The 72,089-nt window shown below is 40.7% G+C and overlaps 2 protein-coding genes across 2 annotated transcripts; both read right to left on the bottom strand.

Annotated features, from left to right (window-relative positions):
- Positions 1–16,106: 16,106 nt before the first annotated feature.
- Positions 16,107–24,519, bottom strand: LOC136158007 (olfactory receptor 2Z1-like). The gene is made up of 3 exons (XM_065919795.1): positions 24,491–24,519; positions 18,541–19,493; positions 16,107–16,288 (listed from the first exon to the last, which is right to left on the bottom strand). Exons 1-3 carry the CDS (start codon positions 24,517–24,519, stop codon positions 16,107–16,109), a joined length of 1,164 nt encoding a protein of 387 aa, XP_065775867.1.
- Positions 24,520–43,042: 18,523 nt separating this feature from the next.
- Positions 43,043–43,978, bottom strand: LOC136157999 (olfactory receptor 2M2-like). The gene has a single exon (XM_065919784.1). It carries the CDS (start codon positions 43,976–43,978, stop codon positions 43,043–43,045), a length of 936 nt encoding a protein of 311 aa, XP_065775856.1.
- Positions 43,979–72,089: the final 28,111 nt, after the last annotated feature.

Raw genomic sequence — 72,089 nt, 5'->3', positions numbered from 1 at the left:
GCAAAGAATCACTGTTATGCAAATTATAGAAAGTAGAAATGTAAGAACCTCAGAGACCAACCAAAATGACTAGCCCCTGTGATTATCTCATTAATGAAGAATTCAAGAAAGCTGAACTCCCCAGAATTAGCAGGAGGAAGAAGAGCTATGAAAACAACCCAATCCTCATGGTACTCTGCCCACTGCTCTTCACACTATACTATATTGTGTGCATGTGTGCTAAGTCGCTTCAGTTGTGTCTGACTCTTTGTGACCCTACGGGCTGTAGCATGCCAGGCTCCTCTGTCCATGGGATTCTCCAGGCAAGAATACTGGAGTGGGTTGTCATGGCCTCCTCCAGGGAATCTTCGTGACCCAGTGATTGAACCCATGCCTCCTGCACCTCTTGCACTGCAGGTGGACTCTTTACCACTGAGCCACTGGGGAAGACCCACACTATGCTACTATTCGTAATGAATTTCTAATTTGTGTCTTCAGTTGATTTAGAATTTTATGTAGGATCGTCTCAAACTAAGCACAGTAAATTATGCTTTATGATATCTTTGAGGAAAGTTTAAGTTTAGTCACTGCCTTTCTCCAAAGCTTTTACTTTCAAAGTTAAAAAAAAAGACCCACAAAAAACAAAAAAAACAGGGTTAGAGGTAACACAAACTACCCCTGTGTTTCAAAAAACTAACCAAAGTTTGCAGAGGTTGAAAGGTCACCCAATATGCTGAAATAACTTCCTCAAAGATATCAGAAAGTCTGTTAATACGAGCATGCAAAAATTCATATATGAACAAATGAATGTGAGAGAACTAATTAGACATATTTTCAGAATCAAGCCACTCTGGGTATCCTTATTTCTAAGAGATTTGAACAAAAGCTTATTTCTCATCAACCCCACCCTTAAGGCCTATGCCCCATAAGCTTGTGAGAGACTGCTACTTTAGGTGCGACCTGTTGGGTCTACATTGCATCCTAGAAAGTGAAAGTGAAGTCAGTTGTGTCCGACTCTTTGCGACCCCATGGACTGCAGCCTACCAGGCTCCTCTGTCCATGGGATTTTCCAGACAAGAGTACTGGAGTGGGGTGCCATTTCCTTCTCCAGAAGGAAAAGTACCTAGAAACGTACCTGTGTTTATGATGCCAGAAAATTCAACACACTGCAGTCTATCTGCTCTGCACCACTTGAGATCGGTGTGACACTTTCTTCCCATCACAGCAAAGCATGTTGGACACTTATAGCCATTGGACTGGAATTTATTAACATCCTTCTCATCGAGGTCATTTATTTTAATCTCCCAGGAGACTGTATACAAAAATAAAAGGGAGAAAACTGGCTGGCTATTTACCACTGGCAGGCAAATGAAGTCATGCTCATGGAGCAGAATTAGAGTTAGATCTGCCCCATTAACCCTCCCCAATACCTTCCCCCAGAATTTTGTGTGTGACATTTAACACTGGAATTACCACAAAAATTCCTACCTTTATGGAGCTTACATTCTGATGGAGAAGGCAGACAGAAATGACACAATATGTCAAGTGATGATAGATACTAGTGAGAAGACAAAACAGGACAGGAAGGGCAGGGTGTGGTTGCAATTTATAGTATAGTTCGGGAAGTTCTCACTGAAAGAGAAACTTTTTTGAATGGAGTCCTAAAAGAGATCTTCTTCCAAATACCTGTACAGAATAACTAAGTCTTACAAATAAAGGGTACGGGATGTTCAAAGAAGGGGCTGACAAGAGGGAGCCTTAAACTCTGCATTCTCTGCCTTTGGGGCTTGATAACATCCTAGTGAACTTAAGTCCACTGACCAGCCCCTGTACCTCTATCCAAGTGTCCCCACTACCAGCTACTGTTAAGAACAAAGACTAGATCTGGCTGCCCCAGTGAAAGATGTGCAGCAGAGCAGGGAATAGAAGAGATGATGGATGAAGAAGTAGAAACCTGTGGAAAGTAAGAGCAAGTTGAAAAAAGGGAGTCAAAGTCAGTATTTATCAGCAAAACTTTTCTCAGACTACTGAAAGGTGATTTCAAATTAGTTAGCTTCCCCCTCCAACAGGACCTCCCCTCTGCTGGCTCTGCCAAGGCCCACAGGGAGAGTACAGTGACACCAGGGGGACATGCCCACTTGGTGTCTGCATACCCTCCCCTCATCCTTCCTGGATATCAACAATCCTGAAATTTCTTGCTCAAGTACCACAAGCAGTTTGCAGAGCAGGTGGAATGGGGGAGCTTGGACTTGAAAACTGGTGTGTCAGTGAAGGGGAAGGTGGGGTGGTGAGAGGAAGTGGGCTGGAGACCAGGGTGAGAATTTCTCAGTGCTGGCATTCCCTGGCATGGGATCCCAAGGAGCAGGAAAATCCCAGGCATTTTAGGTCACTCTGAAGGTACGTTTGTCCAGTAAAACAAAGATTCCATCTACACCTTTTTGTTTTTGGCCTAATGTGTACCTTTTAAATATTTAGCCCTGCTGCCCTGAGTGCTGCAAATGTGACAGCAGCAAGCCTTCCATCCTGGGCAAGAGCAGGGGTTGGGGGGTTGGCTTCTGGGGGCTGAGAGTCACATGCTACCATACGAAGAGGAAGAAGCAGAATCCAGATTAAAACCCTTTGAGATACTAAATAACCTAAAAATTTCACTTCTATTTCCAAAGAAAACAAAAATACTAATATGAAAAGATATCTGCACCCCTGTTATTGCAGCATTACTTACAAAGTCAAGATATGGAAGCAATCTAAATATCAATAGATGAATGGATAAAGATGTGTTATATATATATATATATATATATATATATACAATGGAATATTAGCAGTAGAAAAGAATGCCATTTTCAACAACATAGATGGATTTAGAGTATATTATGCTGCTGCTGCTGCTAAGTCGCGTCAGTTGTGTCCGACTCTGTGCGACCCCAGAGATGGCAGCCCACTAGGCTCCCCCGTCCCTGGGATTCTCCAGGCAGGAACACTGGAGTGGGTTGCCATTTCCTTCTTCAATGCATGAAAGTGAAAAGTGAAAGTGAAGTCACTCAGTCGTGACCGACTCTTCACGACCCCATGGACCGCAGCCTACCAGGATCCTCCGTCCATGGGATTTTCCAGGCAAGAGTACTGGAGTGGGTTGCCATTGCCTTCTCTGATATTATGCTAAGTTAAATAATTCATCAAGGAAAATACAAATAGCATATGATTTAACTCATGCAGAATCTAAAAAACAAATGAACAAATATAACAAAATAGACTTATAAATTCAGAAAACAAACAAGTGGTTGGAGGGGAGGGGTGTAGGAGGATGACTGAAATAGATAAGGGAGATTAAGAAGTACAAACTGTCAGTTACAAAATAAACTGGTCAAACAGATGAAGTGTATAGCATGGGAAATACAGTCAATAAAATTGTAGTAATTTTGCATGGTGACATATGGTAACTAGATGTATCATGGTCATTTTGTAATGTATTAGAAATATCAAATCACTCTGTTGTATACCTGGAACTAACAGTGCTATAAGTCAATTATACTTCAATTAAAAACATGAAAAAACCAACATTGTTACATTACTAGTAACTAAACTCCAAAAAAAAAAAAAAAAAAAAAAAAAAGAAAATACCAAACAAAATAAAACCTTGTGATTTAAAGTTTTTAAGGGTAACCTGGCCTGCCTTCCCTAGAGAGTCTTGTTTGATGGAACACATACAGAAAGACAAAATTAATCTAAAAAATCAAACAAACTATAAAAATTTTAAGTCATTAAAGAGGTTTTCCAATTCATAGTTTCTCACCAATATGTCTCATATGCCCCTTTCTCTCTTTCCAAACTCTTTTACACCCCACTCTGATTGAAGCTACTTTGTCCAAGGTGTCTATTTAAATTGAGTTAAAATTTTAAAAATTAATAGTTTGGCTTCACCTGTTTCATTTCAAATGCTCAATAACCACGTGTGGCTAGTGACCACTGTCCTGAACAGTGTAGACACAGACCTACTGCTGACGCATAAAATACCACTGGACAGCACTGCTCTAGAGCCTTTCATGGTAAGATGAACACAAATTGAAAACTGAAACTAAAGCATGTTGGTGAGAGTTTGAGCAATGGGCATTATCTGTTTCTAATGAGTAAATTAGTATAATTTCTTTAAAGGGCAACTTGATAAATATAGAGTAAAAATTTGGATCCCACAAACTCTTTGATCCAGCAATTCCTAGGTATTTTCCTACATGTGTAATTATACCAAGTCATTTACTGAAGTATTCCCTGTAATAATAAATGATTAAAAGTGACTGAAATGCTCAAGGTTACATGGATTCTGGAATGTCCATGAAATGGATATATACAGAATATGTTGTTCTAACATGCACTGATATGAAAAGCTCTCCAAGGTGTACCTGTAAGGGAAGATGTAGAATGCTAGGTATAAAATGCTGCCATGGGAAGAAAATGGTACATTTGAATATGTTTATAAATACATGAACCATCTTTGGAAAGGTAAACATGAAGGGGATAACTGGTTATGCACAGCTCCAAAGAACTCAATTGGGGGTCTACAGAGGAGAAGATACAGTCTCCATCCTATACCTTTTTCATTTTATACTGTGGGCATATATTATTTATTTCAAAAGTTATCTAATTAAAAATAAATAAATATAAGTAAATAAAAACAATGGGAAGTAATAGAAAAGACGGGTCCTAAAGTTTTTTTTTGTCCCTTAAAAAAAGGCCTGGAAAAACCAAACATTCATAGGCAAAATTCCTGAATAGACATTTTTTCCAAAGAACATATACAAATTGCCAAACAGGACTGAAATGACACACAATATTTAGTCATTAGGGAAATACAAATCACAACCACAATATTTCACCTTACACCTGACAGAATGGTCATCATAAAGAAGACAAAAGATAACAAATACTGGTGAGGATGTGGAGAAAAGAAATTGTAAACTGGCATACCTATTAATGGAAAACAGTATGGAGGATCCTCAAAAAATTAAATACAGTACCTCTGTATTTAGTCCAGCAATTTTACTTCTGGGAATACATTCAAAGGAAATGAAAACACTAAAAAAAAAAAAAAAACAAAAAAAAGATAGTTGCACCCCTATGTTCACAACAACATTATTCCTAACAGCCAAGAATGGAAGCAACCTAAGTTTCCATCAGTAGATGAATGAATAAAGAAATTGTGAGATCTCTCTCTCTCTCTTTATATATATGTGTGTGTGTATATATATAGATATTATCCATAAAAACCAAGGAAATTCTGCCATTTGTGGAAACATAGATGGACCTTGAAAACATTATGCTATGTAAAGTAAGCCAGACAGAGAAAGATATGTATGTATCTCACTTATATGCAGAATCTAAAACAAATTCATAGAGAAAGCAAACAGCTTTGTGGTTACCAGAGGTAATGGAAAGGGGCATTGGGAAAACGTGGTCGAAAGGCACAAACTCTCAGTGATAAGGAAAAAGTACTAGGGACATAATACAACATGATGTCTATAGTTAACACTGAAAGTTAGGAGAGTAAATCCTGAGTTCTCATCACAAGGGAAAAATTGAACGTACTCAGTAATTATTTCACAATAAATGTAAGTCAAACCATTATGCTGCACACCTTAAACTTATACAGTGACGTACAGTGATGTATGTTAATTCTATATTAATAAAACCAGGAAAAAGACTTAAGGTAGAGAACATTCATGCAAACTTCACTATAAATCATAGCCACAAAACAAGCTCTGACCAGCAGAGTAAACGAGGGCAAGTCTGAAGAAAAATGGTCACCAGGTTAAGCAGTATTACTTCCTCCTCTCCCCTTGAAGTTGCCCTCGAGCCTCCCTGTGCCCTCTGGGGCCCAAGGCAATGATACCTGAACTGGAAGAAATACTGGAGTGGGTTGCCATGCCCTCCTCCCACAGGGATCAAATCAGTGCAGGGATGTATCCTGCATTGCTGGCAGATTCTGAGTCACTTAGGAAGCCCATACTAGAGGCATGTGCGTGAGGGCTAAGTCACTTCAGTCGTGTCTGACTCTTTGTGACCCTGTGGCCCGTAGCCCGCCAGGCTCCTCTGTCCATGGGATTCTCCAGGCAAGAACACTGGAGTGTGCTGCCATGCCCTTCTCCAGGGGATCTTCCCGACACAGGGATCAAACCCGTGTATCTCTCATGTCTCCTGCACTGGCATGAGAGTTCTTTACCATTAGCCCCACCTGGGAAGCCCCGTGGATGGGCTCAATTATTTGCCCGAGACCAAGCAGTAAGGAGTTGGAGTTGATTTGAATTGACACTCAGGACTCTGTTCCCAACACTGGTCGGTACATTGTAAGACCTATGAGGGCAGGAATGATGTCTGTATAGTCACTGCAGATGTCCATGCCGAGCATAGCACCCACAAGGAAAGTGTCACTGATGTCTGCAGAATACAGACAAGAATGGAAGAACAAGGGTGGGAATGCAGGAATGAGCGCATTAATGAGAGAATGCAAAGAGGAATACAGAGGATAACTCAGCTGGGGATACAGGAATGTGGGTGGGGAAGCGGTGATGAGAGAATTTGGCTAGGGACACACCCTGTACACGTACCTGCGAGGAAAGGTGCCAAGGCCAGGCTATAGGCCAAGAGAAGGCTGCTGGGAGCTGCTTGTTGCATGGCTGATGCCTTGTCCCTTTCTTTCTGAAAGACAGGAGCTAATCAGCCCAGGTCCACAGGAAGAAACACCCAGTCTGTCCAGGATCGACCTCCCACAGGAATAGGCTTTCTGCCACTTGTGAACCCCTCCGGAGGCCCTACTTGCTGCGTGGGCCACTGTGAGCTTGGCCTTTGGAGGCACCTGGTATTCAGAAGTGGTCTGGGGCTCCTTCCAGCTTGTCTGCTACTTTCTATAGGGTTCCGGGAGCAAGTGGGCTGCGTCTAGCTCCCTGGTGTGTTGTGTGGCCAGGCAAGTGGCCACACGTATTACCTAGCACCTGCCCCCGGGAACACAGCTCTTCCTGGAGCGGGCCAGAGAGTACTGCGCAAGCGCAGGGGCAGGCGTCTCTGCTTCCTTATTGGCCCGTCCCTATTGGTCCCGCCTCTTGCTCTTCCCACACTTCGCGGGAGCTGTGGCCAACAAGATGCTAGAGCCTCAGAGGCTCACGTGACTGGAAAAAGGCTGGTGGGCTGTTTCCGTGGTCCAGAGAATTGAGAGAAATGAGTCAGACTGAGTTACCGCTTTTCCTAGTTGTTTGGTGTTCACTCACATACCCGATTAAAGATATCTTATGGTGGGTGATCCGATTATCTGTCAACTCCAAACATCTCTGCGCCATCTCTTCAAAACAGAAAGCAAAGCAATAGTTACTACGAACTGGGGATGCGGGGCGGGGAGAGGAGGAAAGGAGTAGTTGTTCAATGGGTGTAGAGGTCCAGGTTTGCGATATGAAGAATTTCTAGTGATCTGTTGCACAATAATGTGACTATAGTTAACACTGTTGTATTAGGCACTTAATAATTAAAATGGGAAATTTTATGGCTTTTCAAAACCGCAATTAAAAAAAAAAACAACACTAACTACTCCCTTGACATTTACATTGACTTCATTCTTTGTGATAAGTTCACTAGCTGCTAGGTCAGTTCTGACCACTCTTCAAAATTTTTGGAAATAATTTTATTTAATTATTTGTTTTTGACTGTTCTGGGTCTCTGTTTCTGGGGGCGCTTTTCTCTATTTGTGACGAGCAGGGGACTTCTCTTTTTGCAGAGCGCAGAATCTAGTGCTGACTCAGTAGTTGTGGTTCATGGGCTTAGTTGCTCCATAGCATATGGGATTTTCTTGGATCAGGGATTGAACTTGTGTCTCCTGCATTGGCAGGTGGATTCTTTGCCACCAAGTCACCAGGGAAGCCCTCATCAAATGTTTTGACTCTTGGTTTATAATTTTCCTTACTATAGCCCTGTGCAAAAGAACTTTCGGTCACAACAAAAAATGATCTATATCTGTGTTAGCATAGTACTGTGATGGGTTGGATGGGTCCCTAAAGTTATATCCATATCTTAATCTTTAACCTGTGAATATCGCCTTAGATGGCAAAAGATTTGATTAAGTTGGGGATCTTGAGACCTTTCCCCTAGATTATCTGGGTGGCCCTTAATATGTATTCTTAGAAGAGAGAAGCAGGAGGAGTTCTGAGAGACTCACAGAGGAGAAGACTCAGAGAGGAGAACAGGACTATGAGACTATGGAAGCAGAGGTTGAACTGATATGGCCACAAGGAATTCAGCCACTAGAAGCAGGAAGAGGCAAGGAACAGACACTCTAGCAGGCTTCAGCCACTAGAAGCAGGAAGAGGCAAGGAACAGACACTCCCCACGAGCATTTGGAGAAAGGGTGGCTCTGCCAAAACCTGATTTCAAAACAGTGAGAAAATACATTTCTGTTGTTTTGAGCCATTCATTTTGGTAGTTTGTTACAGCAGCCCAAGGTAACCAGTAGAAGTGGCCCCCCTCTGCTCTGGAGGTGGTTGTACGCTTGGAACGTAGCTAGTTAGGCAGTAAATTGGAATGTTAAAGTACTTTAAACTCAAATAGCCTAAACCCCAGAGCTATCAGATTGCTCTCCTCTGCATTTTGCCTTCCCTGGACTCCCACACAACCACAGAATAGGATTCCTAACTCCCAGACAGATGTCCCTGAATAGAGTCTGCCATTAACTCATGCTCTAACTTCAGTTCCTTCCAACACTCTCACTTCCGCTTCCACTGCAGCTTATCCAGGCCTGTAGTTTCTCAACTTCTTTCCATTATTGCCCTTCTACAAGGGCCTGTTTAGACCCCTTTTCTTCCTATTGGCTCCTCTGTTGTGAAATTTTAATACCACTGTTATATTGTTTATTTGTACGTGTACTATGATCTTTTGGAGGGCCACACACTATTGTGATATATAAGATTTCTTCCCCCTTCCTCAAAAATACTCCAGTTACAAAACTTAAAAATTTGAAGATCTTACTGGTGATATGGCCACAATTGATAATGTATGTCCTAGCCCAGTGAGTCTCAGCGGGTGGTGAATATATTCTCCAGAGATATTTGACAATTTGATATTTGAAATTTGAAATGTCTCCAAGAATTTCTGGCTGTCACAACTGGGGGTGCTACTGGTGTCTAGTGACTAGAGGTCAGAGGTGCTGCTGAGCATGCTGAACAATGCACAGGTTTGTCTCCCTCTCTGTTACAACAAAGAATTATCTGACCTAAAATGTTAACAGTGCTGAGGCTGAGAAACTTTGTTAGACTCAACAACTAGATAACCAAGGATAGCCCTGTAGCCCCACATAGTGAAGTTTCTTGATTTGAGTAGGAACTCTGGGACATGTCACCAAACAAAGAATTATTACAGAATTTGGGAGAAGAGTGACACTTGGGAGAAATTTATATGAAGTTCAAAGTGAAGCACCACTATATGTAGATAGATCCTTGTCAGGTTTGGACTGTGAGGTGGACCGCCGAAACAACAATGTTAAGATACAAGCACTGTTTATAATAGCCAGGACATGGAAGCAACCTAGATGCCCATCAGCAGATGAATGGATAAGAAAGCTTTGGTACATATACACCATGGAATATTACTCAGCCGTTAAAAAGAATTCATTTGAATCAGTTCTAATGAGATGGATGAAACTGGAGCCCATTATACAGAGTAAAGTAAACCAGAAAGATAAAGACCAATACAGTATACTAATGCATATATATGGAACTTAGAGAGATGGTAATGACAACACTATCTGCAAAACAGAAAAAGAGACACATATGTACAGAACAGACTTTTGGACTCTGTGGGAGAAGGCGAGGGTGGGATGTTTTGAAAGAACAGAATCAAAACATGTATATTATCAAGGGTGAAACAGATCACCAGTCCAGGTTGGATGCATGAAACAAGGGCTTGGGGCTGGTGCACTGGGAAGACCCAGAGGGATGGGGTGGGGAGGGAAGTGGCAGGGGGAATCAGGATGGGGAACACATGTAAATCCATGGCTGATTCCTGTCGATGTATGGCAAAAACCACTACAATATTGTAAAGTAATTAGCCTCCAACTAATAAAAATAAATGGGAAAAAAAAAAAAAGAAGTGAATGCCTAAAATCTCATATCTGCACCTTTGCTCCTCGGTTGGAGATTAAGGATATTTGTCTGCAAAGTGACTTAGATTTTTTAAGGCAAGTTTCTCATTAAGAAAGTAATAGTCATTCAACTTTATGACTGAAGAGATAAAAACTTTATTCCTACCCCAGGAGAAATGTTTCCTGTTAACTTTGCACCTGGTATTTATCTATGTCTTCTCTCCCAGCCTGATCAATGGTGGGAAGATTTTGAGCTGATATTTGCTTTTTCAAGCTCCACTAATGCCTCAACTGCTATAAACACACCTCTCTATCACCTTCCACTGCGGAGTTATCTTATCATTGCTGATCAAGTTTAGATTCTAGTTCCTGTCTCTTTAGTGACTCATTCCTTCACTGCTTTAGTGTACTCTTGTCAGGTGACCTGCCAACGCCTGATTCTGGAATCATACAGGCACTAGAACAGGGCTAGCAAAACAAAACAAAACAAAACACTCAAGCAAGCAAACAGAAGAACAAAATGAAAACCAAAAATGAACACTCATATCTGTAGTTATATGCTACAGTAAACTTATGCTTAATATACTTATTTGAGCTCCAGGCTTAATTTGGCAATCTTTTTACACCTTCTATTCTATCTTCCTCTGAGAAATCTCCCTGCCCAAAAGACTTAGCTACCTGTTATGAGACTCATCGATTAATTCATTTGTTCCATTCAGTCTTCAAATATGTGCTAACTTCTAACTATGTGTCAGATCTGATGGTGGTGTGAAGAAATTAAGTGCATACTATTTCTATCCTCAAGGAACTCAGAGTCCAGTAAGAGACTTGAGTTCAACAATTATAAGATACAGCAACACACACTGTGTATATACCTGATCAGGGTGGCTTCCTGTCTAAATTACCAGTGATAGAATATGCATCAGTCAAAATGGGTCAGGTCTTGCTGTAGTAACAAACATCACAATTTTCAGTAACTTAACACCATGAACATATAATTTTATTTCTAAATTATACTCCTTGTTGCCATGGAGTGGCAGGAAGCTCTGTCTCAAATTGAGCTTCCCAGTCACTACAGCAGGGGAAAGACAGTGTGGCAAATCTTATACCACACAAATGCAAAGGATCATTAGAGACTACTACAAGTAACTATATGCCCATAAAATGGACAACCTGGAAGAAGTGAACACATTTTTAGAAAGGTACAATCTCCCAAGACTGAACCAGGAAGAAATAGAATATATGTACAGACCAATCACAAGTACTGAAATTGAAATGTGATTAAAAACACCCAACAAACAAAAGTCCAATACCAGATGGCTCCACAGGAGGGTTATATCAAACATTTAGCTAAGAGTTAATACACATCCTTCTGACACTGTTCCAAAAAATTGCATTGCAGAGGGAAGAACACTCCCAAACTCATTCTTTGAGACCACCATTATCCTCATACCAAGCTCAGACAAAGATACCACGTGAAAGAAAAGTATAAGTCAATATCACTGATGAACATAGATGCAAAAATCCTCAACAAAATAGCAGCAAACAGAATCCAACAACATATTAAAAGGATAATACACCATATTCAAGTGGGATTTATTCAAGGGATGCAAGGATATACACAAATCAATCATTGGATTGATTCTTAAATGTCCCCCCAGGTCACATTCTAATGGGTATGCCTAACTTCAGGGGACTGGGGCAGAGTAATCCTACCATGTGCCTTGAAAGAGAGGAATTTCTGTGAAAAGGTTTAAGGTTTAACACACACCACTATTTAGCAACATCAGTAACTGTCTGGGCACTTGGACACTTTCTTGTTTCTTTTCTCTGGTAATAAAAAAAGCTTTTAACTTTGTTTAAAAATTTTTTTTTTAATAATGAGACTACATAGAGTGATAAGCAAACAGACAGAACAGCACCTTACGAAGGAGACAATACAAAATGTCTAAGATAAATATTTCACTGGACTGTCAATAATCTAGACCAGTGCAGTCCAATAAAAATACAGTGAGCTATAATTGTATTTTTAAATTTACAAAGAAAAGTAAAAATAAATAAGTGAAATTAACATTAGTATCATGTAGGCATACCTTGGAGATAGTGAGGTCTTGTTTCCAGACCAACACAATAAAGCAAGTAGCTCAATAAAAGAAGTCACATAATTTTGGGGGAGTTCTCAGTGGATTTGATAGTTATATTTACACTGTACTTTAAAAAAGTTATTGGAGTGTAGTTGCTTTGCAATGTTGTGTTAGTATGCAGTGTATCAGTTCAGTTCAGTCGCTCAATCGCTCAATCGTGTCTGACTCTTTGAGACCCCATGAACTGCAGCACGCCAGGCCTCCCTGTCCATCACCAATTCCCGGAGTTTACCCAAAGTCATGTCCATTGAGTTGGTGATGCCATCCAACCATCTCATCTTCTGTCATCCCCTTCTTCTCCTGCCCCCAATCTTTCCCAGCATCAGGGTCTTTTCAAATGAGTCAGCTGTTTGCATCAGGTGACCAAAGTGTTGGAGTTTCAGCTTCAGCATCAGTCCTTCCAATGAATATTTAGGACTGATTTCCTTTAGGATGGACTGGTTGGCTCCCCTTGCTGTCTAAGGGACTCTCAAGAGTCTTCTCCAACACCAGAGTTCAAAAGCATCAATTCTTTGGCACTCAGCTTTCTTTATAGTACAACTCCCACATCCTTACATGACTACTGGAAAAACTGTAGTTTTGACTAGATGGACTTTTGTTGGCAAAGTAATGTTTCTGCTTTTTAACATGCTGTCTAGGTTGGTCATAACTTTTCTTCCAAGGAGCAAACACATTTTAATTTCATGGCTGCAGTCACCATCTATGGTGATTTTGGAGCCCCCCAAAATAAAGTCTGCTGCTGTTTCCACTGTTTCCCCATCTATTAGCCATGAAGTGATGGGACCAGGTGCCATGATCTTTTGAATAAATAGTCCAAAATTTAAAAAATAAAATAACTGACAAGGAAGTTGACTTAGAAGTGAAAAGAAGTGGTGAAGGTCACAGATGGAACAGTCAAAGATTTTCTGAGATTGCCTTGTCTATGCCCCAGCTGAGAGCAAGAAAGTGAGAGACACAGCTGGCTACATCGCTCCTTCCCTGTCCCAGGTGTGTGCTTTCCTGCACCCGAGGGCAAGGAGGTAGTCTGTAGGCACACTGCCAAAGTGACCAAGGGAACGAGAGTCTCTGTGAGAGAATAGCTGAAAAAGGCCCTGCGAGGAGGTGTGGGTGATGTCCTAGGCTTGGGTAGATCGGGGTGGAGTGTCTGAAAGTATGTAAATCCTGCCCCTCCATCTGCCTTTTGATTAGAGTTTCCCAGGTTTCTCTCCAGATAAAGAAGGGAGGAAGAAAGGCTGGAAAGGATCCTTGGAGGAAATGCCTCAAGTGGAGTTATCATCAGACCTTTGATGGGATACCAGCTTTCAGCCCAAATCTCAGGGCTGCTACTATTGGGGGGAAAAACCAGTGAGAATTACCAGTTGAGGGCAAGACCTTTACACTGACTGCTAAGGTTGAGAAAATGCCAACTGGTAGGAAACTGGAGAATCTTTATGTCTTTATGCCTTTATGCAGTGAAGTGTGGGGACCTGCTCAGAAACTGAGTTGATATGAAGATTATTTTAAGCTGAAGATATTTGACATTAACAGATTCAAAGAAAGAAGCCTTCTCAGAGCTTCATTTATCTTACTAAAAGCAACAACTTCTGAGGAATGAGGCTGCCATCAATTCTTTCTTTGGGGATGGGACTACTCCCAGGAAGAAGCTGATAATAAAAGTACTATAAATCACCTCTCCAGAGGAATATCAAGGCCATGAAGAAGATGGAAACACTACTTACACTTGCATAAACAAACATTATCCTCAAAAAACTAAAAATAGAACTACTATATGATCCAGCAATCACAATTCTGGATAATCCCAAAGGAAATGAAATTAGTGTATTGAAGAGGTATATGTACTCCCATGTTCACTGATGCATTATTCACTATAGCCAAGATAGGGAAACAATGTAAATGTCCATCTATGGAGGAGTGAATGAAGAAAATGTGATTATCTATCTATGTATCTATCTATCACCTATCTAGTCAGTGATCTATTTATCATCTATCTGTTATCTATCATATGTGTATATAAGTATATGACCTATCATCTATCTGAGATCTATATCTAAAAGCTTTATCTATCTAGACCTCTATCTACAGGCTTCCCAGGTGACTTAGTGGTAACGAATCCGCCTGCCAATGCAAGAGATGCATGAGACACAGGTTTGATCCCTTGGTTGGGAAGATCCCCTGGAGAAGGAAATGGCAACTGACTCCAGTATTCTTGCCTGGGAAATCCCATGGAAAGAGGAGCCTGGTGGGCTACAGTGCATAGGGTTGCCAAGAGTTGGACATGACTGAGCACACATGCACACACATAACAGACATAACAAGATCCCTATCTAGATTATGTTTCTTATTTCTTCTGCTTCCTAAGTATATGACTTATGATGAAGGATGCTTGGCATCTCTCATGTCTAACAGAGTTAGGCTTTCCCATGTCATTTGCCAAATATTTCCTGCTGAGTCAGTTTTAAAATCTTCCCATTTTCATGTTTTCATATTCTATTAAAAGGAAAAAGCTAGTAGCCTACATCATAAATTGGAAATTCTATGATGTGTACTTTCTTAAATGCCAGTTCTAATTGGAGTTTGCCATTTTTTTTCCATGTGGAGATCAAATTCTCAAAGCTACTTACAGTCCTCATGTTGTATTCTGGTGTGTACATTTTGGTGTGTTTACCTAGTTTTCAGAAAGTATTTTTTTTCCCTGGCATTCCGGCAGTATGGGGCTGTACAGCCATTCCTGCCACCCCATGAAAAGGGTCAACTCTTCCTGTCACTTTTGTGGTGTGAAGTGTTGTTAATTAGAATTAGATTCACTGCAAGTGCCAGAAAACACAGTGGTTGATCAACTCCATGATTTCAGAAACTCAATTTCCTTCCTTATTGCTGTTCTGATATTCTCATTTCCTGGTTTCTACCTCATATTCCAAGATGTCCACTGAAGCTCCATTTGTTATGACTACATGTCAGCCAGAAGGAAAGTGTAGTGGAGTGGAGAGGAATGGGACACTGCCCTGACATTTGAGGACCCTGCTGAATGGCTACATTTGTGCTTAGGGGCCACCATTCAGAGCTTAGGTACATAACCATACCTAGCTGCATTGATAACCGGGAAACGTATTCTAGGCAGTGTCTGCTTAGTTGAAATTGGGGTATGTTTGCAAAGAAGAAGGTCAAACTTTATATCTTAATATAGCTTGGTCTCTGTAGCACAGGAAGGCATGAGTAGACAGGTCTATCTTCCACTTGTCAATTTTCAAAACTTGCCTACCTATTTGATGAGTGAGAGGTCAGACATATCAATAGCTGCAAATTATGGCTTTCTCCTTTGCTTGGGCAAGTGCTAAGGAGTTAAAGATCATGCTTATAATGTACAGAGTTGGGAATTGTGGTGAAGAAGTGGATCCTGTTCTGGAATTCTGTGGTGGGATGAGATTATAAAATGTTGGCCTGCACATAATCCTTTGGAATAGAACTCACTCTCCCCTTAGTTAATCTCTTCTTGAGAAGGGAATGTGGTTAAAGTGTTTGGGTGAAAACGTACTTCTCAATGATGTTCTCATCCCCCCCACCCCCACCAACTTTTCTAATGAGTAATTTATCATTAGTTAAGCCATGATTCAGGATCCTAGGGTGGGGGTCACCATGTACTTAGGCTCTCCTTCACCACACTGGGAGAAGGATGGAGGACAGAGGAAGTGGGATGGAGCCAGATCACATCTTCCCAGGAAACATTCTTTCTGTCTGCCAGTCATTGCAGGCTGATACCCAGGATATGGGGTAGAAGGACTTTTACACATGCAGGTACCATTAGCACATGCCACTTCTCTCTCTCGCTTTAGCAGTCATTGCCTTCTCATAGCAGTGGAAGTCAGGTAGTTCTGTCAGTAGTTCCTGGTCTGATCCTGGTGGGGGAAGCAACTGTCAAAAGGGACAGTCTGGTAGTTGATTTTGGTCTTGATGTCTTCTGCTACACTGCTAACTCCTACTGAAGATGCCCCTGAAGCTTCTGGAAGCACAATGTGATCCTCACTATATACGACCAGAAGTGGAAGAAAAGGCTGGCCTGTTCTCAATTTTTATTATCCAGGTTTGGTATAAAGGATGTAGATTGGGCTTTCAGGATGGATTTCTGGCCTCTGAAGACTTTTAGAGACATCTTAAAATACATAGAGTGATTGGTGGCATCTCTTATGGCAGTTGCATTATATAAGCAAAGATTTATGGTGCAAAGTATGGTCTAATTTGGAGGTACAAGACTGCAAATCAGTCTCTATCTCTTCTTCCATCCCTGCTTTCCTGCTGCCTTCTTCTTTCCCTCCTTTCTGCCTCTATTCTCCCTTTCTTTCTTTTTGATACTTATTGAGGCATTATAATGTGCCAGGTGCAAAGTTAGGCACTGTGGTGATATCATGGAGACTCCCTGCTCTCACCCACTGTGAGAAGACAGACTTAATTGAAGAACTAAAGGCTAGGAAGGATATGGGACATATCTAAAAGAACTTGACTTAGTTTGGGGTTATGGAGAATTCCTTGAAGAGATGATACTTGGGCTAAGGAAGGAAGGATTTTAAGCACAGAGGAGAAAGCAGCATCCCAGGCAAAGGAACAGCCCTGGAAATGACCTGGAAGGAAGAAGGGGCAGAGGAGCAGGATTAAGGAGAAAGAAACATGAGATGAAGCCAAGAAGACCAGACTCTTCAGGGCTTTGTAAGCAATGGGAAAGACTATTTGTTTTGCCTGAGTGCATTAATTCATTCATGTAGTCATTATTCAATATTTAATAAATGCTAACTATGTGTCAAGTGCAAAGACAACATTTGTCCTCATGGAACTTACCTTAGAGTAGAAGACAGGTGGCAAACAATATATGTATGTAAAAAAATATCATGTGTCAGAGGATGACACGTGAAGGAACAATGGGAATTGCTAAAACAATTTAAGAGGAGGCTATAGGGTGAAGTCGGTGGCATGGGGTTAGATTTGTGTTCAGAAATCTCATTGGCTACATGTTGAGGAAAAAACCTGTGGTTTTGTACATGAAGTGTGGTAAGAATGGGGGCAAGGAGACCTGTTTGGACATTCCTGACTCATCCACTGTGTCTTTAGACTACTGTAGTGGTAGCTGCAGCCCTAAGGGAATGCACCCTAAGGGAAGGTAAGCGTTGACAGTCAAAGGGACGGTCTTGAGGACTTTGTGAGAGACTGAATATGAGTGGCAATGCACACCTCCTGAGTTGGTGAGACATTCACTCAACCTGACATGAAAGTGAGATCATGACTTTGTGTCTTGGTGTGACGAATTTGAGGTACCTTTGAAACATCCAGTGGGGTGTCATGTGGAGTTAGGTATTAAAAGTCTTGTAGGAGATATCTGGCTAGCTTATAAATATATGACCAAGTTTGGGGTCAGTTGGTAACTGAAGTCATAGCCATGAATTAGAGTGATAAGAGAGAGTGTGGATTGAGAAGGGGTAGGCACCAGGTCCAGAGGCACTCATCACTCAATAGGAAGGGGTGGGCCAGAAGAAAGATCTTCAAGGAGGAACTAACAACAGTGCCAACATTGGATAAGGTAAGAAAATGTTCTTTAGCTTTATCTGTTGATTCAACTGGTATTTATTGATGGACCCTGTGCCCATCATTCTTCTAGGAATCAGAATTAAGAATCAAAGCCTGTGTACTCCCGTACATTTAAAGTGAAAAAGAAACGTAGAATACACAAATGAAGTTAGAAAAAGATGATGGGGTGGGAATGACATTTTGGACAGGATGACCAGTGAAGGAATCCCAAAAGGTCACATTTGAGCAGTTCCTAAATGAAGTGAAGGCAAAAACCATGCAAACATGTAGGGGGAAGTGCCCAGGGATTGAGACCTCTGCATTGAAGGACCCCTAGGTGGGATTGTGCTCAGGAATTTTGAGCAACAGCAAGAGAGTTATTGTGGCTGGAGGAGAAGAATAAAGGAGATGTTTGGAGAAATAGCTAGCAATGAAGGCCCTTTGCAGGGAAGGGAAGCCCTTGGACACTCAGTGACATGGAGAAGATGAATGACTGCTGCTTCAGACAAGGGATGGATGGAGAAGCTGGCCTGGAGTTTGTTGAGGTGGGGAAGGTGAGTGGGGAGTGGACACAAGCCATCTGGGCATCTCTTTGAAGTGTGGGAGCTGGAAGGGAATGAGGAGTGCCCCTTTCACTTTTCTGTATGTGGATTTGAGACAGCTCATTCTGGAAGGCAATCCTGGAATGGGCACCTGGAGCCACAGGCATATCTTAGAGGTGAGGATCCTTCTCTGCTGGGTCTTAAACAGTCCTACCTACCCCACACTTCCCTATGACCTTCTTCATTGCTCCTGTTACTTCCTTGTTCCTGAGGCTGTAGATGACAGGATTCAACATGGGTGTGAGGACGGTATAGAAGACGGATACTACATCATCCTGGCCAGGAGAGTGGTAGGATGCAGGTAACATGTAAGTGTAGACAAGGGGCCCATAGAAGAGGTTGACGACTGCCAAGTGGGAGGAGCAGGTGGCTAGGGCCTTCTTACGCCCCTCCGCAGAGCGCATCCGGAGCACAGCTGCGAGGATTAAGGCATAGGAGGTGGTGATGAAGGCAATGGGCAGCAGGAGGACCACCACACCCGTCACAAAGAGCACCCGCTCATAGGCGGCTGTGTCAGCACAGGCCAACCTCAACAGTGAAGGCACCTCACAGAAGAAGTGTGCAATCTTCCGTGAGCCACAGTAGGGGAACTGCAGGGTCAGTGCAGTCTGGATGGAGGCGTTGAGTGACCCTCCCAGCCAGGAGGCAGCCACCAGGAGCAGGCAGGTCTGGCGACTCATGAGCACCGGGTAGCGCAGAGGGTTACAGATGGCCGCGTAGCGGTCGTAGGCCATGAGTGCCAGCAGGATGCACTCTGCAGCCCCCAGGAGCATGAAGAAAAACATTTGTGCTCCACAGCCCCCAAAGGAGATGCTTATCCATCCAAAGAGGAAGCCTGCTATCATCTTGGGGACAGTGACTGAGCTGAAAAAGATGTCCAAGAAGGAGAGCTGGCTGAGGAGGAAGTACATGGGTGTGTGGAGCCGGGCATCTGCCCAGATCAGGAGGACCATGGCAGCATTGCCGGCCATGGCAAGTGTGTAGATGACCACCACCATGCTGAAGAGGAACAAGTGCAGCCGGCTTTCATTAAAAAGGCTGGTGAGAACAAAGTTAGTGGAGGAGGAATGGTTCCAGGTCCCTCTGACTGCCTGCTGCTGAGCTTCACTGTGGGGAGGAAAGGGAACCGGCTCACCAGGAGTTCACCAAGGGCTCAGAAGCATCCACTCTGAGTCAGAGAGAAGGTGATAGAGGAACAGCAGAAAGTAACTGGCAAGGCTGACTAAGGGGCTGTGGGAGTTCTTCCTAACAGTCTTGCAGATTGCTATAGGGTCGACATTTTTTTCACAAAGAAAAACTACTATAACACACATGGCATTCAGCCAAGGCAGTGTTCAGAGGGGAACTTAAAACTCAGAATACAAACGCTAGAAAAGAGGAAAGACAAATCACTGACCAAAGTTTCCATTTCAAAAAGTTAGAAAAGGAACCACAGTGCGCTAGAACACCTTATGTTTTTATAAAAATATACTTAGCATTCTTAGCAATATTTCCAGTGAATAAATAGGCACACAGGAAAAAAATTATAAAAAGGAAACATTTACTCTCATGTTTAGTCTGAGAACTAGACCCGCACGTATATGAATTATATGGTTCAAAATTCTTATTTTCTGCCTGCCAATGCAGGAGACGCAGGAGACATGAGTTTGATCCCTGGGTTGAGAAGATCCCCTGGAGGGGGAAATGGCAACTCACTCCAATATTCTTGCCTGAAAAATTTCAGTGGATGGAGGAGCGTAGGAACTACAGTCCCTGTGGTGGCAAAGAGTCAAACACGACTGAGCATGCACACACAAATTTTTATGTACTTGGGTATCTATGTGATGCACTTCTGTTAGGAATAGATGAGAGCCTATGACTGTGGCAGACAAAGTGTGCTTTATCAACTAGCAGAGCCAGGCATGGCCGTGTTTCTCTTGCCACTTTGTCCCTCAGGAATCCCAGATACACTCACTGTGTTCAGAGCTTATAATCATTTTTTACATGGGTTTCAGGAAGTATGTTGTCCTCATCTTCATAACTGTCACCTCATTTATTTTTATTTTTTGGTCAAAACAGTATTTTTAATGCTCAATGGTTTATTCAATTATCTTGCCAAATTTGGCATTCTTTGTTTTTCCAGGAATTTTATAAATTTTGTCTAAGTTTTCTAAATTGTTGGCATATAGTTAATACTATTATTATTCTTTAAAACATATAGATAACTGTCACCTCGTTTAAATGGTTTCCCTATAGCTAAGTCTTATTATGTTAGTAAGAAGATCCCTTTTAAAAATTTTTGATAGTAAATGGTCTTCGTGATAAGTATAAACCTGTAGATGCCATGGTAGGCTTAAGTAAATCAGTTTCAATGTTTCCCTTAGGATGGCTCTGAGGCTTTAAAGTTCTCTCTTGTTAAATTACATTTATTCAGGAAAAGTCAATTTCAGTCAATGTCAAGCTATGATGGCAAAGATGTCATCCTAAGGCAATTTTAAAAAAGTGTAGACAAGGGTCAAACTCAGACTGCTTATTCTGCTATAAGTGAGCCTGCAGGGAGCTTTCCACCAGGTAAATTCCCTGAAATTTTGAGTTCTCCTGGATTCTTGGTTCCAAATGTCCCAAATCCTAGGAAATGACTTGAATTCTGATTTATATCGCCAGTCTTGAGTTTGAGAGCAAGTGACTCAAATGAAGAGATTGAAAGGAAATAAATTGAACTGCCCAGTGTCCTATTATGAGCTGAGAATATGGGAGAATTTTGGAGCTGCTGGACACCGCTGGGTCACTGAGACTGGGCTGGAGGCACCACAAATTTCAGAGATGTGACCATCTATGGCCTTTATTTGCCTGTCCTTCAGAATCACTAGCAGGGCTGTACAATCTATTACAAATTTACAAGTTTACAAATTAGGGGCAAGCTGTAATTTACAATGCATGGGTGTGTCCCAAGTCGCCTCAGGCCTGTCTCTTTGCAACCCCATGGACTGTAGCGCACCAGGCTCCTCTGTTCATGAGATTTTCCAGACAAGAATACTGGAGTAGGTTGCCATGCCCTTCTCCAGGGGATCTTCCTGACCCAGGGATCGAACCTGCATCTCACGTCTCCTGCATTGGCAAGCAGCTTCTTTACTACTAGGGTCACCTGGGAAGCCCATATAATCTATGGGAGATCTGTATTTCCTGTTTCCCTGAATCAAATCCCTGGGAGTGAGCCCTGAGCACCTGTGCTTCTGAAACCTCCCAGGCTACTCTGAAGTGTCAACAGAGTTGAGACCCACTGCCCACCTCTCATGGCTAAATGTGCAAAGGAACTTAGAAGACACATCTTGCCTTAGGTCTCACCGTATATCACAGGGAAAGCCTTTCCTCAGTGTTCATGCTGGCTCATCCTGCTAAGTCATATGGCTCTTCTAATCTATGGCTTTAAACTCCACCATTTCCAGGCTGCTCACAATGGACCCACACAGATCAAATATACTCAGTTGAATCAAATATACTGAGTATAGCAGGTCTTGCTCCCACAGCCTGTCTCTGAAGCTGAGCATGAGAAGTTAGCACTGTTAAACCCAAACAATTCAAGATGAGCATTTAGTTAAGATATAACACACTGCATCTATTTTCTCTGTTTTACAATGCTTTGTTTTCTTGATAGCTCACAGGACAGGAACAACTGCTCCTCTTGGGGGTTAGCCAGTTCTTATACATGGTAAACAACTTGCCTGGGAGAATGGCTTCGATGTGAAAACCAGCCATCTGCCTCCAAATATCAGGATTCTGGAGTCCAGGACACTATTCCTATGCCCTGAATCACCATCGGGCCATGTCCCAGACAATGAGAGATTACCCCTGTTGCCCAGAGCCCGCTGATACTATTATTCAATGTAATCCTAAACTTCCTCAGTTGCTTACCCTGCCTCACTCAGTTCTTCCCACAAAACCCAGTGAATGCATAAGACTTTGACGTACGCATTCCTCTCACTCTTCCTACATTCTGACCAACCTTAGTTCTTTCCTGCATGGTCTTGTATAGTGTGGCATTTTCTCTCCTCACGGGAACTGTAAGTAAAAGTCTTTTCAATGGCAACGATCTCCTGATCTGTTCATCCCACCATTCCCTCAATAAAAGTAAGATCTCAGGTATATTTTAAATATTCCCTTAAAGAGCGTTTTCTCATATTGTCCCTGTTTTGGCATCTTGCAGGCACAGCTTGCATTGTTTGGCATCTCACGTGGCTCAGCCTCCATAGATTTTACAGCTGTAAAACATTCCCATTTTTCCAATGGGAAAGCAGCGTGAGCCTTGGTCAACATATTTTTTTATTTTCTAGGCCAGATCCCAACTTTTTCTAAGTGTTCTAGAGTAGGCTTTCTCAACCTTGGCACAACTGGCATTTTAAGATGGATCACTGCTGAGGGAGGGTGCTGTATTATGCATTACAGGGCATTTAGTAGCATCCTGGGCTCTTCCATTAGATGCCAGAAGCATTTTCTCTCAGTTGTGACAAACAATAGTGCAGACATTGCAAAATGTTCTCTGCAGGGCAAAATTGTCCCCAGTTGGGAAACTCAGCACTAAAATTCTACTATCAGTTACCTTTCTTTCCATTCCCTCCCATTCCTCTAAGGCAAATGAAAAATAAGGACTCACATGTGTAGAACCTGCAATAATGCAGATATGATAGAATGTCTTTTGCAGGTTTTACCCAGTTTAAGCCATTGTGTTTTAAGGATTTAGTCTCTGGAGTCAGGCAGCTCAGTCCCAAACCTCAGCTCCATCATTTCCCAGCCCTGTGACTTGGACAATTTACTTAGCCTTAGGCTCCTCATCTCAAAAACTGTTGGGACTATTGAAAGCTTTAAATAATTAGTATACATTTAGTGCTCTTTGGTAATAATCTTGGCATTAATAGCAGCTGAAACTTAAATAGCACTTTCTTTCTGCCTATTACAATTTTTATAACCTTATTTCCCTGTAAAATGGGTAATAAAACTAATTTCTCAGAGTTATTTCAAGATGTTGAGTAAGAAAAATGTTGAGAGTGTATCTTGTGCATAATACATATTCAATAAATGTTAGAACTCTTCCTTTCCTCACTTAAGCAAATTAGTTTTGCAAAATAATCACATAGTCAATACGTGTACATGCAAAGAGTCCCTAGTCTCTTCCACTTGGAGATTTACTTTCCAAGCGTTTCCTCTCAGAAACCTTGGAGGGGGTTCTCTTTGTTGTGATAGGATGGGCTTCTTCACTGCACGCAGGATCTCCCATCTTGGTTGAGAATTACCTCTAGTGACTGACTCTGTCCTTTCCTTCTTTGCACAGAACGAGGTTCACTATTGGAAATGTTTGTAGGATGTGTGGTGAGTAGCTGAGAAAAAAACACACACTTATCCACAAAACACTATTACCTCTATGGCCGTCCTCTGGCATAGCCATCTGAATTCAGTATCTGCTCTGTGGGGCTCTGCATGAGTACCTGCACCCAGAGATGCTTCTTTGGTTGTCCTGACACCGTTCATTATTCTTTTCATGACTGTTTCTCAGTATTGACACACATGTCTGCAATGTGGTGTACGCAGTGAATGTGTGATGTGTGTGTGTCTCAAAATAATTCAGGGTGATTCTTTTTCTTTCAAGCTGTTCCATGGAGGAAGAGGATATATTTTTCTATTCTTTCATCTTCTAGCTTACCTAGATCTGAAGTGGTACCCAGCATACATTAAAGAATTACCACAATGAACAATAACAAAGAAATCCTTAGTGTAAATGGTCATTTCATGGTGTTGACTAAATATAGCCTAAGTTGTTGTTCTCTCCCTTATGATTTTTCTGCACTGATATGATTTTTTTTATTCTCTTGCAGTGTGACTGATTTTTCTTTTCTTTTTGTAAAGCATAGTCCGGGGTTTTACAATTTAAGAGGTCTCATTTTTGGAGATGAGTGGTGTAAACAAACAAATAAACAAAAACAACTTCCAGTTAGAGATTTTAAATGCTGCAAAGTTTTACACGAGGGGAGTTGTAAAATTGCCCTTTGTCAATTAGGGGGCTGCATAAATGGAGGTAAAAGTTTGAAATTACTCCCCCACCTCTCCATCTACCATTTCATCCCCCTACTCACCTCACATTGTCCCAATCTGCAGTTTCCATCAGGAGTCTCAGTCTCTTGTTGACTTTTTTCCTTCCTAGGTTCCAGACTGAGGTTCAGAAGCCAGGGCAGGTCCTTTGTGGAGTCCACCTGAGAATCTGAAAGCTAAAGCTTGAAATCCACCTCCTTTCAACAGGACATGCCAAAAGGCTTCCTGTTTCCCCGTTAGAGCCCTATCTTTGCACAGCATATCATATCTATCTTTACCATGATTAGTGTGAACTGCTGCCTGTTCCTAGGGCTCCTTCCAATTTCAGAGTGCCATGACTAGAAAGTTTTTGTAACTACATTTGCCCCATTTTCTCATCCACAGATGCAAGGATTGCATAGTCCCACGTAGGTCGGTTCTCCTGATTTAGCTGTGCTGTTGAGACTTGTAGGACATATGTGCTGAGAAGATATAAACTGCTTAACCCCACATTACAAATAAGGTAATGATATTTAGAACAATGGCTCCCAAACCTGTCTACACATCAAAATTATCTGGGTAACTTCAAAATACCAGTGCCTGTGCCTCATCCCCAGAAGTGGAGATTGATTTGGTCTGGAATACAGCTAGATTGTTGGAAGGTTTAAACAATTTCCCGGTATTTCTAATCTGCAGACAAATCTGAAAACCACCGAATTAGGTATTTCACAAACATGCTAGATATGCCAACGGCTGGCACCTAGATCTCCTTAAACCAGAGGTGATCCCTGGATTAGTAGCATCAGTCACTGTTAAAATGCAAATCCTCAGGGCCCACCTCAGACCTATCCAATTAGAAACGTTGGGTGGTGGCTCAGAAGTCTGTTTTCAAAAGCCCTTTGGTTGGTCTGATTTTGTGAAAGATTGAAAACCACTGCTGTAGTCCAGAGGTTCTCTGTAATCCAGAGGGTGAGTTTGCCCCCCAGGGGACACTTGTCACTGTCTGAAGACATTTTTGGTTGTTACAACTAGAAGGAAGAATGCTAGTGGCATGTAGTGGGAAGAGGTCAGGGTGCTGCTGAACATGGGTACACAGGGCAGCAACTCCCCAACAGAGAATTAACCAGCCCCAAAATGTCCATAGTGCCAAGACCAGGAAAGCTTTTACTGATCACTCTGATTTCCTGGGTGATTTTTGTCCAAACGAATGTTCCCTCATGGTATTCCTATAACAAGTTCCATGGAGCAATATGATGAACAGTGCATGTTATGGCAGCTGAATGAGGCTGTTGAGTGGTTAAGTGAATGAAGAAGACCACCACGCATGACAGAAGTAAACGGATAGACCAAAGCTCATCCAGTTGACTAAAGGAGATGCTGTTGAAGTAGTGAAAATTCACACCTATTTAGAACATCAAAACAACCTCGGTCTGGGTTTTATGGGATGCAAACAGACATGGTCAGGCATTTCCCAAGCAGTGGGCGGCTTGGCACAAACAGCTAATTCCGCTGATGAATATTTGAGGTTGTTTGATATACATAGAAACACTGGTACATGTGGTTACTTTATAACACAGTGATGGAATTGGGCTTTCATGGATATCGTTTAGGATTTGTGAGGGAAAAACTGCCACTCTTGCCATTGGCCTCATTTATGGACAAACTTTCCACAGTTCTGCTGATTTGTTTGACACTCTGTAATTGTGGCCAAAATCTAAACTTGGTGCCAGGGAGACAATGAATGACTGATCTGTGAGCAGTTTCACCATCTGTTGAGATAGGTCAGGGAAGAGTGATGGTGAGGGGAGAGGTAAGCTTGTTGGGATTTCTCAGCCTGCAGTCTGTAGACACACATGGCTTTACTATTTCTACCTACCGGCTTACTGTGTGCCAGGATCGGGCTCAGTGTGCTGAATACATACGTTCTACATAGGCTTTGTTACATGTGTTTTACAGGGTAGAAAGCCCAGGTACAGAGATGGCAGATGCCAGACTGGTAGGTTCAAACTCAGTCTGACCTGAAGCCACTACTTGTGGCACCATGCCATTTTGTTTAGACAGCTTTCTGACTGCTCTCTGAAATCTCACAGCTCCAAAATTTGTGTGTGACTGGTCACCAAATGCCAGCCTAAATTCAAGTAGTTACTTTTAGAAATGTCAGTTGACCTACTTTAACCTTGAGCCAAGAGGAGTAATAGTAGTGTTAGTGGCTAAGTTATGTCCAAATATTTGTGATCCCATGGACTGTAGCTTGCCAGGCTCCTCTGTCCATAGGATTCTCCAGGCAAGAATACTGGAGTGGATTGCCATTCCAACAGACTCTGATCAAATAAAACCTGAGTGGATCTATCCTAGAGAATGCTCTATAACCAAACCACTTTTCTGTATGTCTGAAATTAACATAATATTGCAAATCAGCTATACTTCAAATAAAAATAATGATTAAAATACCTAGGTAGAAACATCTAAAGAAACTGCTTACATATGGACAGGAGGAAAGAAGGTGGAGGGTGATTAAGACTTTTAGTTCTCCTCCCGACCAGAACTTTAACAAAGTCCCCATGGTAAATGAATGTAGAATGAGGCGGATTATAAGAAGGATGTCCTGGAAGAGAAGGTTGTTTTTTTCTGAAATAGCTGATTGAGGAAGATTGTGACTCTCCATCCTTTGGGATATTTTTCCATATAGGTGAGCAGGTTCCTTACCTGTGCAGATACCTGAGTCCCTGCAGTTGGACAGGATGAGTTTTCCAAAACTGAAAGCTTTAATTCTCTCCTTGCTGGCTCCTAAGTATTTCCTGTTTTTTTTTTTTTTTTTTTTTTACATGTAGGCAGTTAAGCGGCTTCAGAAAGAAGAGACAGTCTATATTGAAAAGAATTGTAAGTAAGAGCAAGTGTCAAGATCTGAGATAAAGTTCATGGTTTCTGGACACGGGGGCCTCTCTGAAACACACATACACACACACAAATATTTTCTTAGCCATGATGCAGTGTCTTCAGGGCCTCCAGGGCCCCCACACTATTGTTTCAAACCCTTATATACACAGGGTACTTGTGGAGCAGGCTTGGGAATTGATGGTTAGATCAGCCCAGCATCATTTTGGTGTCTGAGGGAAACTGCTCCCTAGTCAGCAATTAGAGAAATAAAGAAGCATCTTTTCTCCCTCCCTGCCTCCCTCCCTTCCTTCCTTTCTTCAAAATATTTACTAAGTTACTGGAGTTATAGTTTTTTTTTTTGGTCCTATTGTTCTGAAAGTGAAAAGTAAAAGTGTTAGTCAATCCATCATGTCTGATTCTTTATGACCCCATGGACTGTAGTCCATCAGGCTCTTCTGTCCATGAAATTCTCCAGGCAGGAATACTGGAGTGGGTAACCACTCCCTTCTCCAGGAGATTTTTCCAACCCAGGGATCAAATCCAACTCTCCTGCATTGCAGGCAGATTCTTTACCCTCTGAACCACCACAGGAACCCTATTGTTCTGCTCAGTTCTGAAAGGGATCAGAATGGGAAGCAAACTAATTATTCTATCTCCCATTTTGTATTAGATACAACCTATTTAATTTGACTTTATCCTCATAGTAATCTTATCATGTAAGTAAATAGATCATTGTTTTACACAGGAAGAAACAGAAATTCAGAGTTAATTAGCTTAGTGCTTGAGGTCATCTGCCCAGGAGGTGTCAGATCTGGGATATAAACCAGGTCTAGATTTTGGTGAAGCCTATGATCTTTGTCTACATGCAGCCAGCATGTGCTACATGTAATCTGCCAAACCCAGATTAATATGAGGGAATTTAGGTAAAGTTAACATGAATGGACTCATAATATGGCTGTTTGGTGGTTATGTCTACATAGGTCTATTAATGCACACTTTGTCAACACTGCTTTGAAGTGGGAAGTGGAATAATACTGGTTTATTTTTAAAAAGTATATGGCCTTTGTCCTGTCCCATTGTCATATTTTCATGTATACTTAAAGTGCTATTGGGATCATCATAGCCAAGACTATAGAGTATTTTTCTTTGGTATACTTTCTCTATTCTCTTGCATTCCTTTCTACCCCACTGTGGCTTTTCTGTCCTCAGCTTCAGCTATCTCCCTGATCTCCATCATCATGGCCTAACCTTATAACCAAGGATCCTCAGATTCAAGTATCCATCATCATGACCTAATCTCATCATGTCAGTGCAACAGAACTCACCAACAGGGTTTCATGCATGCTCTCTGCCCAGGGGTTTATTGGTGTGTATCACATTCAGTCCCACTGAATAGTCCACATACATATGACTCGTGACATATATATGACTCGTGTAATGCTGGTCTGCAGCTAAAGTCAGGGAAATCCCCATTTACTGCTTTGTACTTGATTCTCTGTGGTTTTTCTGCTCTCAAATGTGACTCCTCTCTCTGTTTATCTAACAATGCTTATTAAGTACCTCCAAGGCTGTGCTTTTACCAAATGAAATAAAGTGTTAGTCGCTCAGTTGTGTCAGACTCTTTACGACCTCACGGACTGTAGTCTGCCAGGCTCCTCAGTCCTTGAATTCTCCAGGCAAGAATATTGGAGTGGGTTGCCATTCCCTTCTCCAGGAGATCTTTCTGATCCAGGGATCGAACCCAGGTGTCTCCTGCATTGCAGGTGGATTCTGTACCCTTTGTGCCACCAAGGAAGCCCTGTACTGAGGGAGGTATGGACTATTTCTTTAAGCTTTTCTAGTCCTGTAGGGATCATAACACAATATGCCAAGAGTTCATAAGATCCAGTTCTGTGCATAAGAAAATTAAAAGTACCTGGGGAGAGAATTGTTATTGTGCCTTCCAGAGTCTAATTGGGCTGATAATAAAAAAGAGCTTATGGTAGCCATAGTCTTTTAAAAACTTGTGCATACTTAAGGTGCATACTTCATGATTTGTGTAGCACTGTGAAATAATCACCACAATTAAGCTAATTAATCATTATGCATCACCTCACATAATTAATCTTTTTTTTTTAGTTGGCATACACAGTATCTACCTCAAAAGGCAAATTTTAAGTGTAAGTACAGTACTGTTACCTATAGCGACCGTGTTATACAGTAGATTTCCAGAACTTACTCATTTTGCATAACTGAAACTTTGTACCCCTTGACCAGCATCTCCCCATTTCTTCTTCTCCCTCATTCTATGCCCCATGATCTCATTTCTGAGTATTTAGCCAAGAAAATTGAAATTAGGATTTGAAGAGACACCCATGTTCTCATGTACATGGTAGCATTCTCTACAGTAGTCAAGATATGGAAACAAGCTAAATATCCATTAATAGATGCACGAATAAAGAAAATGTGGCTTATATGTACAGTGGAGTATTATTCAGCCATAGTCTTGGTTACTCTCATTTGCTTTTAAATTCCTTAGTTTGTCTTTAGTAGGACAGATCAACTTAGGAACGACTAACAAAGTTAGCTCCTGTCTTCTGTTGTTGTATACCCACATATTTTAAAACTTGCCTTTTCAGGCTGTTTTCCATCACTCTTGAACACATTCCCTCTTCATTCTGACTACAATTTCTCTACATTCTATGTATGTGTGTTGTGGTTGTCTGAGTTAAACAGAATGCCTGAAACATTTCTGACTGATGAGAGATGCAACGGTGACTCCTGGGTCATTGGAGGATTTTTTGTTTGTTTGTTTTAAATTCTTCCACTGTATAATTTGACTTACTTAGCTTATGGAAATCCAAAATTCCCTAATTATTTGCTTTATTACTTGTTGCTGTTCAAACTGTCCAAATCACATTTTGGGATGCCAGTTTTTTGAACCTATGTTTATGCACTTGTGTTAGTACCTACTGAAATTCTTTGCAGCAACTGAACATATCTGTATAAAATAAAGCAATTCTTATATTTTTTTCAGATATCTATTTTTTATTCCGCTTAACATAGCCTTGTACATTTTTAAAAAAATTATTTTTAGTTGAAGGATAATTACAGTATTGTGTTGGTTTCTGCCAAACATCAACATAAATCAGCCATAGACACACTTATGCCCCTATCTTGAACCTCTATCCTACCTCCCTCTCTATCTCACTCCTCTAGATTGTTACAGAGACATGGTTTGAGTTCCCTGAGTCATACAACAAACTCCCACTGGCTATCTATTTGACCTATGTTAATGTACGTTTCCATGTTACTCTCTACATACATCCCACCCTCTCCTTCCTCCCCAATCCCTCTGTGACCATAAGTCTGTTCCCTATGTCTGTGCCTCCATTGCTGTCCTGTAAATAATTTCATTAGTACCATCTTTCTAGATTCCATTTATATGTGTTAGTACACAATTTTTGTTTTTCTCTTTTTGACTTATTCTTCTCTCTTTTATTCTCTTATTATTCGCTTTTTGACTTATTTGATTTCACTCTGTATAATAGGCTCTAGGTTCATCCACTAGAACTGACTCAAATGTGTTCCTTTCTATGGCTGCGTAATATTCCATTGTATAATTGTACATAGCTTCTTTATTCATTCATCTGTCAGTGGACATCTAGGTTGCTTCCATGTTCTAGCTATTGCAAATAGTGCTGCAATGAACATTGGGGTATGTGTATTTTTCAATTTTGGTTTCCTCAGAGTAAATACTTTGTAGTGAGATTTCTGGATGATTATATGGTTTTATTCCTAGTTTTTCAAAGGAATCTCCATACTGTTCTCCTAGTGGTTGTATCAGTTTATATTTCCACCAACAGTGCAAGAGGTTTCCCTTTTCTCCACACCTTCTCCAGCATTTACTGTTTGTAGACTCTTTGATGATGGTCTTTCTGACTGGTGGAGAAGGAAATGGCAATGCACTCCAGTATTCTTATCTGGAGAACCCCATGGACAGAGGATCCTGGAGGCCTATAATCCACAGGGTCCCAAAGAGTTGGTTACGATTGAACATGATTGCATTCTGACTGGTGTGAGGTTTTGATTTGCATTTCTCTAGTAATGGGTGATGTTGAACATCTTTTTAACATCTTGCCTCCTTTGTCAAAAATAAGGTGCCCATAGGCAAGTGGGTTTATCTCTGGGCTTTCTATTTTGTTCCATCAGTATATACGTCTATTTATGTGTAAATACCACACTGTCTTGATGACTGTAGCTTTGTAGTATAGTCTGAAGTCAGGAAAGTTGATTCCTTCAGCCCCATTCTTCTTTTTCAAGACAGCAATTCTTATATTTTTATACACATTGAAATATTTTTATTAATGGGATATTTAAAAATCAGCATTATAATCTTTTTGGCCACTTTTGTTATTATTCTGAATACCAACAATAATGATAGCTACAATTTGTTGTACACTTATCATGTATAAGTCACTGAGCCATAAGTTTTACATGCTCACACCAACCATATGAAGCATGGATTATTACATCTGTGAGTCACATGGAGGCCCAGAGAGTTTAAGTAATGTTCTCAAGACTGCACAACCAGCAGAACCAGGATTTAAGGCAAGGAATGTCATTTCCTAAAGCCTCACTTGTTAGGAGTGTGTTTCCCAATACAGGGATGTTCTGGCGATTTATCACTGGGTTAACATTTCCCAAACCAAAATGGAAAAACATTTTTCACAACCACATCACCATCATCAGTGAAAACAATTTACTCAAATGATTATGGGAGAATTGGAGTTCTTTCAAGAGCAATCAATGCATTATGACTTCTGCTGGCTAGATTAAGAGCTAGAGCAGTCAGGCCCATCAAACCCATCAATCCAGTGGGTCACTGGAGTAGCTGGACACGCACAAAGTCCTTATCTTTCAAATAAACCTGCAGATGGAGCCACTCCCAAGTGCTGTTTTTTAAAAAATATCAAACCACAAATTATGTGTACATAAGTTTTGTGTACATAATCAAACTTTGCTTTTCAGTTCAGTTTAGTCACTCAGTCATGTCCGACTCTTTGCGATCCCATGGACTGCAGCACGCCAGGCCTCCCTCTCCATCACCAACACCTGGAGCTTACTCAAACTCATGTCCTTCAAGTCGGTGATGCCATCCAACCATCTCATCCTCTGTCATCCCCTCCTCATCCTGCCTTCAATTTTTCCCAGCATCAGGGTCTTTTCCAAAGAGTCAGTTCTTCGCATTAGGTGGCCAAAGTATTGGAGTTTCAGCTTCAGCATCAGTCCTTCCAATGAATAGTCAGGACTGATTTCCTTTAGGATTGATTGGTTGGATCTCCTTGCAGTCCAAGGGACTCACAAGAGTCTTCTCCAACACCAGAGTTCAGAAGTATCAGTTCTTCAGTGCTCAGCTTTCTTTATAGTCCAATTCTCATATCTATACATGACTACTGAAAAACCATAGGTTTGACTAGACAAACCTTTGTTAGCAAAGTAATGTCTCTGCTTTTTAACATGCTGTCTAGGTTGGTCATAAGTTTTCTTTCAAGGAGCAAGCATCTTTTAATTTCATGGCTGCAGTCACCATCTGCAGTGATTTTGGAGTCCCCCAAAATAAGTAAAAAATAAACATAAAAACTTTGCTTTTAGCTGTGTAAACTAACATTCAGAAAACATCTTAACCCTACAGTTTTAATTCTGGGAATTTATGCTAAAAGAGTTATTAATAAGAACAATAAAGCTGTGTTCATAAAAATATCCCATATAGCTTATACTGTATTAGTACAAATGGGAAAAAAAACCCACCTATAGGGGAACAGATAAATAAATTTTGTTACATCCACTCCATGGAGTATCATTAGTCTTTTGAAAGTAACATATGCTTAGAATATGTAGCAACCTGGAGGAAATCTTATGAAAATAACAAAATTATAAAGCAGACCATAAAACTATCTGTGATTATAATGATAAAAATCACATATTTTAATACATATAGAAAAGGAAAGAAAGATAAATCTTGAGTTGAGTGATGGGTGATTCTTTTACCTTTTATTTCATTATTTATACCATAATACTTTTTTTTTTTTTTTTTTTTAATATTATTTTATTAGTTGGAGGCCAATCACTTTACAACATTTCAGTGGGTTTTGTCATACATTGACATGAATCAGCCATATAGTTACATGTATTCCCCATCCCGATCCCCCCTCCCACCTCCCTCCCCACCCGACTCCTCAGGGTCCTCCCAGTGCACCAGGCCCGAGCACCTGACTCATGTATCCCACCTGGGCTGGTGGTCCGTTTCACCATAGATAATATACATGCTGTTCTTTCAAAACATCCCACCCTCACGTTCTCCCCCAGAGTTCAAAAGTCTGTTCTGTATTTCTGTGTCTCTTTTTCTGTTTTGCATATAGGGTTATCGCCACCATCTATCTAAATTCCGTATATATGTGTTAGTATACTGTAATGTTCTTTATCTTTCTGACTTACTTCACTCTGTATAATGGGCTCCAGTTTCATCCATCTCATTAGAACTGATTCAAATGAATTCTTTTTAACGGCTGAGTAATATTCCATGGTGTATATGTACCACAGCTTCCTTATCCATTCATCTGCTGATGGGCATCTAGGTTGCTTCCATGTCCTGGCTATTATAAACAGTGCTGCGATGAACATTGGGGTGCACGTGTCTCTTTCAGATCTGGATTCCTCAGTGTGTATGCCCAGAAGTGGTATTGCTGGGTCATATGGCAGTTCTATTTCCAGTTTTTTAAGAAATCTCCACAAAAAGAGTAAGTACAACAATATTGAATTGATTATCTTCAATCAATTGTTAATGATGTTTAAAATGTCAGTCTATTTTTCTGGATTTAACTATAGCTATAATCTACCAGAAAAGGTGCTTTTTCTCCAGTTCATCCCTAAGGAATTGAAAAGAACTAAAGCCAGGTTTTCATACTTCTCATTGTAGAGAGTGCAGATAATTATTTTTGTTTATTTGTATGAAATCGCTCTCCAGACTTTGCATTAAGGATAAGGAGGAACAAATCCCAGAAGGCTGAAGCAACTTTCCATTGGTGGCTTGGGCTGTGTCTACAGAGAACTCAGAAAATCTGTCACTTTTTGTCTGGTCTCTGATGAAATGAATGAATGAAGTTGAATAACACAGGCTTCCCTGTGGACAGACCTCAGGACACATCCAGCTGTCTAAACTGTGCTTTTTGGAAAAGTCATGGAGGGACTTCAAGGCTTTCTCTCTCTCACCATTCTTCCAAGACCATACCTGGTGGGCATCTTTGAACCACAGGAATGGTCCCTGAGCAGACAGCACACATTTGAGATAATCAGTCCCAGCTGATAATCTTGCTGTTGAGGGAGTTATTAAGCCAGGCTTCTGGGACCCACTACCACTGGGGCAAAAGGCGGGACCCCCATTGCAGAGTTCCAAGAAGTTCTTGGAGCATCAGAGGACTCACTATATATTGATGCTTGAAGTGAAAGTGGAAGTGTTAGTTGCTCAGTCATATCCAACTCTTTGCAACCCTATGAACTGTAGTTTGCCAGGCTCCTCTGTCCCTGGAACTCTCCAGGCAAGAATATTGTACTGGGTTGCCATCCCTTCTTCAGGGGATCTTCCCAACCCAGGGATTGAACCCCGGTATCTTCCACATTGCAAGCAGATTCTTTAACATCTGAGACATTAGGGATGACCATAAGCATGTGGATAAATAAGTAATCCGATTTAAAAACCAAATATTCCTCACCTTGACTCCCACAGAGACACCCATTTTTCCCTTTGGAGAGTTTCCCTCTCTGGCTGGCTCTTCCTTAAAGGCAGTGGTATGTATTGTGGTTTGTCAGAGTATATTTATGTGCTGCCTTTATGTCACTTTTCTCTCCAGTGAGCCTCCTTAACACCTTTACAAAAAGGTGCTATGCATTTGACATATATAAATCTTTTATAGCTGTGATTCTTTTACTTGAGGACTTGGGCCCAATTTGAGAAGCATTTCAATAAAAGCGAAGTATTATAACACCATTTTCACCTGGCTCTGGTGGGAATATAAGTAGGAGACTCAATGTGCCTGCATTTATGATTGCAATGCATTATTTCCACAACACAATCCTGAGTGAGACAGGCTCTATTAACACTCTCTTTATGCAGATGGGGAAACCGAGGCAGAGAGTTATCAAGTAACTTGCCCAAGGTCACAAAGATATGAAATGTCAGATCCAGAATCTTTAAGTTTACTGTGTGTAGGTTAATCTCAGATTAAAATTTTTTTATTGATTTATTATTTTTAATTTAATTGAAATGGTCTTGCAATATTTGATAGTTCTCAAATGTGCCCATGGAACTCTGCAATGGGGGCCCCACCTCTCGCCCCAGTGGTAGTGGGTCCCAGAGGCCTGCCTTAATAACTCCCTCTCAGCTAGAACTTAGGAGTGGAATTGTTGAGTCATCTGATAATTTTATATATTTAACATTTGAGGAATGACAGACTGTTTTCCACAGTGGCTGTACCATGCACCATTTTACACTGCCACTAGTAATGAATGGTACTTTTAAATGTCCTAATTTCCCAGAGAAACTCTCTCCTTGGATTCCACCCCACCATGTCCCCCACCTCAGGCCTTAGGTACTGTAAGCCTCAACTACAATCTTTTGCCCCAGATGGCTAAGAAAAAAAATGAAAGTATTAGTCATTCAGTCATGTCTGACTCTTTGCAACCCTGTGGGCTATAGCCTGCCAGGCTCCTCTGTCCATGGAATTCTCCAGGCAAGAATACTGGAGTGGGTAGCCATTCCCTTCTCCAGGGGATGTTCTTCACCTAGGGATTGAACCCAGGTCTCCTACAGTGCAGGCAAATTCTTCACCATCTGAGACACCAGGGAAGCCCCCAGATGGGTATATGTTTTCTTTTTTCTTTCTCTCTTTTTAAATTTTTTTTGTTGCCCTAAAATGTTTCAAACAAGTTTAGTCTGATGCTTTTCCACCCTGGATAGACTCTAAGATAGGTGATAGAGAGACAAGCAACTTTCATCAGTCTTTCAGGTATCCCTGGACAGGTTACAATAGGAAAATACAATAATTTGCCTGCTTGGCTCCCTCTGGAACCAGGGACCTGAGTCCCATATTGGGAATGAGGCTGCCATCTTCAAAACTTGTGCTGGACTGTGGAGAGGTGGTACAAAGGCAAGGAAATGCCACAAAGCTTTTCTAATATTTTTACTGCTTCAATTAACTTGGTTGACATACACTTTCTATTATTTTCCAGAGTTCTTACAACGTTGATTCTCATGGCTTTTGATTGCGATTTTGATGTTGCTCTGGAGAGACAGAAGTTTGGAGCTGTCTACTCTACCATTTTGCTCAACAGAGCTCATTGTTTTATATCTCTTAGTAAAATTACATCTGAATATGAAACTGAGGCACAGAAATGTAAAGTGACATCCAATAACACACATTAAATGCCTATGTCCTTTGATAGGAAATGACTGTCATTTTCACAGTAGTTTGGAAAAACTGATTTATTCATTCTGTATACATAATGTGATCATATCAATGGCCACAGATCTTGTAGTGATTTATAACTCTCACTGAAATCCAAAGTCTGGAGCACCTTCAATACTTATATGGAAGTCAGTAATGTATGTTTCAAGTATATTTATGGTTAATTTTTCTTGGAATAAAATTTGATGTTTCTAGGAAGGACATCTATAATTACTGAATCAGAATCTCTCAAAGACATAGTATCTCAAATCCTGCTTTCATGGGAGGCCACTCCCCAGGCCATGGTGCTACTCTGATGCACTTAATTCTTCTGTTAGGTAATAAGTTTCTTGAAAGTTATCTGAAAGTAACTTCATTAGTAAAAATATGCCCAGATCTCCATCTTCATTTATTATCAAATATGTAGTTTGTGGGATTGGCTGGAGCAAAATACTATAAATAAACAGAGAACCACTAGCACTCCCAGTGTGCAACATCATGACTACTTACAAGCTCATAAAAGTCAATTCACAAATTCTTTAAAATGGGAAAAACATTAAATAAGTGACTGTTAGATATGTTGTCTGGTTCACAGTATAGTGGCGATCTCCTGAGCATCTGAGAGGCTCTGCACTGATGCGTAAGGGAGCAAGACCTGCATATCTCTCCTCAGAATATGTGCTTGTACTTATCTCAGCTATTTCTTTCCTGACTCTCATGAACCAGGTTTCTTATGCCTACCTTTCAAAAATAAAAATAAAAAGCAACTCATATGAACCTATCTTTTTCTTTAGTATCCCATCCTGTTCTCGACTATCTTTGTATGGCCAGGAACCGGGAGGAGCAGAATTTAATTGTAATAGTTCAGGTAATTATGTGAGTGAGTGTTATACCAAATTGCAAGCTGATATTTGTATTCTAATGCAGAATTTGTATCCTGTCAGGCTTACTCTATGACTTGTTTTAGCATTTGGCAGAAAGTTCCCTGACATCAAATGCTCTGCCTTGGTGGATATAATATATTATATATTTTAATTTGCATTTTGGTTTTTATAACTTCACTATCAAATAACAAAACTTGGAACTTGGGAATGTTACCAAAAGATGTCCTTGTTGGCATTTGTGATGGGAATGAGGCCCACAGAGACTAATTGTGTGATGTTTCCTATTTATTTAGTAAAAGTTCAAGGACTAAACCACTAAATCTCATACTTGGTAGGTTACAATTTTTTTTTAAAAACAATAACTGTTAATGAGAAGCTGCTTACTCATATTTTCAATAATAGTTCTTAGAGACCAGGTAAAGTTTTTGAAATGTGCCAAGCACTGCACAAATGTGAGGGTTGGTGATGGTGACGACATCTGATTATAATCATTGTGATAGATTATTGCCATAAGGAGTATTAGAATTCAGTTGTCACTGCTCAAGCTAATTGGCCTCTTGGTGATTGTCTTTCTGATAGACTTTTGGGAGACTTCCCTGATGGCTCAGTGAGTCAAGAATCCACCTGCAATGTAACAGACACAGGAGGGGTGGTTTTGATTCCTGGGTGGGGAAGATCCCCTGGAGGTGAAAATGACTACCCACTCCAGTATTCTTGCTTGAAAAATCCCATGGATAGAGTAGCCTGGAAAGATACAGTCTGGGGGTTGCAAAGAGTTGGACATGGCTGAGCGACTGAGCTCACACACAAGACATTCTTCATTGACTCTTAACTAAGAGTAGTAGTGGCTTCTGCAGAATCCCTCCTCCTCTTAATCATGTCTAGCCGTAGTCAGCAGCACACATTTTAAAGTAAAGGACTGATTTAAAGGCTCACTATTAAAAAATCCAAAAATGATGCTGTTAAAGTGCTGCACTCAATGTGCCAGCCAATTTGGAAAACTCACCAGTGACCTCAGCACTGGAAAAGGTCAGTTTTCCCAGTTGCACTCATTTTGCATGCTACCAAGGTAATGCTCAAAATCCTTCAAGTTGGCTTCAACAGTACATGAACTGAGAATTTCCAGGTATACAAGATAGATTTAGAAAAGGCAGAGGGACCAGAGATCAAATTACCAACATCTGCTGGATCATAGAAAAAGCAAGGGAATTCCAGAAAAACACTAACTTCTGCTTCATTAGCTATGCTAAAGCCTTTGACTGTGTGGATCACAATAAACTGTGGAAAATTCTTAAAGAGATGGGAATACCGGACCACCTTACTTGCCTCCTGAGAAATCTGTATGTAGGTCAAGAAGCAACAGTTGGAATTGGACATGGAAGAATGGAGAGGTTCCAAATTGGGAAAGGCTGTATATTGTCACCTTGCTTATTTAACTTATATCCAGAGTACATCATGTGAAATGCCAGACTGGATGAAGCACAATCTCCTGAATCAAGATTGCCAGGAGAAATATCAACAAGCTCAGATATGCCAATGATACCACATTAGTGGTAGAAAGTGAAGAGGACTTAAAGAGCCTCTTGATGAAGGTGAAGGAGGAGACTGAAAAAGCTGGCTTAAAACTCAACATTCGAGGGACTCCCCTGGTGGTGCAGTGGTTAAGACTCTTCCTTCCAATGTAGTGGAAGTGGGTTTGATCCCTGGTTGAGGAACTAAGATCCCATGTACTGTGGGGCAACTAAGCCTCACGGGCCACAGCTGCTGAGTCCACACACCCCAATGATGATCACACTAAGACCTGATGCAGCCAAATGTGTGTGTGTGTGTGTGTGTATGTGTGTATATATCTCAACATGGTCCCATCTGTGTTGTGCTTAGTCACTCAGTCATGTCCAACTGTTTGTGACCTCATGGACTGTAGCCCACCAGGCTCCTCTGTCCATGAGGATTCTCCAGGCAACAATACTAGAGTGGGTTGACATGCCCTCCTCCAAGAGATCTTCCCAAACTGGGGATTGAACCCAGGTCTCCTGAATTGCAGGTAGATTCTTTACCATTTGAGCCACCAGAGAAGCCCAAGAATACTGGATGGGATAGCCTATCCCTTCTCCATGGGATCTTCCCTACCCAGAAATCAAACAGGGGTCTCCTCCATGGCAGGCAGATTCTTTGCCAGCTGAGCTACCAGGGAAGCCCCTGGTCACATCACTTTGAGGCAAAATGATGGGAAAAAAGTGGAAATAGTGATAGATTTCATTTTCTTGGGCTCCAAAACCACTGCAGACTGTGACTGCAGCCACGAAATTAAATGTTTGTTCCTTGGAAGAAAAGCTATGACAAACTTGCATAGCATATTAAAAAGCAGAGACATCACTTTGCTGACAAAAGTTCATATAGTTAAGTTCGGTTCAGTTCAGTCTCTCAGTCATGCCTGACTCTTTGTAACCCCATGGACTGCAGCATGCCAGGCTTCCCTGTCCATCACTAACTCCCAGAGCTTGCTCAAACTCATGTTCATCGAGTCAGTGATGCCATTCAGCCATCTCATCCCCTGTCATCTCCTTCTCCTCCCTTCAATTTTTCCCAGCATCAGGGTCTTTTCCAAAGAGTCATTTCTTCAGATCAGGTGGCCAAAGTATTGGAGCTTCAGCTTCAGCATCAGTCCTTCCAATGGATATTCAGGATTGATTTCCTTTAGGATTGATTGGTTTGATCTCCTTGCTGTCCAAGGGACTCTCAAGAGTCTTCTCCAACACCACAGTTCAAAAGCATCAGTTCTTTGGCACTCAGCTTTCTTTATAGTCCAACTGTCACATCCGTACATGACTGGAAAAGCTATAGCTTTGACTATATGAAACTTTGTCAGTAAAATAATGTCTCTGCTTTTTAATATGCTGTCTAGGTTGTTCATAGCTTTACTTCCAAGGAGCAAGCATCTTTTGATTTTATGGCTGCAGTCAACATCTGTAGTGAATTTGGAGCCCAAGAAGAGAAAGTCTGTCAGTTTTCATTGTATCCCCATCTATTTGCCATTAAGTGATGGGAATGGATGCCGTGATCTTTGCTTTGTGGACGTTGAGTTTTAAGCCAGCTTTTTCACTCTCCTCTTTCACTTTCATCAAGAGGCTCTTTAGTTCTTCTTCACTTTCTGCCATAAGGGTGGTGTCATCTGCGTATCTGAGGTTATTGATATTTCTCCCTGCAATTTTGATTCCAGCTTGTGCTTCATCCAGTCTGTGCATGATGTACTTTGGATATAAGTTAAATAAGCAAGGTGACAATATACAGCCTTGACATACTCCTTTCCCAATTTGGAACCAGTCTACTGTGCCATGTCTGGTCTGGTTCTAACTTGCTTCTTGACCTGCATACAGATTTCTCAGGAGGCAAGTAAGGTGGTCTGGTATTCCTATCTCTTTAAGAATTTTCCACAGTTAGCTGTTATCCACACAGTCAAAGGCTTTAGCATAGCCAATGAAGAAGAAGTAGATGTTTTTCTGGAATTCTTTTGCTTTTTCTATGACCCAAAGGATGTTGGTAATTTGATCTCTGGTTCCTCTGCCTTTTCTAAATCCAGCTTGAACATCTGGAATTTCTTGGTTCATGTAAGCTATGATTTTTCCAGAACTCTTGTATGGATGTGAGAGTTAGACCATAAAGAAGTCTGAGAGCCAAAGAACTGATGCTTTCAAACTGTGATGCTGGTGGTGACTCCTGAGAGTCCCTTGGACAGCAAGGAGATTAAACCAGTCAATCCTAAAGGATATCAACCCTGAATATGCAATGGAAGAATTGATGTTGAAGCTGAAGCTCCAATACTTTGGCCATGTGATGGAAGAGCTGTCATTAGAAAAGACCCTGCTGGGATAGATTGAGGGCAAGAGGAGAAGGGGGTGACAGAGGATAAGATAGTTGGATGAGATCACTGACTCAATGGACATGAGTTTGAGCAAACTCTGTGAGATAGTAAAGGACAGGAACCCTGGTGTGCTGCAGTTCATAGGTTGCAAAGAGTTGGACACAACCTAGCTACTGAACAACAAAATTAAAAATGAGAACAATCCTCCAGCTTCTCATTTTTTCCTTCTCCACCTCCCCCATTCATTAAAACAAAAAGTAAAACTGAGCTCTGAGGTTCACTACAAGTGATATGGTTTTACCTCATCATATTTAGTTTGAGAAATAAAATCCATTTCTAACTTCATATGGTAATACTTGTTAGCCACTAGATTTGTGGAGAACACTAACCAAGCAAGAAGATAAAATGAAGAGGAAGGAACCTAAATATATTATCCTTGTGGAGACTCTAGTATCTTTCATTAAACTATGAGAACCCAGAATTTAGCATATCTACAATGTGTGACCATCAGAAGAAACCCAAGAAATGTAGTCCATTAAATACCTCTGTTTTGTTCTCCATAAAATTAGTCTAGTAATTCTTTTAATTTATATTTCATTTGAATGTACTTGTTTGACTAATTGCACTCATGGAGTGTCTCTATCTCAGAATCCATTGGAGGTTATTCTTTGAGTAGGCAATAACCCTGACTTAGAAATACCAATAGCTCACTGCTGTGAACGCCAAGTGTGGCAGCAGCCCACTACCTGCCCTTTGGGTCCCTTTTCAAATCCGCTTTCTCATAAAGTATTGTTCTTCGAACTTGGACAAATTCTTTTATTAGTTTTCTGTTCTATAGAAACCAAAGCCTGGGCTACAATCTCCCTGGAAATCTGGCAATATGAGAAGCACATTCTCAAGACTAGTTCTTAGCATGGGTGGGCTCAAAAAATCTGTCATTCCTTGTTTTACTTTTGAGAATCTTCTCATGAATGAATTGGCCACAGACCATTTTGCAGGAATTCACACATCCACTAAAAATTGGACTAGATCACTAAAAAGCCTAGAGTGACTTGATATTGCAAAATTTCAATATTTACTACTAAACAAGCATCCTTATGCCCATTTTTGGAGTATGAACTTCAAAATTTACTGTAAAAAGAGTATGAACAAGATATTGAAACTGATGTATCCTCCAACAGTGTCACAGAATCTTAGAATAGAATCAGGAACCTTTTAGATCTGGAAATTACCATCAAGGCTGAATTGAATTCCTTAATTGGCAAAAATAAGAGAATTTCCTTATATAGCTTTTCATACAGCTGGCAAATATCCATGCCAGGGTCATGCCCAGGTATCCATATTCTCAGATTTGTTCTGCCCAAGTTATGAGCCAAAGTATAGGAAATACTTTAAGGGATAAATATTCACCTCTTAGATACTGTAAGCATAGAGATGTGGCTTGTCATCTATTTTATGGTTCCAGAGTTTCTGTAGATGTGGCAGACTATTTACAGAATGAAGATAGATTTTCTAACTCAAAATGAATCTTCTGTTCATTGCTTTTCTCAGAGCACCCAGCACCTCTTTGTTCCTCAGACTGTAAATGAGAGGGTTGAGCATGGGGGTGAAGATGGTATTAATCATGGAGAGTATTTCATCCTGCTCTGAAGTGTGAAAGGAGTGGGGAGTCATGTAGATGATCATGGCCGGCCCATAGTAGAGGCTCACGACAGCCAAATGGGAGGAGCATACAGTCAGGGCTTTCCTCCTGCCCTCTGGTGAGTTCATATGGAGGACTGTGAAGAAGATGAGCATGTAGGAAGCCATGATGAGCCCTAATGGAAGAAGAACAAATACAATGCAGATGACAGACACCACCATCTCATAGAGGGAAGTGTCTTCACAAGAGAGCTTTAGGACAGCAGGCATCTCACAGAAGAAGTGGTGGATCTCCCTGGATCCACAGAAGGGGAAATGCATGGTGTAGATGGTATTGAAGAGGGAATTTAGGGCACCTCCACCCCAGGATACTAGAGCCATCTGCAGGCAGACTCTTGGGTTCATGATGACTGTGTATCTCAGGGGGTTGCAAATGGCCACATAGCGGTCATAAGACATAAGGGTTAAAAGGAGACACTCACCGCCCCCGAGGGCAAAGAAAAAGAAAATCTGGGTGCCACAGGCAACTTTTGAGATGTTTTTCTTCCCAGAGAAAAAGTTGATAGCCATTTTTGGAACTGTGGTAGAAATTAAGGCCAAGTCAATGAGAGAGAGATGGCTGAGCAGTATATACATGGGGGTGTGGAGGTGGGAGTCCACCAAAATCAAGAAGATTAAGATGGCATTGCCAGTGAAGGCAATGATGTAGACCAGAAGAATGGAGCTGATGAGGACGCTGATATACTGCAGCTCTGGGAAAAGTCCCAGGAGAAAGAAATCAGTCAAGGTTTCATTCTTTCCATCCATGTTCCAATCTCCAGACTAGAACTAGAGGGTATAGAGGAAACAAAATTTTAAAAGTGCAATTCTGTTGAAGCCCTGCCTGCCTTTTATTTTTCTTATGACTTTATTGAAAACACTCTCTTTGAAGATCCTTCAGTGCAAAGGAAGAAAAAAGATAAAAAATATTTAACAGCTGGGTTAAAGGTATCTTATTAGAAAAGAAGCTCTCTTTTCAGGAAAATACCCTTGGTTATGAGCGGCTGAAGGATGGAATATCTAAAAACTTTGGCTGCACCATTAGCATGAATTTGTGGTTGATATCAACATGAACAGATCAGAGGAGGTGTGTCAAAAAGAACTGACTGGATTCTTTAGAGGATACTGACTGGTGAGAAATCCCCAGGGTTAGGACAGCCAAATATTTTTAAAATAATAAGAAAGCATATGATTCATGTTAATATTGTTATGTGGGTGTGATTTTGGTATTTAAACATCTTTTATTGTCCTTAAACTTAGGGCAGTCTGCTATGCAAGTAGCTTTTTGTTCGAGGCATCTGTGAAGTGAAAGAACAGGGCAGGAGTAGTATCTAGCAAGGGCTGTTGTGAAACAAGAAGGAAATGCATGCATGGATTGGCAACATAAATCAGGTAATGAATGAAAGACAGAAGCCACAATTCAGAACTGGAGATACTCAGCTACTTCCTAAACCTTCAATCACAGGAGTCTATAGACATTTGAGAAGATGCTAGGGTTTGCTAGGTCTTCCTTTTGCATATACATTTGAGCCAATTTTATTTAAATTTGAAAGGTCATAGTAACCTCAGCATTCTCACATGCTCATGCGTTGCACATATGAGAATGGCATTTGTCAATTTACTTAAATGAGATGTGAAAATGTTTCTCTGTGGAAAAATAGGAAGTGTTTTAAGCCCATCTGCACTCACATAGTTTCAGAAATTTCTTAAAGTAAGGGTAAATAGCCTTCACAGGTAATTGTTTCAAGCACAGTGAAAGTGTAAATTGCTCAGTCATGTTCCTTTCTTTGTGACCCCGTGAACTGTAGCCAGCCAGGCTCCTCTGTCCATGGAATTCTTCAGGCAAAAATACTGGAGTGCTGAGTTTAGGGCCTATATATATATATATATATATATATATATACTGAAGTGGGTTGCCATTCTCTTTTCCAGGGGATCTTCCTGATGCAGGGATCAAACCTGGGTTTCCTGCATTGCAGGCAGATTCTTCACCATCTGAGCCACCTTGTTAGATATTCTTAATCATATTTAATAAAGGAAAACTGAACAAATTTTCTAATTAAAGGCACTGTTTTGAATTGAGCACACAGGTGGCTCAAAGGCATATGACGCTGATATACTGATGAATTGTTTGACCAGTGCTTCTTAAGATGTAATTCGACCACCTTTAAAGGGCCCTACACTTTCTAATTTGGTTCAGCCTCCACCACTTCTTCTTAACTCTAGACACATCACTCTTTTTAAAAATATGTTTGATAAAGATACATAAGTTTGCAACTCAAGATTTATAAATTTCAAGATATCTAGATGACTAGGTAAAAAAAATTCAGTTCATAAAATTGGGTAAATTTTGACCACATGGAAGGCCTCTTGTATGTATTCAGAACCATTTGGATGAGTGAATTTATGCTCTCGTGACTCTGATTGCAAATTTGGAGCTTTCCATAGATAATATGAGATGAAATGGAAAACCTAACTTTTGGACTTCTTCACAAACCTGGGATGATGAAATAGAGATGTGACGGGATGGTCTCTTGTATTTTTTCCCATCTCTGTCCTTCCCTTCCCTGACCTCATAAGCTATTCTTGGGTGCCAACAGTCAGTTCTTTGTACAGTGCTTCTCTTCAGAGACATTCATTCTTGCTATGTCTCTCTAGCTTTCAGGGTTTGGATGAAACATTTCTGTCTCTCGAGTGGGAGTTGATGAGGTAATTCCCTCTAAGATCAATTCCACTTTCAAAGTACATTATATGCTGATGTGGGAAAAAACCTTTGAGTCCTCTACAGAGGATGTTTTTAAAATAAAAACATGCCTTTGAATCTTAAACACCAACTGGTATTGCAGTTCTCAGGTAGAGTTGCTGCTGCTGCTAAGTTGCTTCAGTCGTGTCTGACTCTGTGTGACCCCATAGACGGCAGCCCACCAGGCTCCTCTGTCCCTGGGATTCTCCAGGCAAGAATACTGGAGTGGGTTGCCATTTCCTTCTCCATCTTAGGTAAAGAGGCAGTCTTAAACGACTGATGCAGTCTTGGCACTATTCATCAACACATTTACTATCAGGGTTCTCATAAAAACTTTTTACATTTGAATCATAGGCATTTTGGTTATATGTTCATATGTCTGCTACTTGTCTCCAGCTTCTGAGAAATTTGACTTCCTCATTAATTTTCTTAACCTTCACTGCTAAAACATAGTGCCTGGCATACAAGACTACTTAACATAGTGGAAAGTAGATAAGAAAGGAAGAGGGAAGGGGGAGACAAAGAAGTATACAAGGAAATCCATTAGGATTAATTTCTCCTGGGAATCCCAACAGAATTGTCCTATGTAAGTAATAATTTGTTACTTTCTTCTTGAGCTGGTTAAATGTGGAGGGCCATCTATGAGGAAATTTACTCTTATTTTCTCAGAACATAAGCATAAATTGGCATTAAATGAGGCATGATTGGTGGATACTGGAATGCACGAGGAGGGTCTGCTGTCTAACCTTCCTTGGAGGCTGATTTTCATTTGACTTGGATGGTTCAGGTTTCATCTAGCCTGATTCCCTTCATGAACAAGATGATGCCAGAATTATACTGTATTCTACCAAAACTTGAAAAGAATAAATGTGTGTCTGTGCTCAGTCCTGTCCGATTATTTGTGATTCCATGGACAGTAGGCCACCAGGCTTCTCTGTCCATGGAATTTTCCAGGCAAGAGTACTCGAGTCGGTTGCAATTTCCTACCCTAGGGGATCTTCTTGATCCAGGGATTGAACCTGTATCTCTTGTGTCTCCCACGTTGGCAGGCAGATTTTTTTCCATTGAATTAATTAATTTTAAATTTTCAAATAAATTTCTGGACAGGAACAAAGGCCAACACACAAGACAGATAATAAGAGCTGAAACAGTGATAGTAAATGCTACTTAAGTCTTAACTATGAGCAGGCCACAGTTTTAACTACTTTGCACTTACTAATTGCTCTCCCAGTGTGCTAGATGTTATTTTGCATATAGGAGATTCCAGCATAGACATTACCTTACATGCCTAAGATCAAATGATAAACAAGCACAGAGCCTTGATTTGGAGCAAGTACTCCCAGAGTCCATGTGTGCTCTCTTACCTGTGGATGACTACCATAGCCATGCTCTTCCCTCCTTTGTCCCTCCTGTTCAGGCTGTTCAACCTCTTCAGGCCCCAGTGTACCCAGGACCACACATAGACAATCCTGCTCCCCTGTCTCACCTTAACTGAGAACCACATCAAGAATGCAGCATCTGGGATGATGGTGAAGGAGGGAGATGGAGGAAGAGTAAAAGGACATGACCCAGTGGCCTTTTCTCTGTTGCCCCCAATGCTTCTCTTCAGCCCAGGCCCTGCTTACAGGTAAGGCCACTAGCCTCAATTCAGCTCTTCACTTCTTCCATCTAAAACCACTGGCCCTACTCAGATTATGTGTCTAGGATTCCCTAACTGTAGATTTCAGGGCTGGTGAAAATGAAACATTTGTTAACTGTTGAAGGGAGGTATAGTTAATGCAACTTGAAGAAATGACCTGGACATTGAGTTTACATCATGCTGGGCAAACATCAGATTATTAGTCCCAACATACCAAGCAATAGATAAGCCTCCTATGCTCAGTCATCACTGACCTTGGAAAAATTGGCTTACCCCAAGGGAATTAGATCTATTCTTTGTGTTTAGATTCATCCTTGTGATTGGCTTGATCTTCATGGAGGAAAACACAGCCCAACCAATGGAGGACACATTGCAATGGGCTATGATCTTCCAGGACACGAGAAATAAGTACAAGACAGTGCATCTGTCAGGGGAAATGCCTGATGAAATCAATGTCTGTCATTATGTAACTGCTTTGGGGACCCCCTCAGGTCTTAGCCATTGGGGAATCTGCCATAAAACTTTAATTAATTCTATTCCCTGAGAGTTACTTGAATTTCTTCCAGATTCCAGAGTAACTGTCTGATCAGTTAGGAGAGACTTTAGAATGCACACAGGAAAAATAGAAGGTGTACAAATATCTGCTTGAGTTTCTGCCTTCACTTCTTTTGGATACATATCCAGAAGTAAAATTTCTGGATCATATGGTAATTCTATGTTTAATTTTTTGAAGAAATTCTATACTATGTTCTACAGCAGCTGGACCATTTTACATTCCCAAAAGAAATGCACAGTATTTCAATTTCTCCACAATCTTGCCAGCATTTATTTTCAGTGTGTGCATAAGTGTGTGTTTGTGTGTGTGTTTTACCATGGTCATTCTAATTGGTGTGAACTAGCATCTAATTGTGGTTTAATTTGAGTTTCCCTAAAGACTTGTGACATCTACAACTTGCATCTGTCAGGCATCCACCTGTCTTGGAATTCCTAACTTTCAGAACTGTGAGGCTGGAGAAGGCAATGGCAACCCACTCCAGTACTCTTGCCTGGACAGTCCCATGGATGGAGGAGCCTGGTAGGCTGCTGTCCATGGGGTCGCGAAGAGTTGGACATGACTTAGCAACTTCACTTTCACTCATTGGAGAAGGAAATGGCAACCCACTCCAGTGTTCTTGCCTGGAGAATCCCAGGGACTGCAGAGCCTGATGAGCTGCCGTCTATGGGGTCGCACAGAGTCGGACACGACTGAAGCGACTTAGTAGCAGCGGCAACGGCAGCGGCAGCAGAACTGTGAGGAATAAATTTTTGTTCTTTATAAGTCACCAGGTTTATGGTATTCTGTTTTACGATGTATACTAAAACAACGCCTTGTCAGATAAATGACTTGCAGATATTTTTTTCTGTTTTGAGCATTGTATTTTCTTTTCTGAGCTTTGAATGTTACGATCATTATAACAATATTATGTCTTCCAATTTAAGACCATTAGATATCATTCAATTTCTTTGAATCATCATGAATTTCCTTCATTAATGTTTCAGTTTTCAGAGTATAAGTCTTCTATTTATTTGATTAAATGTATTCTTAGGGCTGCTTTTTTTCATGCAACTTTAAATGGGATTTTTAAAAAACTTTCTCTTCCTGATATTTCATTATTATTATATAGAAACACAACAGAATTTTGTATTTTAATCTTATATCATGAAACTTTACTGAATTCCTTGATTAGTTCTTTAGGGTTCTCTATATAAAGTATCATGGCATCTGCATCCAGTGACAGCTTTATCGCTTTGTTTCCAATTTGAATAACATTTATTTGTTTTCCTTATCTGATTTCTGTGGCTAGGAGTTCCAACACTATGTTAAAGAAAAGTGGTGAGAGTGAGCATCCTTGTCTTGTTCCTATATTTATTAGGAAAGATTTCAGTTTTTCAAAGTTTATTATGTTAACTGTGGGTTTGTCATAAATGGCTTTTATTATATTGTCATATGACCCCTCCTATCACTTCATTGCAAATAGATGGGGAAAAAGTGGAAACAGGGACAAATTTTATTTTCTTGGGTTCCAAAATCACTGCAGATGGTTACTGCAGCCATGAAATTAAAAGATGCTTGCTCCTTGAAATAAAAGCTTTGACAAACTGAGATGGCATGCTAAAAAGCAGAGGCATCACTTGCTGACAAAAGTCCATAAAGTCAAAGCTATGGTTTCTCCAGTGGTCATGTATAGATGTGAGATTTGTACCATAAAGATGGCTGAGCACTGAAGAATTAATACTTTTGAACTGTAGTGCTGGAGAAGACTCTTGAGAGTCCCTTGGACAGCAAGGATATCAAACCAGTCCATCCTAAAGGTTATCAACACTGAATATTCATTGGAAGAATTGATGCTGAAGCTCCAATACTTTGGCCACATGACGCAAAGTGCTGATTCACTGGAAAAGACCCTAATGCTGGGAAAAATTGAGGGCAAGAGGAGAAGGGGGTGACAGAGGATGAGATGGCTGGGTGGCATCACTGACTCAATGGACATGAGTTTGAGCAAACTCAGGGAGATAGTGAAAGACAGGGAAGCTTGGTGTGCTGCAGTTAATGGGGTCACAGAGAGTCAGACACGACTTGGCGACTGAACAATAACAATGACCTGTCTATACCCACTTTCATGTGAGTTTTTATCATGAATGTTAACTCTTGTCAAGTGCTGTTTTTGTATTTTTGAGGTAATCATGTGGTTTTTGGCCTTTTGTTGATGTGGTGTATCACACGGATTTAATTTGTTTATATTGAACCATTGTGTGACCCTGGAATGAATCCAACTTGACATGGTATTGATCCTTTTAATGTATTGTTGGATTTGGTTTTTTAATGTTTTGAGAATTAAAAAAATTAATTAATTTATTTTAATTGGGGGCTAATTACTTTACAATACTGTAGTGGTTTTTGCCATACATTGACATGAAACAGCTATAGGTATACATGTGTTCCCCATGCTGAACCCCTTTCCACCTCCCTCCCCATCCCATCCCTCAGGGTCATCCCAGTGCACTGGCCCTGAACACCCTGTCTCCTGCCTTGAACCTGTACTGGTGATCTATTTCACATATGGTAATAGACATGTTTCAATGCTATTCTCTCATATCATCCCACCCTCGCCATCTCCCACAGAGTCCAAAAGTCTGTTCTTCATATCTGTGTCTCTTTTGCTGTCTCACATATATGGTCATTGTTACCATCTTTCTAAATTCCATATGTATACATTAATATACTGTATTGGTGTTTTTTGTTCTGACTTACTTAATTCTGTATAATGGGCTCCAGTTTCATCCACCTCATTAGAACTGATTCAAATGCATTCTATTTAATAGCTGAGTAATATTCCATCGTGTATATGTACAACAGCTTTCTTATTGATTCATCTGCAAATGGACATCTAGGTTGCTTCCATGTCCTAGTTATTGTAGATGGTGCTGTGATGAACATTGGGGTGCACGTGTCTCTTTCAGATCTGGTTTCCACAGTGTGTATGCCCAGCAGTGGAATTGCTGGGTTATATGGCAGTTCTATTTCCAGTTTTTTAAGAAATCTCCACACTGTTCTACATAGTGGCTGTACTAGTTTGTATTCCCACCAACAGTGTAAGAGGGTTTTGTTTTTTCCACACCCTTTCCAGCATTTATTGTTTGTAGACTTTTTGATAGCAGCCATTCTGACCGGCATGAGATAGTACCTCACTGTGGTTCTGACTTGTATTTCTCTGATAATGAGTGATGTTGAGCATCTTTTCATGTGTTTGTTAGCCATCTGTATGTCTTCTTTGGCCCATTTTTTGATTGGGTCATATATTTTTCTGGAATTGAGCTGCAGGAGCTGCTTGTATATTTCTGAGATTAATTCTTTGTCAGTTGCTTTGTTTGCTATTATTTTCTCCCATTCTGAAGGCTGTTCTTTCACCTTGCTTATAGTTTCCTTTGTTGTGCAAAAGCTTTTAAGTTTAATTAGGTCCCATTTGTTTATTTTTGCTTTTATTTCCATTAGTCTGGGAGGTGGGTCATAGAGGATCCTGCTGTGATTTATGTCAGAGAGTGTTTTGCCTATGTTTTCCTCTAGGAATTTTATAGAATTTTTGCATCTGTATTCATCAAAGATACTGTCTTATAATTTTCTGTTTTTGTTTTTGGTAATACTAGTACTTTGTCTGATTCAGGTATCAGGGTAATGGTGGCCTTGTAGAATGAATGTGGGATTATTCCCTCCTCTTCAGTATTTTGTAATAGCTTGAGCAGGATAGGTATAGTTCTTTTTTATACACTTAGTAGAATTTCTCTGTAAAGCCTTTCAGTCCTAGACTTCTGCTTGCTTGGAGGTTTATGTTGTCATTTATTTAATATTTTTAAATGCAAGCTCAACTTCACTAATAATCAGTCAGCTCATATTGTCTGTATCTTAACTCAGTCTTGACAAACTGAATATTTCTTGAAATTTGTGCATTTCTTCTAAGCTGCCCAAATTATTGGCATATAATTTATGATCTGTCTTAGAGAAGTTTCCATATATACTTGAAAAGAGTGTGTATTCTGCTGTTTTTGAAATCATTGTTCTGTAGATATCAGCTAACAGCAACTAGTTAGGTCCAATTGCATCATTTAAGACCACTTACTGTTGTTTTGTTGATTTTCTGTTTGGGTCTGTCCATTGATGTCAGTGAGGTGTTAGTCTTCTACTACTATGGTATTACCATCAATTTCTCGCTTAATGTCTGTTAGTGTTTGCTTCATGTATTTATGTGATCCTGTATTGGGTGTGTATATGTTAATGAGTGTCGTGTCCTTTTCTTGCATGGATCCTTTTATCAAGATATTTTATAATACCTTTTTTGTCTTTTGTTGTAATCTTTGTTTTAAATTTCGTTTTGTCTGATATGAATATTTCTATTCCCACTTTCTTGTCATTTTTGTTTGTATGAAATATCTTTTTCCATCCCCTACCTTCCAACCTCTGTGTTTATTTTTTTGCCCTGAAGAGAGTCTCCTGTGGTCTACTGAAGGTTTTTTTTTTCAATCCAATCAACCACCCTACATCTTTTGATTGGAGGATTTAGTCCATTGACATTTCTTTTAGGATAGTTTTATTATTACTGAATTCTTTTAGTTTTTGCTTGTCTGAGAAGTTATTTATCTTTCTTCTAAATGGTAATCTTGCTGAGTAGAGTATCCAAATTTCAGATTTTTGTGTTTTTTTTGTTTGTTTGTTTCTTTTAGCACTTTGACTATATCATGTCACTCTTTTCTGGTCTTCATAGTTTCTGCAGAGAAATCAACTTTATGGGGATTAGCTTTATGGGGATTTCCTTGTACGTGACTCTTTGCTTTTCTCTTTCTGCCTTCAGAAAACTTTTTACTTTTAACTTTTGCCATCTTAATTATTATATGTCTTGATGTGCTGTTTGGGTTCATCTTATTTGGAATTCTCTGTGCTTCCTGTATTTGGATATCTGATTGCTTCTTTAGGTTTAGGAAGTTTTCAGCCATAATTTCTTCAAATACATTTTCAATACCCTTCTTTCTCTTCTCTTTCAGGGATCTCTGATCTGAATGTTGGCATGTTTAATGTTTTTACACAGATCTCATATATTGGTTTCATTTTTAAAAATTTGTTCCTCTGTCTGCTGCTCTAATGAGGTGATTTCCATTAATCTACTTATATACCACTTGTGTGTTCTTCTATGTCATTTAGTTTTCTATTAATTGCTTCTATAGTGTTTTTTATCTCAGATGTTGAAGTATCTATTTTTGCGTGGGTCTTCTTTTTTTAATTTAATTTTTAAATTTTCACTGGTAATTCTATCTTTTTTTAGTTATTCATTTTATATTTTTCAATTTTTAATTGAAGGATAATTGCTTTACAATATCGTGTTGGCTTCTGCCATAGGTCAACATGAATCAGCCATAGGTGTACATATGTCTCCTCCCTTTTGAACCTCTCTCCCACCTCCCACCCCATCCCACCCCTTGAAATTGTCACAGAGCCCTGGTTTGAGTTTCCTGAATCATAGAGCAAATTCCCACTGGCTGTATATTTAACTGGAGGAAAATTGCTTTATGATGTTGTTTCGGTTTATGGCATACAGCAACATGACTCAGCTCATACTCTTGAGCCTCCTTGCTCTCCCTTCATCCCGACCCTCTAAGGTCGGGTTGCCAGACCGGGCTCCCTGTGTTATATAGCAACTTCTTACCAGCTGTCTGTTTTACACATCATTGTATATATATCAATGCTACTTTCTCCATTTGTTCCACTCTCTCCTTCCTCCACTGTGTCCACAAGTCTGTTCTCTATAGCTTTTCCATTCCTTCCCTGCAAATACATTCATCAACGCCATTTTCTAGATTTCATATTATGTGTTAATATATGATATTTGTTTTTCTCTTTCTGACTTACTTCACTCTGTATAACAGGCTGCAGGTTTATCCACTAGATATTGACTCACTAGAATTGACTCAAATTCGTTCCTTTTTAATGGCTGAGTAATATTCCACTGAATATATGTACTACATGTTCTTTATCCATTCATCTGTTGATGGACATCTAGGTTGGCAACCCACTCCAGTACTCTTGCCTGGAGAATCCCAGGGATGGTGGAGACTGGTGCACTGTCGTCTATGGGGTTACACAGAGTTGGACACGACTGAAGCGACTTAGCAGCAGCAGCAGGTTGCTTCTGTATTCTGGCTACTGTAAACAGTGCTGCAATGAACATTCGGGTACATGTGCCTTTTATAATTGTAGTTGGGTCTTCTTTATACTTTGTAGTTCCTTGTTAAAATGCTCAGTGTTTAGATCAATTCTCTCTGCTGGTTCAGTTAATATTTTTTATTATCAATAAAATAAAATTCTTTTCCTGTTACATTGCTTCTTGTTCCATTATTTTCATGACTTTTGTCTTGCACTTTTGATTGAAAATCAAAAAGTAACTGGCTTTTTGCTTTACTCAACTTTCTCTGTCTCTATGAATTTAGGAGAAATAGATGCTTATTGTGCTCTTGAAGGGGTGTTCTTATGTGGGAGCATTCCCATGTAGAATGCTCGCCCAACACCTTTAGTGGGAAGGCTAGGTTTGATATGGATTCTAGTCATGACTTTCCCGAGAGTGTGGTGATGGTTATCACCTTGGTAGATGTATGACTGGTGATGGAGAAATTAGAACCTGTGCAGGGCGTGTGGCAGAACTTCCTCTCTGCTTAGTGGCAATCACCACCATTTTAGGAGTAGTGTCTGCTCTCCAGTTGCTGGAACAGAAGCTCCGTGTGTTGGACTTGAGTTGACTGTGTTTTCTTTGTGTGTTTTTCCTTCTCTCTCTACTGGGTCCTTTGTGCCAAAGGAGGAAGGTGCTGAAGTGGGTGGAACTCACTTGCTTACAGAGATCTGATGCACTACTTCTGTGGGTGTGTGCAGCTTCACTCAGTTACAGCCCACTATCACCTCTTTTACCTGTTGTGGCTGCTCTAGATCCAGTGCTAATTCTTGTGTGGCACGGATATGATTGCAGCGGTGAGAGGACCTCAGTTCTTATCTTTTTTGAAGAAAGAATTCTTCGAAGAGACCAAGATCAGAATTTATTGGAAGATGGCTTGCAAGAAGCAGTTTATTTAGGTCAGAAGCAAAATCTACCTACTTGAAGATGAAGAGCAACAAGAGGTGGATGAGAGGTGTTCAATAGAGGTAGCTTAGGCTGTTAATAAGGGGTTGATCTTCTGGGGTTGAGATAGTCACCCTCATCTAAACCCCAGGAGATTAACCCCATAGTCACCCCATGAGGGTGATTATGATCAACCTCCCCTATGATCATGTCATTTACAATTCCTTATTTGGACTTGCAAAAGGAATCATTCCAAATACCTAAGTGAAACTCACAGGGGAAGGGAATTATAATTGCAATGCTAATGATATTACAATGTGAGCAACGTTACTAGAGGGTGACTTGAGACCCACCTGTGCACATGTGTTGGGCTGGGAAATCTTGACCACAAAAATGGGGAAGCTGTGGTGGTCTGCCTCTGTTTTTCATTCAATCATCAGCAGTTTATGCATCTTTATTTGCGAATGTTCCATAGTTTTTAAAGTTAGTTTCTTGCTCAAATGCTAAAAAGTTTGTTCTAGGTGCTATTCCTCTCTGCTGTATGGCCTCATTAAGTGCAAAGCCAGGGAGCGTCTTTGCCTTCTGCCCAATGCCTATGAATGAGGAGGTTGGCTTTGGGTTTGGCCCTGTCTTTCTTGCCTCAGGTGGGGCTGGAGTGTTTGCTCGGCTTGGGTTGGAGCACATAGCACAACAGTCATGGGTAATCCAGCAGCCACACTAGTCAGAGGGGTGGCTGCTTTGGGGGCATTATTTGAATAAACTCCAACAATGGATACTGTTGCCCCACCTGGGCTTCACCCTGGGCTCCCAGATCCCCTCTGTGCCCCTTGACAAAGTCTTTTCCCAGATCCTGTCCACCCTAGCTCCAGTGCCAAGCTGTGGCATGGATTGAGTGGTGCCTGAATGTTCGCTTGACTCAGGCTGGGGAGTGTGGCAAGGCAGCTTCTAGTGAAGACCCCTTTTCACCCTGCCAGCCCCTTGCCTAGAGGCAAGACAGCACCTGCATACTCCTCATGAGTTGAATCTAGGCTTCTCCAGCCTTTGTATCTGTCCCAGCTGTTCTTCAAGCAGATATGGGATGGCTGTCTCCTATGTGTAGGACCCCAGGACTGGGACACCCAGTCAGTGACACAACTTTCTCACTCCCCAGGGAAAATGTCCACCTGTGCCCTTTTCCATTTAGTCCCTTCCTAGGGGCACAATTCCCAACCCAGTACTTTTCTTCCTGTCCTACCCAATTACCTGTGGAGCTTTCTTACAACCTTGGTTGTGTAGGAGTCTTCCTGCCAGTTTCCATATGGCTTTCCATGAGAATTGCTTCATATGTATGTGTATTTTTGATGTTTGTGGAAAGTGTTGAGTTCCACATCCTCTTATTCCACCATCTTGATCTCTCTCTGCCTTTTTTATTTTATTTTATTTTTTTCTCTGCCTTTTTTAAAATCTACTTTCTTAATCTACTCCTTTTGATTGAGGATTTTAATATAGTTACTTTTAATGAAATTAATTATAGCTAAGACCGTGTTATTACTATGTTGTCATTTGTTTTCTATATATCTTATAGCTTTCCTTTTTACCTCTTCTTTCCTACCTGACTGTCTTCTTTAAGTTTAGTTGACTTTTTCTATAGTGACATGTTATAATTTACTTTTTTTTTGTGTATTCTTTTTTTTTGGTATATTTTTGTATATTTAGATATTTGGTGATTTTTATGAGGATGCGTCAGAGAAGGCAATGGCATCCCACTCTAGTACTCTTGCCTGAAAATCCCGTGGATGGAGGAACCTGGTAGGCTGCGGTCCACGGGGTTGCTAAGAGTTGGACACAATTGAGAGACTTCACTTTCACTTTTCACTTTCATGCATTGGAGAAGAAAATGGCAACCCACTCCAGTGTTCTTGCCTGGAGAATCCCAGGGACAGGGAAGCCTGGTGGGTTGCTGGCTATGGGGTCGCACAGAGTCGGTCACGATTGAAGTGATTTAGCAGCAGCAGCAGCAGCATGAGGATGCATATAACATCCTAACACTATAACATTCTAAGTTAAAAAACAAATTAACTTTTATTGCATGCAATATGTCTGACCTTTTATATTCTCTCTCCCTACCTTATGTAACTGATGTCACATATCACATATTACTGATGTCACTTATTATGACCTTAGACTTTCAGTTATGTTCCTCTGTTCTTAATTTCTCATCCCAGATGTCCCTGTTTCTGCATTCCCTGCAACCTGATATCTATGCCACCATACTTGTCAGCATTTGCAGTCAGCCAAGAGAGAAATCAGTCCTTCAGGTTGTCTTCCGACAAGTGAGGAAATTGTATGGAAGTGCTGCTCTTTTCCTTCTCTCCCAATGAAGGAACTTGGAATCAGGGTCTTTCTGGGTGTACTGTGCCATAGTTGGGGCAGGATAGGGAAATGGTGAGCATAAACACCATAAAATTTCCTACCACTTTATGTGACTTATTTTCAGGCATTTATTTGGTTGCTTTGCTTTCTAACTTTCTTCTGGTTCTCAGAAACTACTTTGGTTCCAATGCTGCTTATTTAGTATTTTCATGGGTGAATGGGGTCCTGGATCTTCCTCATCTGTCACCCTGTTAAATCACACACTATTTGCTCATTGTTTGTGTGTGTATGTTTATTACAAGCATCTACATATATTTAAGGTTGTAGAATGGGTTCTTTAGAAAACTTTGACGGTTTCTACTAAATGGTCCGCAAGATTCACTTCCATTGGAGTACAATCAGAAATAATTATATAGGTTTATTAAAATTTGAGTTTTTGCCCTATATATCCCTTTTAAAAATTATGCTAGGGAAATATTTGGCAAAAATGAAAAAAAAATAAGCATACTCTCATTATAGTTCAGACACAATAAGGCACAACAGTAAATACAACATTAAGCAATGGGGCAGAGTAACTAAATTAGAGTTAAATCCATTCTGTAGAATATTGGACATCACTGAAAATGATAATTAACAAGAATAAATCCTAACATTCTCATTCTGATCCTTGTGATTAATTATTCCATAAACTTCTGTTTCAAAAATGCTATTTATTGTAAAGATCACACCCCACTTCCACAACAGGATTAACATTTGAATTAGTAATTTTCAGTAAGGATGCCATTTTTTTCATAAGTAAAAAAGGATTTTCCTATAACTTGCTAAGAAATATTAAAAATTATGGAAAGGCAGGTGCAAGGAGGTGAATTGATTTATCTGAAGTCACACCGTTAGTCAAGCAATTTAAGATTTTAATATTAAGTGCAGTTTAATGGGATGTTTTAGCCACTGAAAAACTTTATTTATATACCATTTAAATATATTCCAAGATTTTGGATCATCTGTGCTATCGTTACTCTGAATTCTTTTTCAGGTAGATTGCCTATCTCTTCTTCATTTAGTTATTTTTGTAGGCTTTTATTTTGCTCCTTCCATTGCAACATATTCCTCTATCATCTCATTTTGTCTAACTGTGTTTGTGTGCGGTCTCCTTTCTGCAGGCTGCAGGACTGTAATTCCTCTTGCTTCTGGTGTCTGCCCCTGGTGGATGAGGTTGTTCCAGTGGCTCATGCAGACTTCCTGGTGAGAAGGACGGTGCCTGCCATCTGGTGGATGGAGCTGGGTCTGGTCCCTCCAGTTGGCATGACCTGTCAGGCAGCTGTGAGTTTAGTATGACTTTAGTCAGCCTGTCTGCCGATGAGTGTGCCTCTATTCCTGTCATGCTGGTGGTTTGCTCTAAGGTATTCTAGCACTGGAGTAGGCAGGCTGTTGGGTAGGGGCACTCCCGGCTAAGATGTTACATAAGAGCAACTCCACACAGTAACAGGGACCTGGGAGGTCTCTTGGGACAGACCAGAGAGCAGGAGATGATGGACCTGCCAGAGGGAATGAACTTGCTGTGCTCAGTGTGAGAAGCAAGTGTTCCCGAGACCAAGGCCCATCTTGGTGCCAAAATGGGGACCTCCAGGAAAGCTCACAATGGTTAACATTCCCTGGGGCCTTTACTACCAGTGTCCTTGCTCCCGTGGTGAGCTATACCCAACCCCTGCCATCCCAGGAGACTCACCAAGACCCTAGGTAGATTTAGTCCAGGTTCCTATAGAGAAGGAAATGGCAACCCACTCCAGTACTCTTGCCTGGAAAATCCCATGGATGGAGGAGCCTGGTAGGCTACAGTCCATGGGGTCGCTAAGAGTCGGACCCGACTGAGCGACTTCACTTTCACTTTCCACTTTCGTGCATTGGAGAAGGAAATGGCAATCCATTCCAGTGTTCTTGCCTGGAGAATCCCAGGGACGGGGGAGCCTGGTGGGCTGCCGTCTATGGGGTTGCACAGTCAGACACGACTGAAGTGATTTAGCAGTAGACTATGGAGATACTGCTTTGTGTCGGGTCCTACCACACATGAGAAATTGTGTGCACCCTCCAAGAGCTAAATCTCTGTTTTCCCCAGTCCTATGGCACTCCTAAAGTCAAGTCTCACTGGCCCTCAAGGCTAAATTATCTGGGAATTCTTCCTCTACATGCCACACACCCAGGTTATCTTGGAGGGCTATTTTTACATAGGAATGCCCCGGTATAGCCTATGTGGGTTAAATTTGGGGTAGAGTTCAAGGGCTATTTTTAGCATGAATGTTTGCCACCTCTTTCCTCAATGTATGTCAGCCATTACTTCCTTGTTATGGGGTTTGACTGATGTGGTGACCTCACTCTGCCTTGAAAATTGAATGAAGTCTCCCCTTGGCTCTGTGACTTTCACTCCTCTGTCAGGAATGAGGTCTGCTGTCTAGGCCCCTAACCAGACCTGTTTCTCACCTATATTTCTGATCTGTGGTGTGAGGCAGATGGGATTGGAGCACTCCAACTGGGAGAAAATCCGCTGAGTATTCCTCCTCCGGAACTGTTGACCTGTGAGCATGCTCTGTCGCGTCACCTGTTACCCACTGTGCATGCTCACGAGTTACTCCTTTTTTGACACTGCTCTTGTCTCTACTTTAACCATGGGTGTGCTGGCTATTGGCCCTGGTGTCTCTCAGGCATTGTTTTCACCAGGCCACCAGCATAGATCCACGAAGTCAGATCTCAGAATTGTAGCAATTGTGGCTCATTACCAGCTGTGGGTGCTAATGGGGCTGCTCAGCATTTTCACTGGCCCAACCCTCACGTGTAAATGTTCTCAAAGTCCACATCTGCTAAAACTAGACATGTCTCCGCTGTGGGAGCACTTGTGGTGGGTTTGGATGTTTTGCAAGCACTGAGTATACTCAGCCAGTTTCAGGAGTTTAATCCACGGTTTGCACAGATGTAAGGAGAGATTTCAGCTCTTCTTCCTTAGTCACACAGCCCCTGGTACTCAGCTTTGGTTTTAGCCTCCCTTCTGTGTATGGGTCACCTACAGGCATCTGGTCCCTGCTCAGGCGAAAGGGAGTGGAGGTGACAGCACAGGGTGCCCTGGTTCACTTTGGTGGGAGGGGGCAGAGGGGGCAACTGATTAGGACGGCCTACTCACCCAGGAGGGAAAGGGGGAGGTAGTTACTGATTTGGATGCATGAAACCCCTCTGATGGGAACCTATTCTAGTCTGTGGAGGCAGGGACCAGCGCATGGGGAGAGAGATTGTAATGCCTCTCCCACCTTTTGTGCTTACTCAACAATGGCACTTTACTTCTGTGGTTTTCTGGGCTTCCTCCAGGAACATTTCCAACTGTGGAGTTCCTCATCCCATCCCCTCAGGCTGTCTCTGCACAGCCAATGACAGTCCTCTCCCTGGATCTGCTCTCCAAACTCCATGTTCTAGCACTCAGCCTCTGTCCATGCCAGCAGACACATGTCTCAGGCTGGGATACACAAGGCCTGTGGCATGGACCATCTGTGTAGGTCTCACTCTGTTTTGCCCGACACAGACTGGTTTCTGCACTCTCCTCTGGGCTCTGGAAGCTCTCTTTCTGTCCCGGCTGATCTCCCCACCAATAAAGATGTTCTTCGGGTACAGAAATGTCTCTTCACCTTTAGCTGCACTCTTCCATAGGGGCACAGGTCCCTTCTTGCTTCCTCTTTTTTTCCTTTTATCTCTTTCATCTCACCTGGTTACATGAGGATCTTTTCTTATCTTCTTAGGTGTCTGAGGCCTTTGATAATGTGCAGCAGGTGCTCTGTGAGAATAGTTCCATTTGTAGATGCATTCTTGATGCCCCTCTGTTGTAGTTGTTCAGTTGCTAAGTCATGTCCAACTCTATGTGACCCTATGACCTGCAGCACACCACACCAGGCTTCCCTTCCCTTCACTATTTCCTGGAGTTTGTTCAAACTCATGTCCATTGAGTCAGTGATGCCATCCAACCATCTCATCCTGTTGCCCTTTCTCAGTTGTGTCCGACTCCTTGTGACCCCATGGACTATAACCCACCAGGCTCCCCTTCCATGGAATTTTTCATACAAAAATGCTGGGGTGGGTCTATTTCCTCTTCCAGGGGATCTTCTTGACCCAGGGATTGGACCATCTCTCATGACTCCTGCCTTGGCCAGTGGATTTTTTTTTACCACTGCTCCACCTGGGAAGCCCTAATCAATCTACTGCCCTTACGTATTTTCCTTCACAAGTGAGATTTTAATTTTATGTTTTACTGTTATGACTTACTGTCTTTTCTTTTCAGCTTATAGAAGTCCCTTTAACATTTCTTAAAAGGCTAATTTAGTGGTAGTGAAATCCTTTAGGCTTTGCTTGTTTGGAAAACTCTTTATCTCTCTTTCAATTGTGAATGATAACCTTGGTGGGCAAAGTGTTCTTGGTTTGAAGTATTTCGCTCTCAGCACTTTGGCTATATCTTGTCTATCCTTTTTGGCCTGCAAATATTCAGCTGAAAAATGTGATAGTCTTATGGGATTTCTACTGTACATGACAAGTTGTTTTTCTCTCACTTTTAACAGTTTATGCTTTTGTTATCTTTTGACATTTTAATTGCAATACATTTCTGTGAGGATCTTTTTGTATTCATTTTATTTGGAACTCTCTAGTCTTCCTGGCATCATTTCATGGCAAATAGATGGGTAAACAATGGAAACCGTGAGAGACTTTATTTTGGGGGCTCCAAAATCACTGCAGATGGTGACTGTAGCCATGAAATTAAAAGACACTTGTTTCTTGGAAGAAAAGCTATGACCAATCTAGAAAACATATTAAAAAAGCAGAGACATTACTTACCAACAAAGGTCCATCTAGTCAAGGCTATGGTTTTTCCAGTAGTCATGTATGGATGTGAGAGCTGGGCCATAAAGAAAGCTGAACACCGAAGAATTGATGCTTTTGAACTGTGATGTTGGAGGACTCTTGAGAGTCCCTTGGACTGCATGGAGATCCAACCAGTCCATCCTAAAGGAAGTCAGTCCTGTGTTCATTGGAAGGACTGATGTTGAAGCTGAAACTCCAATATTTTGGCCACCTGAGGCAAAGAACTGACTCACTGGAAAAGACCCTGATCCTGGAGAAGATTGAAGGCAGGAGAAGAAGGGGACGACAGAGGATAAGATGGTTGGATGGCATCACCAATGCAATGGACATGAGTTTGAGTAGGCTCTGGGAGTTGGTGATGAACAGGGAAGACTGGGGTGCTGTAGTCCATGGGGTTCCAAAGAGCTGGACACGACTGAGCGACTAAACTGATTGAGTCTTCCTGGATATGGATTTTTCTTCCCCAGGTTAAAATTTTTTCTGCCATTATTTCTTCAAATAATTTTTCTGTTCCTTTCTTTTATCTTCCTAGAATCTCTATAACGAAAACATTGTTCCGCTTCATGTTGTCCCATAGGTACCTTAAGCTCTCTTTGCTCTTTTAAATTCTTTGTTTGTTTGTTTTTGCTACTTTGTTTGTGTGAGTTCCACTTACTGGTCTTCCTGGTCATTGTTCCCTCTTTTCTGCTTCTAGATGCTTCAGATTGGATATCTGCTGTTGAAACCCTCCAGTATATTTTTCATCTCAGTTGTATTCTTCAGCTCTGTGATTTCTGTTTGGAACTTTGTTAAACTTCAGTCTTTTTGTTGAAGTCCTCACTGTGTTAATTTTTCTCCTGAGACCAGTGAGCATTTTTATAATCATTACTTTGAGCTCTTTATGAGCTAAAATATTTATCTTTGTTTCCTTAAGTTTGTTTCTGGATTTTATCCTTTTCTTTAATTTGTAACATATTCCTTTGTTTCCTCATTTTGCTAGACCTTCTCTCTTTCTCTCTCTCTCTCTCTCTCGTGTGTGTGTGTGTGTGTGTGTGTGTGTGTGTACACACAGCTATCTCTCCCAAGACTGAAGCAGTGGTCACAAAAAGCTTGAGAAAGCATGAGGAAGTTTGATTCTGATGTCTGTGCAGTGCCCTGGAGATGTTAACCTGCCAAGAACTGTCTCTCTGATTGTTTCAGCCCCATAGACTTCAAGAACATTAGCCCCTCTGACCACCAGGGCCAGGCATTCAAGGGGTGTTGCCTGTGGACCACACGTAACTGGTGCATTTTTTGGGACCGAGCCAGGCCACAGTGGAGCAATGGGGTGGGTTGAGGCTGCTCACCAGGTTTGCTGAGGTGAGACTGAGCCATTTTGGGGCAGCAGAGCAGGGCCAGCTTGCATGTTGGGTTTGGCAGAGTGGAGCTAGGCCGTGCTGGAGTGCCAGGGTTAGAAGAGTCTGTGTGCCACATCTGGCAGTTGAGGGAAAAGCACAGTGACACGTTAGGGCAAGTGATGCTAACAAAGGAGATGGGGAGGGGTGTCAAAACTGGACTCCATGAAAATGAACTAGCAACATATGTGGAATGTAAAATGGCAACTGCTTGCGTATCTGTCCCCACAAAAAGTTTCAATAGACCCCTGCCCTCTGAACTGGGAGTAGGGTGCTGGAAAGTGTGTATCTCTGCCTCTCTTAACTCATCTTGATATGATTTTTCTATCCCTTGTTCTTGTCGTGCAAGAGCTGTTCAGCTAGTCTTCAGGTCCTTTTCAGAGAATATTGTTTTAGGTGTAGCTCTAACCTTAGTGTGTCTGTGGGATGAATATTTACAGTTAAAGTAAGTACTTGTAATAATGAGGTACCATTACACGCCAGTCAGGATGGCTCCTATCCAAAAGTCTACAAGCAATAAATGCTGGAGAGGGTGTGGAGAAAAGGGAACCCTCTTACACTGTTGGTGGGAATGCAAACTAGTACAGCCACTATGGAAAACAGTGTGGAGATTTCTTAAAAAGCTGGAAATGGAACTGCCATATGACCCAGCAATACCACTTCTGGGCATACATACTGAGGAATCCAGATCTGAAAGAGACACGTGCACCCCAATGTTCATCGCAGCACTGTTTGTAATAGCCAGGACATGGAAGCAACCTAGATGCCCATCAGCAGATGAATGGATAAGGAAGCTGTGGTACATATACACCATGGAATATTACTCAGCCATTAAAAAGAATTCATTTGAATCAGTTCTAATGAGATGGATGAAACTGGAGCCCATTATACAGAGTGAAGTAAGCCAGAAAGATAAAGAACATTACAGCATACTAACACATATATATGGAATTTAGAAAGATGGTAACGATAACCCTATATGCAAAACAGAAAAAGAGACACAGAAGTACAGAACAGACTTTTGAACTCTGTGGGAGAAGGTGAGGGTGGGGTGTTTTGAAAGAACAGCATGTATATTATCTATGGTGAAGCAGATCACCAGCCCAGGTGGGATGCATGAGTCAAGTGCTCGGGCCTGGTGCACTGGGAAGACCCAGAGGAGTCGGGTGGAGAGGGAGATGGGAGGGGGAATCGGGATGGGGAATATGTGTAACTCTATGGCTGATTCATATCAATGTATGACAAAACCCACTGAAAAATAAAAAAATTAAAAAAAAGAACACACAAAAAATAAAGTAAGTACTTGTAAAGAGAGACTTCTGCCAATTTGCTAAATAGTTTTCTCTACATCATACAGCTTTTAATTTTTTTTCTCTCATTTCCCTGATAATTGTCTTCTTTGTATTAATCTTCATGGTGACAGATTTAAATTCTCTTCTTTGTGCATTTTTTAGTTTTTTTTTTTTTTTTTTGGTATGTAGTTACAGTGCAGTATAATATCCTAAAGTTTTAATAATCTATTTAAAGTTGATACTACATACCTTCAGTTGCTTAAAAAAAACTTTTTCCTTTATAGTTCTAGCTCCCATTTTATATTATCTATATCAAAATTAATCTTTAATTATTGTCTACTTATTAACTTAAATTTATGGATGCTTTTGTGCATTTGTTTTTTAATCCTGTAAAAAATAAAAAGTAGGATTACAAATCAAATTTAAATAGTATTCTTTAAAAAAAATTGCCTGTGTTTTTATCTCTACTGGAGAACTTTAAATTTTCATTTTATTTCAACTTGAAGGACTCAAGATTTCTTGTAGGACATTGTAGTGGTAGTAAACTCACTCAGAAGTTGTTTTCAAGACAGTGTTTTAATTTATTTCTCATTAAAAAAAAAATTTGACAGAGTAAAATTTTGGGGTGATTTTTTTTTTCTTTCAGCTCTGTAAATGTATCATTCCACTGCTATCTGGCTTCCAAGGTTTCTGCTGAGAAATCTTCAGATAGAAATCATGAAAAGTCCCTTGTATGTGATCAATCACTTCTTTCTTGTTGCTGTCAAGATTTTCTTTGTGTTTCAACCATTTCATTATGTTTCTCACTGTAGATAAATATTTGACTTTATCTTATCTGGATTTCATTGTGTCTTTGAATCTGTAAGTCCTTGCTCTTCCTTAAATTTGGAAATTTTCAGATATTATTTATTCAAATAATCTCTTTTCGGTTCTCTCTCTCTCTTCTTTTTTGATGATCCAGCAGATGTTGACAATTTGATCTCTGGTTCCTCTGCCTTTTCTAAATCCAGTTTGAACATCTGAAGTTCAAGGTTCATGTATTGCTGAAGCCTGGCTTGAAGAACTTTGAGCATTACTTTTACTAGCGTGTGAGATGAGTGCAATTGTGCAGTTGTTTGAGCATTCTTTGGCATTGCCTTTCTTTGGGACTGGAATGAAAACTGACCTTTTCCAGTCCTGTGGCCACTGCTGTTTTCCAAATTTGCTGACATATTGAGTGCAGCATTTCACAGAATCATCTTTTAGGATTTGAAATAGCTCAACTGGAATTCCATCACCTCCACTAGATTTGTTCATAGTGATGCTTCCTAAGGCCCACTTGACTTCACATTCCAGGATATTTGGCTCTAGGTGAGTGATCATGCCATCGTGATTATCTGGGTTGTGAAGATCATTTTTGCATAGTTCTTCTGCGTATTCTTGCCACCTCTTCTTAATATGTTCTGCTTCTGTTAGGTCCATACCATTCCTGTCTTTTATTGAGCCCATCTTCACATGAAATATTCCCTTGGTATCTCTAATTTTCTTGAAGTGATATCTAGTCTTTCCAATTCTATTGTTTTCCTCTCATTCTTTGTATTGATCACCAAGGAAGGCTTTCTTATATCTCCTTGCTATTCTTTGGAACTCTGCATTCAAATGGGTGTATCTTTCCTTTTCTCCTTTGCTTTTCACTTCTCTTGTTTTTTCAGCTATTTGTAAGGCCTGCTCAGACAGCCATTTTGCTTTTTTGCGTTTCTTTTTCTTGGGGATGATCTTGATCCATGTCTCCTGTACAATGTCACAAACCTCCATCCATAGTTCATTAGGCACTCTGTCATCGGATCTAGTCCCTTAAATCTATTTCTCACTTCCATTGTATAATCATAAGGGATTTGATTTAGGTCATACCTGAATGGTCTAGTGGTTTTCCCCACTTTCTTCAATTTAAGTTTGAATTTGGCAGTATATAAGGAGTTCATGATCTGAGCCACACTCAGCTCCTGGTCTTGTTTTTGCTGACTGTATAGAGCTTCTGCATCTTTGGCTGCAAAGAATATAATCAATCTGATTTCAGTGTTGACCATCTGATGATGTTCATGTGTAGCATCTTCTCTTGGGTTGTTGGAAGAGGGTGTTTTCTATCACCAGTGTGTTCTTTTGGCAAAACTCTATTAGCCTTTGCCCTGCCTCATTCTGTACTCCAAGGCCAAATTTGCCCGTTACTCCAGGTATTTCTTGACTTCCTATTATTGCATTCCAGTCCCCTATAATGAAAAGGACATCTTTTTTGGGTGTTAGTTCTAAAAGGTCTTGTAGGTCTTCATAGAATTGTTCAACTTCAGCTTCTTCAGCATTACTGGTCAGGGCATAGACTTGGATTACCATGATATTGAATGATTTGCCTTGGAAACGAACAGAGATCATTCTGTCGTTTTTGAGATTGCATTCAAGTACTGCATTTTGGACTTTTTTGTTGACTATCATGGCTACTCCATTTCTTCTAAGGGATTCCTGCCCACAGTAGTAGATATAATGGTTATCTGAGTTAAATTCACCCATTCCAGTCCATTTTAATTCGCTGATTCCTAGAATGTCGACGTTCACTCTTGCCATCTCCTGTTTGACCACTTCCAATTTACTTTGATTCATGGACCTAACATTCCAGGTTCCTATGCAATATTTTTCTTTACAGCATTGGACCTTACTTCTATCACTAGTCACATCCACAACTGGGTGTTGTTTTTGCTTTGGCTCCATCCCTTCATTCTTTCTGGAGTTATTTCTCCACTGATCTCCAGTGCATATTGGGCACCTACCGACCTGGGAAATTCCTCTTTCAGTATTCTATCACTTTGCTTTTTCATACTGTTCATGGGGTTCTCAAGGCAAGAATACTGAAGTGGTTTGCCATTCCCTTCTCCAGTGGACCACATTCTGTCAGACCTCTCCACCATGACCCGGGCATCTTGGGTGGCCCCACACAGCATGGCTTAGTTTCATTGTGAGACAAGGCTGTGTGATCAGATTGGCTAGTTGTCTGTGATTGTGGTTTCAGTCTGTCTGCCCTCTGATGCCCTCTCTCAGTGCCTACCGTCTTACTTGGGTTTCTCTTATCTTGAACATAGGGTATCTCTTGACGGCTGCTCCAGCAAAGAGCAGCTGGTGTTCCTGACCTAGGAAGTGGGGTAGCTCCTGTGCTACACATAAAACGTTGTAAATCAACTAGTTTCTGTTAAAAATTAACTAAAAAACAAAAGTTATAGTCTAGTAGATGCAATATGTGTGTTTCTGGAGAGTTAGTGTCTTTGAGTATGGCATTTTTTTTTTTTTTGTTTGTTCGTATGCCTGGTGATCTTTTGTGAAAATTGGGTATTTAAAAAAGCAGTCACTTCTTTCAGTCATTGCAGACTGGCATAGAAGATATCTATTAATTCAGTTCAGCTCAGTCACTTAGTTGTGTTCAACTTTTTGCGACCCCATGGACTGCAATACACCAGGCTTCCCTGTCCATCACCAACTCCTGGAGTCTACTTAAACTCATGTCCATCCCGTCGGTGATGCCATCCAACCATCTCATCTTCTGTCTTCCCCTTCTCGCTCCTTCAATCTTTCCCAGCATCAGGGTCTTTTCCAATGAGTCAGGTGGCCAAAGTATTGAGGCTTCAGCTTCAGCATCAGTCCTTCCAATGAATATTCAGGACTGATCTCCTTTAGGATTTACTGGTTGGATCTCCTTGCAGTCCAAGTTACTCTCAAGAGTGTTCTCCAACATCACAATTCAAAAGCATCAATTCTTCAGTGCTCAACTTTCTTTATAGTCCAACTCACATACATACATGACTATTAGAAATACCATAGCTTTGACTAGACAGACGTTTGTCAGCAAAGTCATGTCTCTGCTTTTTAATATGCTGTCTAATTTGGTAACAGCTTTTCTTCCAAGGAGCAAGTGTCTTTTAATCTCATGGCTGGTGTCACCATCTGCAGTGATTTTGGAGTACAAGAAAATAAAGTCTCTCACTGTTTCCATTGTTTCCCCATCTATTTGCCGTGAAGTGATTGAACTGGATGCTATGATCTTAGTTTTCTCAATGTTGAGGTTTAAGCCAGCTTTTTCACTCTCCCCTTTCACTTTCATCAAGAGGCTCTTTAGTTTCGCTTTCTGCCATAAGGGTGGTGATATCTGTGTATCTGAAGTTATTGATATTTCTCCTGGCAATCTTGATTCCAGCTTGTGCTTCATCTAGCCTGGCATTTCACATTATGTACTATGCATATAAGTTAAATAAGCAAGTTGACAATATACAGCCTTGATGTACTCCTTTCCCTATTTGGAGTCAGTCTGTTGTTCTATGTCCAGTTGTAACAGTTGCCTTTTGACCTGCATACAGATTTCTCAGGAGGAAGGTAAGGTGGCCTGGTATTCCCATCTCTTAAAGAATCTCCCACAGTTTGTTGTGATCCACACAGTCAAAGGCTTTGGCATAGTCAATAAAGCAGAAGTAGATGTTTTTCTGGAACTCTCTTGCTTTTTTGATGATTCAGTGGATGTTGGCAACTTCATCTCTGGTTCCTCTGCCTTTTTAAAATCCAGCTGGAACATCTGGAAGTTCATGGTTCACATACTCTTGAAGCCTGGATTGGAGAATTTTGAGCATTTCTTTGCTAGCATTTGCTAGCCTTCATAATAACATGAAACAATTTCCCCAAATAAATCTTTAAAAAAGTCCATCTAAATATATATCTATATATCTGTCTATATCTCTATATCTATCAATCTATCTATTGATCTATTATCTATTTATCTATCATCTGTCTAGCCAACATCTTATTGGCTCCTTTATTAGTCAAGTTTCCTTAACTAATAGAAACTTAAGTGAAATTTTCATTTCATTTATTATACTTTTTATTTCTAGTATTTTCACTTGCTTTATTTTTATAATTTATGTTTCTTTATTTATATTCTCTATTTGGTAATTTGGTTCTCATGACTTCTTTTAGTCCTATGTCCATGGTTTCTTTTAGCTATTTATGCATACTTAAAGAGAGTAGATTTAAAATATTTCCACAAGTGCAATACCAGTCTCTCTCACAATTTTCATTGATTTCTTTTTTTCTGTCAATGGTCTATAATGTCTTCTTTCTTCTTATACATCATAACATTTTGTTGCAATTTGGACCGGTTGAATGTGACTATCAGGCAATCCTAGAAATAAGATTCTCACTCCTCCCTGTTTCTTTTTATCGCTGCTTTTGCGCATGCAGTTGTTTGTGTAGTGACTTTTCTAAACTTTTTTTAATGGCTTGTTTTCTTTGCCATAAGCTTCCCTGGTGGCTCAGATGGTAAAGAATCTGCCTGCAATGCAGGAGACCCAGGTTCAATCCCTGGGTCAGGAAGATCCCTGGAGAAGGGAATGGCTACCTACTCCAATATCCTTGCCTGGAGAATTCCATGGATGGAGGAGTCTGGTGAACTATATATAGTCCATGAGGTTGCAAAGAGTTGGACATGACTGAATGACTAACACTTTTCAAAATTCTTTGCCATGGGTAGGCATTGAACTATGTTCTGTTAGCCAGCAGTAAGCTAGTTTTTATAGAGTTTTCTTAGAGTATAAAAGAAAGTGAGGAGAAAAATATATTTATAGATTAGCTTTGTTTTAGAACACAGTTTCAACTTTCATCCATTTACTGACACCTCTGCCTTAACCTTCCATTCCTGTTTTTGTAGAGCCTGAAAATCAGACAGAAGTGGCAACTTAAGATTTCTCATATCTTCTCTGTGAATAAATCTAACTTTGATCATATGAGTGGCCTTATCACAGAAATATATGTTATCTGGAGTTTTAAAAAAAACTCTTTATTCCTCTGTGTAACTAGCTTATCAATGTTTTCTTAGCTTTTTCAGTCTATTGTGTGTGTATACAATATGCAATTTACGTATGTATTCTGAAAAATATCCTAGAAAATGTTTGTCTTACAATTTTGCTTTATTTTCTCATCTAATTAATTTGAAAGTTCTGAATTTGCTGTACAAATTACCATTTTTGGATCAGATAGGCTAGCATCACTTAATTAAATGATAAGAAATGCAAGCATTGTGTTAATCTAAATATAATTACAAATTACTGAATTTTAAGATCATGAAACTAAATTTTAAGGATTTAGTTACTCCACTTACACTGATTAAAACTTTAAAATGCTATTTTCTGATGTGTGGTGTGTGTGTGCTGTGTGCTCAGTCCCTCAGCCATGTCCGACTCTTTGCCATCCCATGGCCTGTAGCACACCAGGCTTCTCTCTCCATGGAATTCTCCAGGCAAGAATACTGGAGAGGATTGCTGTTTCACACTCCAGGGGATCTTCCTGAGTTAGGGATCAAACCCCCATCTCTTGTGTCCTGTGTTGTCAAGTGGGTTCTTTACCACTGGCACCACCTAATTTATCTGTACTATGTCTTTAACATAATTCCTAGGATCTTGGCTTTGACTTTGCAACACAATGAATTACATTGTGGCCATCAGTTAATAGGTTAAAAATTGTGCAAATTATTCTTGGACTTGTTGGTGTTCAAGGTTACTTTTCCACTTTTAACGGGATGGGTCACTTCTGGGTTTGAAGATTTTCTTCTTACTACACAACACTTGATTCTAATCTTGATTCCAGTGTTGTGGAATCAAGATTGCTGGAAAGATATCAATAATCTCAGATATGCAGATGACATCATCCTTATGGCAGAAAGCAAAGAAGAACTAAAGTGCCTCTTGATGAAAGTGAAAGAGGAGAGTGAAAATGTCTTAAAACTCAACATTGAGAAAACTAAGGTCATGGCATCTGGTCCAATCACCTCGTGACAAATAGATGGGGAAACAATGGAAATAGTGACAGAATTTATTTTCTTGTGCTCCAAAGTCAGTGCAGATGGTGACTGCAGACACGAGATTAAAAGATGCTTGCTCTTTGGAAGAAAAGCTATG

The sequence above is a fragment of the Muntiacus reevesi genome, chromosome 1 (genome assembly GCF_963930625.1).
Source record: "Muntiacus reevesi chromosome 1, mMunRee1.1, whole genome shotgun sequence".
Classification (NCBI taxonomy): domain Eukaryota; kingdom Metazoa; phylum Chordata; class Mammalia; order Artiodactyla; family Cervidae; genus Muntiacus; species Muntiacus reevesi.
Note: the sequence above shows the minus strand (reverse complement) of the source record. Positions and strands in the feature narration are given on the sequence as shown.

Excerpts from the sequence above, each read along its gene's own strand:
- LOC136157999 (XM_065919784.1), bottom strand. The coding sequence starts at position 43,978 with ATGGATGGAAAGAATGAAACCTTGACTGATTTCTTTCTCCTGGGACTT.
- LOC136158007 (XM_065919795.1), bottom strand. The coding sequence starts at position 24,519 with ATGGAAACTGCAGATTGGGACAATGTGAG. Across the intron at positions 19,494-24,490 it reads GCAGATTGGGACAATGTGAG|TGAAGCTCAGCAGCAGGCAG; the intron begins GTGAGTAGGGGG and ends TCCTCCCCACAG. Across the intron at positions 16,289-18,540 it reads CATAGGGAAGTGTGGGGTAG|GCCAGCCTTTTCTTCCACTT; the intron begins GTAGGACTGTTT and ends AATTGAGAACAG.